The sequence below is a fragment of the Acipenser ruthenus genome, chromosome 11, assembly GCF_902713425.1.
Source record: "Acipenser ruthenus chromosome 11, fAciRut3.2 maternal haplotype, whole genome shotgun sequence".
Classification (NCBI taxonomy): domain Eukaryota; kingdom Metazoa; phylum Chordata; class Actinopteri; order Acipenseriformes; family Acipenseridae; genus Acipenser; species Acipenser ruthenus.
In genome coordinates this window covers 16,605,360-16,677,448 of record NC_081199.1, presented here as the reverse complement: position 1 = coordinate 16,677,448, position 72,089 = coordinate 16,605,360, and the positions used below count along the sequence as shown (strand labels likewise).

At 41.3% G+C, this 72,089-nt stretch overlaps 5 non-coding genes across 5 annotated transcripts; 4 read left to right on the top strand and 1 right to left on the bottom strand.

Annotated features, from left to right (window-relative positions):
- Nucleotides 1–42,806: 42,806 nt before the first annotated feature.
- Nucleotides 42,807–42,878, top strand: trnaq-cug (transfer RNA glutamine (anticodon CUG)). Its single transcript has one exon. It is a non-coding gene; the product is annotated as a tRNA-Gln (tRNA).
- Nucleotides 42,879–48,554: 5,676 nt separating this feature from the next.
- On the bottom strand, nucleotides 48,555–48,636 carry trnas-gcu (transfer RNA serine (anticodon GCU)). The gene has a single exon. It is a non-coding gene; the product is annotated as a tRNA-Ser (tRNA).
- A 191-nt stretch (nucleotides 48,637–48,827) lies between these two features.
- On the top strand, nucleotides 48,828–48,899 carry trnae-cuc (transfer RNA glutamic acid (anticodon CUC)). Its single transcript has one exon. It is a non-coding gene; the product is annotated as a tRNA-Glu (tRNA).
- Nucleotides 48,900–49,774: 875 nt separating this feature from the next.
- trnaq-cug (transfer RNA glutamine (anticodon CUG)) lies at nucleotides 49,775–49,846 on the top strand. The gene has a single exon. It is a non-coding gene; the product is annotated as a tRNA-Gln (tRNA).
- A 267-nt stretch (nucleotides 49,847–50,113) lies between these two features.
- On the top strand, nucleotides 50,114–50,187 carry trnas-aga (transfer RNA serine (anticodon AGA)). The gene has a single exon. It is a non-coding gene; the product is annotated as a tRNA-Ser (tRNA).
- Nucleotides 50,188–72,089: the final 21,902 nt, after the last annotated feature.

Below are 72,089 nucleotides of genomic sequence, written 5' to 3'. Positions count from 1 at the left end.
CTGAAGAATGACATTTTGTCACCCTTGGGTAATTTGAGATATAACCCATTCCCTTTTTTACGTTTAACCCCCTCATATTTATAACTATCCAAGGGATTCTAATTTGATAACTCTTTTGTATCTAATCAACAACAGTATTTTATTATAACAACATACATTATGACCTCCAAAATAATACCATAGATAGTCTACCATCCTCAACCTTCCTACTGGCCCAAGTGGTGTTTTCAACCCCTACAATTCACATTAATTGATACAATAAATAGCTACAACATAGTTAACTGGTTAGAGCTATTATAGAACGCAGTGTCTTTTGAACAGATAACGAAGAAACCCAAAAGGCCAGTCAAATGCACTTGGGCCACTATAACTATCTTGAATATTAATACAAAAATATGAATACAGTGGTCTTAGTGGAATTTAGTGTTTAAATGCCCCGAAGTACAATTCGTCTTTGATCTTATACGTGGTTCTGGCTAATGAGGTTTTCATCATCCTCATTGTCTGCTGGAGCTGTATGCGTGAGCTTGTTGTAGCAACCAATAGAATGGCACGAGCAGAACATCATGCATGGCAACTGTGTGTTACTGCAGCCACTGTTAGTTTGGCAGGGTGTGTCTCTTTCACATGAGCACTTGACTAACTTCAGAATTTCTGGAGGTACTAGTGACACGTTATCAGGAACAGTTACAGGCAGCAGGCATTTGGAAATCACATCTTCACAATAGCCATACTATGACAGGTCCATTGCAGGAGGATTAGGTTTGAGAGCACCTTTCCACACACAAGTTTGGAGTTGGGCACGTTTTACATTTTCTTGGAAGTATTCATTTGTCGGTGGTAAGGAACAAATCTTTGGCATTTGACAAGAACTTCTTCCCATTTTAGTTGCCCACACCTTTAAACGAGCCTCAGTAGTAAGACTTACATTTAGCCTGGCCTTAACAAGCTGTCATGAACTGTGATGCTTGCCGACTGATATCTGGTAACTCTGCAGTGGGGTCACCTAGCAATGAGAGGGAATGGCCATCTTTTAATGCTTTCAGTACTTTACCTTCACCTATACCAAAACATGAGGCTCTAGTGTCACATCCACTCAATGCATGTGTGTCACATCCGCTCAATGCATGTGTGTCACATCCGCTCAATGCATGTGTAACGGTTGCCTAATATTTGGGATGTCAGGCAGGTATTATACTTTTGTGCTGCAGTACAGAGGTTCTGCCAGTAAATGGGGTGCCCACATCCGCATAACTCTCCAATAAAGCTTCCACATGCTTTCTATAGGGAAAAATTTCATCCATTTTTGAGACTTGTTTCAATAGAGTTTTTCGGGCTTCATCAACAGAGACAGGACCAACAGAAAATGTCAAAGACATAGGAATTGCAGTTGTATATAGATTGGAGGTAATTAAGGAATGAACTCTGAAATTCTCTTTAACAGAACAAACCCAGCTATCTATATGCACATTTTCAGGTTGAAAAGGGTGCTTCACTCCATGGAGACAATAGCTTTGTCCCTTCACATCAATATCCATACCAGTAATGGTAAGAAAGTTAAGACTTAAAACAAGAGGAAAAACCAATTTATCTCGAGACATCACAGTGGTAGGTACCACAAACTTCAAACCATGGAAAGGATATTCTATATCCACACCACCACTAGGATACACCTTTTCTCCATTTGCAAATTAAAAAGAATCTCCTTTCCAAGGTTTCAATTGCTCAGTCGATCTCTTCAATTTTACCCAGAAATCTTCATGCAATAAAGTGAAACTAGCTCCAGTATCCACCATGCCTTTGCCTTCCCATTGACCAACAGCAATAAGTGCAACGAGCTGCTGCAAAGAAACTACTGGAGTTGTCTGGCTTTATTTAGATTTACAGCCACTTGATACAGGGGCTGAGTGAGTCACTGTAATAACATTGTTGTTATCAATAATGTGGTCAGTTTTAGGTTTTTCACTAGGAGCGGTGTTCTTGACAAACAAATGGCACTGCCTAGGAGGATGCTGCTGCTTGCATCTCCAACACAATATAATACCGGCAGGAATCTGGGGCATGTTCAAAAATGACTTCTTGGTAACTGCTATAGAAGGTAGTGCTTTCTCTGATTTAGTACTAATTACAACTGGTGATTTTGTTATTTTATTCTCAAATTTCTTTTGTAGTTCTCCATCTTTTTCTAGTTGTCTTCCTACCTTGACAATGTCATCTACAGTATTAGCCCTTCCACGTAAATGACTAATCAAATAGGGATTAATATTTTTCAGCATAAGCTTTACAACTTCACGCTCCTTAACACGATCGGCCATCTCATCTTCATAGTTGTCAGAAACAAAAGCTGCAATAAACTTGACTTTAAAATCATTCCAACTAGTTACCTGCTCCCTTGCAATATCCCACCATTCTCTAGAAATACCATGCAAAACATTCCGAAGAGTAGCTAGAATTTCAACTTCAGTCAGGGGTCTCAACGCAAGAAAATCCTCATACTTAGCCAAATATAAAACTGGATCTTTTTCCTTCTGTGACCTACCAAAAAAAGCAAAAAATAGTTTAACTAGCCAATTTTACAAATCCTGTTGCTGTACCACCCTGTCCATTACCAGCCAACTGTGTATCTACTAATAACACCTTTTCATTCACTTTTTTTCTGCTGTGCTTCTAGAACATTAACTCACTCAACACTTCATTTTGTTCAAAGAAAACTTTTAAGGTTAAAATCCAACTGCTTACAAACAGACTATTCCTTCTTTAGTTTTTTCTTTAAGCTCCATATGGCTATTTTGAACCTGTGCCATCTGTTTATTCACAAAAACAAAATGATCCATAATCTCCTGATGAATCTCTTTCCTAAACTCATCTACCAAGTTATTTACAGTTTGTGTAGTAGCTTGAACCACTTTCAAAAGATTCATCAACAATTTCTTGTACGTCCTGTACAATGTATTCTGTACTGTGACTAGTTCTACCTTAAAATCATTCTGTCTTATTTCATTTCTCTTGAACTCCCTGTATTTTCTCTACTATGGTCTTAATAGAGTCAACAGATATTTGCCACAAAACAAACAAAACAAAAAAACCCTTGCTGCTCCATGCTTTCTTTCTCAATCATAAACAGTGCACGCATTCCACGCCCCCGGACGTGGTCGCTCCCGTCTCACTTGCTGTTTCTGCTGCAGCTGCTATTGCTGTTGCTGTTTCTGCTGCTTCTGCTGCAGCTGCACAGTTACTCCTGTGAGCCCATCTGCAGCTACACTAATTGCCTGTTGGACAATGATGGTGTCCGCTTCTTCGTGAGTGCTTGCCATGTCCCGCCTCTTGATTACAGTGTCACCACGAACTTCATGTGGAACATCATCCTCTCCTGTGATGACAAGCTTGTGTTCCTGGGTATGTTCCTGGTGCAATTCTGGTCATGACAGATCATGGTTATCAGTTGCTTTTTGTTTTCTGTGACTAAGAACAACTTTCTGGGATGGTAATGTTGTTGACGGGGTCATTTGATGAATTCTACTGGCACGTGTGGTCCTACACTATATGTAATATGTAATCATTCTACCGCAATCTATTGAGAAATAATGTAAAGTTAAAATGCCCAAGAATGACAGACTGTCATCCAGCAGATATAAGTCTAGGATATGTCCTTAAACAAAATCAGCCAAAAAAATAAACTTAATACTACATTTACAACCTGAGAGAAAAATCATACTTCTCTGCCGGACTATTACACAGTCACAACACTGTATGAAATTGTCAACATGCTATTTTGGTTTGTAATGGAGTGTAGCAGGGCGGTAGGGAGCCCTGCTGTGTAAAGGTATTTATTTATTTTTAGAACTGGGTTTCCCCCTCTGCCCCTGTGTTATTTTGTATTTGTTTTGTATTATTATTAGCGTTATGTATTTATGTATAGATGACGGCAAAGCTCCGTGGGTATTGTTTTTGTATTTATTTATTGTTTTGTGTTTTGTTCATTGTTTTATTTTTAAAACGTATTCTGGCAGAGGCGAGATTGGTGCTCGTCCTCTGCCAGGAATAATTAATAAACTCGTGCAGATTGTGACCGAGGGGTAATAGAATAATTGCCAGCTAGTTAAACCCCTCGACTACGGTATAAAAAGCCTGCAGCTCTCCAGCTCGGTGTGGGTGTTCAAGAGGATGAACGAGAGAGAGAGAGAGAGAGAGAGAGAGAGAAAACGAAACTTAAAAAAATAAGAAGAAGAACATAAGAACATAAGAACATAAGAAAGTTTACAAACGAGAGGAGGCCATTCAGCCCATCTTGCTCGTTTGGTTGTTAGTAGCTTATTGATCCCAGAATCTCATCAAGCAGCTTCTTGAAGGATCCCAGGGTGTCAGCTTCAACAACATTACTGGGGAGTTGGTTCCAGGATCTAGGAACATGTTTAAAATATTTATTTTATTTTTGTTATTTAAAAATAAAACAGCGCCGCCATGTCTTTTGTTTTCAACTGCAGTATTTGGTGTCAGTGTTTTTTCAGTTCCTGCTTCTGGCCAGATGTCAGACGACTCAGCCACCCTGTCACATGGAGTATTTACTCATTTGAGGTAGCCTACTGCAGAGCTTTAGTGCCAGTGACTGCGATTACTCCACTCATTAATAACAAGCAGCAATCTTCATCTATGAAGTAAAGCAGGGCGACTTAACGTTTGACTACAGTTGACCAAAGTGCGCAGGCATAACTTTGGAGTTAGCAAAAAAAAAAAACCTGCTCATGCGTGAAGAAAAATTAAAGTAGCTCCTTAAATACGAATACCCCGTTATAATGTACAGTCAGTCACCAATGTGTCTGTATTAATCCCCACCCTCTCTTTCTTTCTCTCTTTCAGACTCAGTGCAGTGCTAATGTACTATACAGTTAGTTAGTGTGTCTGTATTAACCTCCCTCTATCAGCACAGTGTTAATGTAGTTTCCCTTCTTATTAAACATGTTTTATTACTCTCTCTCTCTCTCGTCTCTCAGACAAGGGTGAGCGCCAGGCCCACCTGTTTGTGAAGTTTACCCCGAAGGACTGGAGAGAGACAGACAGGGAGGGGAGAGAGACACACATCAGACGCCTTGCCATGGAGATCTTCAAGGAGATCTTCAACTTACCTGGCCGGCACATCTGTGAGGGTGAGCGTTGACCCATCCTGGGTCTTTTAATAACTACATCAATGCACAGACAGAGAAATAACGTGTGTGTGTGAGTATCTTTACGTGTGAGTCATCTCATGGTTGTAAGTGAATGTTTTCTATATACTGTGATTTAACTATATATTTTTTTTAACTTCATATCTTGTTCCTATTGCAGCAGTCAGGATTTTTGGGAAAATATTTCAGTACCACTGGTCCTGGGGCACAAAGTTCAATTTTCTGTACAACCATCCCGTTGCAGGTATGCCTTTATCTCTGCCTCTCTCTCTCTCTCTCTCTCTCTCTCTTTCTCTCTCTCTCTCTCTCTCTCTCTGTCTCTCTCTCTCTCTCTCTCTCTCTGTCTCTCTCTCTCTCTCAAATTCAAAAAAATGCTTTACTGGCATGACTAGAGCACTCAGGTATTGCCAAAGTTTTTATAATACAAAACAGAGATAATAAAACAGAAATAAAATTACAGAACATAACAAACATAAAAACCATTGTCCCCTTCCCTCTAAATAATATAACTACCTCCATCCCTCCCTCTTTTCATTCCACCCTCCCCCTCCCCTCCCTCCTCATCAACAGTAACCCATGGTTGTGTATGCAGGGTATCTACACACTGTCCCTCAGGTTGTGGCAAGCAGACACATAAGAACATAAGAACATAAGAAAGTTTACAAACGAGAGGAGGCCATTCAGCCCATCTTGCTTGTTTGGTTGTTAGTAGCTTATTGATCCCCGAATCTCATCAAGCAGCTTCTTGAAGGATCCCAGGGTGTCAGCTTCAACAACATTACTGGGGAGTTGGTTCCAGACCCTCACAATTCTCTGTGTAAAAAAGTACCTCCTATTATCTGTTCTGAATGCCCCTTTATCTACTCTCCATTTGTGACCCCTGGTCCTTGTTTCTTTTTTCAAGTCAAAAAAGTCCCCTGGGTCGACATTGTCTATACCTTTTAGGATTTTGAATGTTTGAATCAGATTGCCGCGTAGTCTTCTTTGTTCAAGACAGAATAGATTCAATTATTTTAGCCTGTCTGCATACAACATGCCTTTTAAGCCTGGGATAATTCTGGTTGCTCTTCTTTGCACTCTTTCTAGAGCAGCAATATCCTTTTTGTAACGAGGTGACCAGAACTGAACACAATACTCTAGGTGAGGTCTTACTAATGTATTGTAAAGTTTTAACATTACTTCCCTTGATTTAAATTCAACACTTCTCACAATATATACGAGCATCTTGTTGGCCTTTTTTATAGCTTCCCCACATTGTCTAGATGAAGACATTTCTGAGTCAACATAAACTCCTAGGTCTTTTTCATAGATTCCTTCTTCAATTTCACTATCTCGCATATGATATTTATAAGGCACATTTTTAATGCCTGCATGCAATGCTTTACACTTTTCTCTATTAAATTTCATTTGCCATGTGTCTGCCCAGTTCTGAATGCTGTCTAGATCATTTGAATGACCTTTGCTGCTGCAATAGAGTTTGCCACTCCTCCTATTTTTGTGGCGTTTGCAATTTAACGAGTTTGCTTACTATACCAGAATCTAAATCATTAATGTAGACTAGGAATAGCAGAGGACCTAATACTGATCCCTGTGGTACACCACTGGTTACCTCGCACCATTTTGAGGTTTCTCCTCTAATCAGTACTTTCTGTTTTCTACATGTTAACCACTCCCTAATCCATGTGCATGCATTTCCTTGAATGCCTACTGCGTTCAGTTTGAGAATTAATCTTTTATGCGGGACTTTGTCAAAAGCTTTCTGGAAATCTAAATAAACCATGTCGTATCCTTTGCAATTATCCATTTTCAATGTTGCATCCTCAAAAAAGTCAAGTAGGTTAGTTAGACACGATCTCCCTTTCCTAAAACCATGCTGACTGTCTCCCAGGATATTGTTACCATATAGGTAATTTTCCATTTTGGATATTATTATAGTTTCCATCAGTTTACATATAATGGAAGTCAGGCTTATTGGTCTGTAGTTACCTGGTTCAGTTTTGTCTCCCTTTTTGTGGATCGGTATTACGTTTGCTATTTTCCAGTCTGTCGGTACAACCCCTGTGTCAAGAGACTGTTGCATGATCTTGGTTAGCGGTTTGTAAATAACTTCTTTCATTTCTTTGAGTACTATTGGGAGGATCTCATCCGGCCCAGGGGATTTGTTTATTTTAAGAGCTCCTAGTCCCTTTAACACTTCTGCCTCTGTTATGCTAAAGTTATTTAAAATTGGATAGGAACAGGTCGACATGTGGGGCATGTTGTCCGTGTCCTCCTTTGTAAAAACCTGTGAAAAGTAATCATTTAATATATTTGCTATTTTTTTTTCCTCATCTATGATTTTGCCATTTGTGTCTCTCAGACATTTAATGTTCTCTTGCTGTTATAATATTGGAAAAATATTTTGGAATTGGTTTTAGCCCCCTTAGCAATATTGATTTCTATCTCTCGGCCTTTCTAACTTCCTTTTAGACTTGTGTTTGCAGTACTCTTTCTGTGTACTTTGTTTTTGGTCCCTTTTAAACACTCAGTAAAGTGCCTTTTTTCGCTGAATATTTTTTTAAATTGATCTATTAAACCATTTTGACCATTTTGTTTTAGATTTAGATTTGTCTACTTTTGGGATGTAATTGTTTTGCACATCTAGTACTACATTTTTAAAAAACAGCCATCCTTTTTCTGTGGATGTTTTCTCTATTTTACTCCAATCTACTTCTGTTAGTCTCTGTTTCATACCTTCATAGTTTGCTTTTCTAAAATTGTAAACCTTAGCTTTAGTCATTACTTTTGGGGTTTTAAAAAATATTTCAAATGAGACCATGTTGTGGTCTGAGTTTTCCAATGGCTCTCTGACCTCTGTTTTAGTTATTCTGTCTTCATTATTTGAAAAGACTAAATCAAGGCATGCCTCCCCTCTAGTCGGTGCCTTGACAAATTGCGTTACGAAGCAGTCATTTGTCATTTCCACCATTTCAATTTCATCCGTCGTGCCCCCCATCGGGTTTTCCCATTTTATATGGGGGAAGTTGAAATCCCCCATTAGTATGGCTTCTCCTTTTCTACACGCATTTCGAATGTCATTGTATAACAGATTATCTTGCTCAGCGTCTGAATTTGGCAGTCTATAGCATGCTCCTATTATTATGCCCTTTGAATTTGTGTCCATTATTCTGACCCATATTGATTCTGCATTGTTTTCTTTGTCCTGATTTAACACCTGGGCTTCAAGACTATTTCTTGAAGCCCATATTGTGCTGCTAGATTTGCAGTTCGCTCCTCCTCTCCCAGAAGGATGGGGATTTTACTCGAATTGGATCAGCCTGCTGTAGATGAACCCAGTAGTTCAGCGCTCATTTCTGTATGGAGTGGAGTAAGGGGAACTGGCCCAATTCAGCCCTGCAAGAGCTTTTGGCTGCACTCCTGTGAACCTGCAGGAGGTGTTTACAGAGTTCCAGATGGAAATTCTCTATGTGGCTTTGATCCCATTTTTTATAATCGGGGTTCATAAGGGGACCCCATACTTCACTACCATACAGAAGGATTGGCTTTTATTATGCTGTCAATTTTTTAGCCAGATTTTTATTGGTGGTTTATTTTTGTATAACTGATTTTTTATGGCATAAAAAGCCCTGAGTGCTTTATCTTTTAATGCATTTATAGCCAGGTTGAAGTTCTGAGACGCACTGATTTTTAGACCCAGGTAGTTGTAACTGGTGCTGTGCTCCAGGGTGTTGTTGCCCAGGGTGAAGCGGTACCTGTTTCCCTGAGATCTGGCTTTCTTCTGGAATACCATAACTCTGGTCTTGTCCAGGTTTACTGTCAGTGCCTCTTTCTGACAGTACTGCTCTAGCAGTGCCAGGCTCTGCTGCAGCCCCTGTTCAGTGGGTGACAACAGGACCAGGTCATCTGCATAGAGCAGGAATTTAATTTCTTTATCATGTAAAGTGCGGCCAGGGGCTGCAGACTGCTCCAACACCATAGCCAACTCGTTGATGAAGATGTTGAACAGTGTTGGGCTCAGACTGCAGTCCTGTATCACTCCACGCCCTTGGGTGAAAAACCCGGTTCTTTGGTTTCCAATTTTCACACCACACATGTTCTCTGTATACATTGACTTAATGATGTGATAAACTTTACCCCCTACACCGCTTTCAAGAATTCTAAGGAATAGACCTGGATGCCAAATTGAATCAAATGCTTTTTTGAAGTTTATAAAACAAGCAAAGATTTTACCTTTATTGTTTTGGTGGACATGTTTATTTAAGGGTGTGTAGGGTGTAAATATAGTCAGAGGTGCTGTAATTTGGTAAAAATCCAATCTGACTCTTACTCAAGTCATTGTTATAAGCCCTTGGTTCCAGATGTCAGGGAAACAGCCCGCAGCCAGGATGAGGTTGAATACTTTGAGCAGGGCCTCCTGCATCCTGGGGTTGCTGTGTTTTGGCATCTCATTGATGATGCTGTCGGGCCCGCAGGCTTTCCTGGGCTTAAGGGCTTGGAGCTTTTCTTTTAGCTCTGGTCCTGTTATTGGGAAGTCCAGTGGGTTTTGATTGTCCTTGATTTTGGTTTCCAATTCGTTTAGTTTTTTTTAAATATTGAATTTTGGTCCAGATTTAATTTGTTTTTGTCCAATTTTTGGTGAAGTTTATTAAAATAATTTTTCCAAATGTTACCATTTTTGATTGCCAATTCATGATTTGTTTTGGATGTGTTTAATTTGTTCCCAAAAGGGATTTTGCTCAATGGATTCTTCTATTTTGTTTAATTGTTTGGACACGTGTTCTTCTCTTTTTTTGTTGAGAAGATATTTGTAATCTTTTAGAGCCTTGTAGTAGCTGAGTCTTAGTTCTGTATTGTTTGGCTCTCTGTGTTTCTGCATTAATGAGCCATAAATGTGTCTCTGCTTTTTTAATGGGGGAGACGGTGTCCCTGCCACGTTTAATGTGGGGGTTCTTTAGAGAGGGGACTATCAGTTCTCTGTATCCATTAGGACAGTGTGTAGACACGTCCTCATGACTCCATGTTTCCTGTATAATGAGGATATCTATATTATTTATATTCTGTATGCTAATTTTAAATGATGTCATTTTTGGTATTTAGTTGTTTTCACTTTGAATGTTTGAATTGTGATCTAATTTTATCATTGTAATTATTATCAAAAAACTAAAATATTCTTGGTTATTAGTCGCTATGTAGTAATATTTTTTTTGTCATTTGGGCTTTTACTATTATATACAAACATGTATATATACATGTACACACACACGTTACACATACTGTACATACGTACATACATGCACAGTACACACATACCTATATACATATATTCTTTTTTTTATTATTATTTGTACTCAATTAACTCATTAGCTTGGTACAGATGATATTGAACAGTTTTCTTATCTGGTTCAGTTCCGCGGTGGCCGGATTCCCTGCTCTGGAGGCTGCTGCAGCTGCGTAGCTGGGCATGCTCCTGATCTCAGTGTAGGTGCCGGTGGTGTCTCGGCCCAGGGCGGTGTCCCTGAGGACTTTAGCAAACAGCCTCACACCCTCCCTGTTGAGGTGCACCGGGTCGTAGAGATGATGGTGCCGGATGTCGCAGTGGTGTGCCAGGTGAACATTTGGCAGCAGGGCGCAGCCTCGGGACACCTCCACGTTGATGCCATGGATGACTCGTTGTGGCACGTCTGCTCTGGGCAGTAGGGTGGAGATGATAACCTTGGCTGATGGGAATTCCTTGGTGGCTTTAGCTGCTACCTGCCTCAGGGCTTTGGCCACATCGCCCGTGTGCGCTCAGGTCGTTGGTCCCAGTGTGGATCAGAATGTGTTTGGGGTCGCTGAGTCTTCTTCCCGACAGCAACTCCAGGGCTGTCTGTGTTGTTGGGCACCAGATCTTCTTTACCCTTTTGCCAGGGAAGAGGCGCTTCTCATTTAGATAGGGGGGTAATGTATGTATCAGGGGTGTGAGTACTGGGGGTGCTGGGGGGGCAGTGTGTGTGTCGGTGCTGGGAGGGGCAGTGTGTGTGTCGGTGCTGGGAGGGGCAGTGTGTGTGTCGGTGCTGGGAGGGGCAGTGTGTGTGTCGGTGCTGGGAGGGGCAGTGTGTGTGTCGGTGCTGGGAGGGGCAGTGTGTGTGTTGGTGCTGGGAGGGGCAGTGTGTGTGTCGGTGCTGGGAGGGGCAGTGTGTGTGTTGGTGCTGGCTGAGCGGTGGGTGTTGTGCAGTGCCTCTCTCAGTCCCTCCAGGTCTCTCTGCAGGCTCCTCATCTGGCTGGCTTGTGCTGTCTTGCTAAGTTCTCTCAGTCTCCGCAGCTCAGTTTTCATGGCCTGGCTGTCCTCCCCAGTCCTCTCGGCACCGCTATCAGCTCCTGCACCTCGGCCCGGTGCTCGCTCTTGAGTCTGGTCGCCTCGTCCCTGAGCTGCTGTGTTGGGCTGGGCTGGTTCATGCTGGTCAGGGTGTACTCCTTGAACTCGATGCTCCAGTACTTCCAGACACTTTTTCAGGGCTCTAAAGTTATTGTAGACTTTTGGTGAGGCAGGAGAGCAGGGAGTGGGGGGTGTTGCTTCGCTCCCTGGGTCAGTGTTTGGAGGGGCTTCATTCTGCATGGTTGCAGGCTGTGGTTCTTGTTTCTCCGTAGCTGCAAGATCTTTTAGTGTTTGGAAGCCAAGTGCAAACTGGTCCAGGATGCTCTCGCTGCCCTGCACCTTGATTGTGCCGTTGTGATACACATTTACAGTGATCATAGTACATAATTTCAGCTGGGTATTTAACGTCATATCCCTGCTCTGCACTGAGGCTGCTGCTGCTGCTGGGAGGAGGAGGAGCTGGGATTGATACATTTGTATCAGTCTGGGGGGCCTCTTGGTCTAGCAGCTCAGCTGTCATTTTGTTTGAATTTGAATTTTCCCTCTGCATTTTGTTTTTGTTTTTAAATGAATTGTAGTTAATCTGGAGTTTTATATGCTCTTATTAATTAGTTCTGCAGTTTTCTTTGTCTTATCTTCAGATTAAATGTAGACAGGTTTACCTTGGCTGTCTTCTGTGCCTCTTTCTCACTTTTTCCCCTTTGATGGATTTTCTCCTGAAAGCTTTCCTCCTTGTCTTCTCTAGGTATTCATAGAGCTTTATCTTTAATTTTAGATCACAACTCGAACATTTTTATGTGCAAACATTGAGAAAGTTAATATTTTTTTAGGGGCTAATCTCACTGCGTGCTCTCTCTCTCTCTCTCTCTCTCTCTCTCTCTCTCTCTCTCTCTCAAATTCAAATTTTCTTTATTGGCATGACAATAGAAAGAATAGAAAGAATTGTGTTGCCAAAGCATATATATATATATATATATATATATATATATATATATATATATATATATATATATATATATACTAAACAGTATCCTCCTCCCTCTATATTAAACAGTACCCCCTTCCCTCCCTCTATATTAAACAGAATCCCTCCCTCCCTCTCTCTCTCTTTTCCCTCTCCAGTGTGACGTGTTCACGGTTTGTCCCTCAGGTTATGACAGGTCTCCGCGTATTGACCAGCCAGTCTGGCTGTGTGTTTGTCCACAGCACCTGTTCTCCCTAGCCAGCCAGTTTTGCCTCTGTCGGCCTTTTTCAATGGCCAGGTTGTGGTTACTGAGCCGGTATTTGGTCAGGATCTGCCTCTGCTTTGTGTTTCTGACAGTTACCAGGTATTCTGCCAGGGTGTAATTTCTATTTAGGGTCCGATAGCACTCTAGTTTGTTTTGTGTTTTAGTGTTTGTATCCCAATGGTCCAGATAGGAGTGTTTCAGGTGTTTTATAATTTAGTTGACACAAATTGGAATTGTTTTTGCAGTGCTGTCCTGAAGTCTGATGTCAGTGTTGCTCAGCTTGGTGATCTTCAGGACCAGCTGGCTGAGGGGACTCTTTTATGGGCTGAGCTCTTGGTATTGCAGAGCTTTATGATGGAGTGAGTTTGGGTCACTATTTTTTAGATGAATCCAGTATTTTAATGCTCTTTTATATATGGGTGTTATAAGCCCTTGGTTCCAGGTCTCAGAGAAATACCCAGCCCTCAGTATGAGATTGAGGAGTTTGAGCAGAGCCTCCTGCAGTTTGGGGCTGCTGTGTTTCAGCATCTCAGTGTTGATGCTGTCAGGCCCACTTGCTTTTCTTGACTTGAGAGCCTTGAGTTAATCATTCAGCTCCTCCTTCATGATTGGGGTGTCTAGGGGGTTCTGATTGTCCTTAATACAGGATTCTTTTTTAGTTTTTCGCAAATGGCATTTTGAGTTTTTTGCTCATTGTTTTGTATTTCTTTGTAAAGGTTTTCAAAATGTTTTTTTCCAAATGTTTCCATTTTGGATGGCCTATTCTTCATTTTTTGTTGAATTTAGGTTGTTCCAGGTTTCCCAAAAATGATTTTGGTTTATTGACTCCTCAATTCCGCTGAGTTGTTTATTAATATGGTTTTGTTTTTTATTTCTTAGAGTGTGTTTGTATTGTTTCGGTGCCTCACAGTATCTGAGGCGTAAATCTGGGCTGTCTGGATCTTTATGGATTTGATTGGATAGCTGTCTTAGTTTTTCCCTTCTAGTTTTACAGTCTTCATCAAACCACTTTTCTTTTAATTTATCCTTTTGGTTGTTTTTCTGATTTACTATTTTTAATTTAGATTTTTCTGCTGCTTTTCTAAATATGTTATTCAAATCTTTTACAGCCAGAGTTACTCCTGTTTTTGTGTGTTGATATTGTGTGTTTTGAAATGTGTGTATTAGGGTTTCTGTTTCATTGGTGCTTCTTTGTATATTTCTGTGCTGTTTGGAGCCCATCTGTGTCTGTTTGTTGTTGATCTGCTCTGTTCTTTTTATGAACGCAGTTATTTGGCTGTGATTTGACAGGGGGGGTTGTGGTCTGACAGTGAATGTATTAATAAAGGAGGGGTCTAGGTCAGTGATGGCATAGTCCACCACACTGTTACCAAGAGCTGAGCTGTATGTAAACCTACCTAAAGAGTCTCCTCTGATCCTGCCATTCATGATATATAAGCCTAGGCCTTGACAGAGGGGGGGGGGGGGTCTCCTCGTAAGCGCAGGGCTGCACCTGTCCTTGGTGGTGGTCCAGTGTGCTCCTGTTTCGGGGGTGGCTGGCGGGGTCTCGGCCCATGGCAGTGTCCTTCAGGTTTTTGGCGAAGATCCTAACACCTTCCTGGTCGAGGTGTACATGATCGTACAGGTGCAGCGTGCTCAGGGTGTGGTGGTGTGCCAAGTGGACATTAGGCAGGAGGGCAGAGCCTCTTGAGATGTCACTGTTGATCCTCTGAATAGTGTGATAAGGCTACTCTCCTTACCGACTCGGCTTGTCTTCCCCCTGGGAGCCCAGGTCGTTGGTGCCAGTGTGGATGATAATGTGCTCGGGGTCTCTAAGGGTCGACTGGCACTGCAGGTGGAGCGCTTGTTCTGTAGTTGGGCACCAGAATTTTGCTACCCGGCTGCTGGGGAAGAGTCTTCGCTGGTTCAGGTACTTCCCGTTGGAGTCGATAATGACTACTTTGGAGCTGTATATTTTAGAAGCCTGTCTGCTCGAGGGAGTCTTTGTCTCTGGGGCAGTGTGTGTGATGGGGGAGGGAGGGGCAGTGTGTGTGATGGGGGAGTGGCGGGCAGTGTGTGCGGTGGGGGGGGGGGGTGTCTCGGTGTCGGGGTGTGCTGGGTGAGTGGGGTGTGTATTTGGATCAATATGTGTGTGTTTGTAAATCTCCCTCCTGACCTGTGAGGGTGCTAAAGCAGCAGAGTTCTTTTGACGGGCTGGACTGACAGTTCTTTCCCAGTCGGGGAGTCGGCCAGTCTGGAAGAAGGCGAGACTCCGTTGCAAGAAAGTATTGACCCGGAAGGCAAACAATGTAGCAGCCGCTGATTGTAAAGGCAGCTGCATTAGTTTACCAAGGGGTCATGCGTGACAGCATAAAAAGGGGATGGAGACTCGTAATCAGTTCCTTCGCTTGGTTTTTATTGAGAGACTGGAAGGACCGTGTGAGACGCAGAGAAAGTTTGTTCATGTCTGTTTAGTAACTGTCTGTGTTTTTGTTATATAGCACTAGACGGCTAAACACGAATCCGGAGCTGTCGCCACAGGCCAGCACAAAACCGGATCACCACTGCACTACCGTCACGATTAACATTGTTATCAGCACTTGTTTCACCAATAGCACGTATTATATTGTACTTCACCACAAGCACTGAGAGCACTCACTTTGGACTTGTGATCCTGTGTGTGTCTAATTGTGTGTGTTAGTACTGTGCTTATTATTTACGGGACTGCAACCCTTTTGATTACTGTGCAATACACATTGTTGTGTATTGCCAGTTCATTATTATTTGCTGGCTGGTCATCAGACCATTAGATTAATAATCGTTAAATTAACCATTTCACCCGTACTTTGTTGTCTGTTTATTCTTGGGATTACTGCATCCGCACCACACCTGCTATACACCTGCTACTAATTACCACTTTGCTACAGTGTGGGATGATGTGGTTTGTGGATCGGTGTCGGTGTCAGTCAGACAGGCTCTGCTTGCTGGAGCTCCTGTGTTCTTGGGCTGGCTGTGGCGTTGCTGTGCCGGGTGGGGGTGAGGAGGTGTGACTCTGAGTAGCTGCTCTCTCAGGCTCTGTATGCTCCTGTCTTTGCGCTGCAGCTCCTCTCTCAGCTTGGCCAGCTCGTTTCTCAGGGCCTCGTTGTCCTGCCTTAGCTCTCCCATCTCAGCTTCCAGCTCCCTGATGGAAGCCCTGGCCTCGTTCCTCACCTGCCTCACCTCGTCTCTTATCTGCTGCACAAGGTCGTTCTCTGTCAGCTTGGTCAGGGTGAGCTCTTTGAATTCTGCAAACTCCACCTCCACCTCCTTCAAGTGCTGCACTGTGCTGGGCAGTCAGGGGGGGGAGCTGCAGGGGGCTGTGTCTGCAGTGGGGGAGCTGCAGGGGGCTGTGTCTGCAGTTGGGGGTGCTGCAGGGGTACGCAGTTGCCTTCCTTTGCAAATCCCTCCTAGCTTGACATTACTATGTGCTGTGCAGAGGGCTGTGTGGCAGGCAGTGGGGTGCTCTGTATAGAACAGCAGGTTGGTTTTGGTCCTCTTGCCCTCAGCCAGGCTGCAGTCTGCTATCAGTGTCTCTGGGGACTCCTTCATTAGCTTGTTTTTATACAGCTTATTTACCTTTGCACTGGTGACCTCATCAGGGTATCTGATTACACAGCTAGTCTGGCCCCTCCCATTCTTCATGCTAAATTGATACATTTATCCATTCCAATCAACTGTCAAATACCAACTGCTTTTAGCTGCTTTCAGTAACTGAGAGTTTTCAGCTATTAGGTTTTAGTCCATTTGTTGTATTAAAAAGGCTTACCTTTTCTTTTCCTCTTCAGTTCCTTTCTTTCTTTCTTTCTTTCTTTCTTTCTTTCTTTCTTTCTTTCTTGTTTAATTTTTCCTGGAGGTCTTATTTCTGTAGTAAAGATTTTCAATTTTTTTTTTTATTTGTCCTTACTGATTTATATTCTTAATTCTCACAATTAAATTTACTCTAGATTAATGTTTTTTAGTTTAAATTAAGAGCTCATCTTGCTGCTGCTGCTCTCTCTCCCTCGCCTTCAATTTTCTGTACAAGCATCCCGTTGCAGGTATGCCTGTATCCCTGCATCTCTCTCTCTCTCTCTCTCTCTCTCTCTCTCTCTCTCTCTGAGGATTGTGGGAGGGCTCTGCTGCAAGCAGGGTTTGTGAGCTGTGTGAGAGCGGTAGTGGTGAACTGTATCGCCATTTACTTATATATTTATTTATTATATATTTATTAAACGTTTTTTAAAAAGTCTTTTTTTGTAATCTTAGTACTTTTTAAACGTTTTAGCCAGTGTGTGCCCAAAGATGGGCTCCCACTCCGGTGGGTTGGGGGGGCTTACTAGGCGCCACGGTTTTAAAGTTTTTTATGAAAATAATGATTCTGTTGAAGATGTGCTGCTTGCTGTGGGGCCGGTGGTTGGTTTTGAAAAGATCAAATCCACCACACGGATGAACAAAGCTATGGTCGTTTTCCTTAACCAAGAAAATCTGGTTAACAAAATTGTGGAAGAGGGATTTATGTTGAATGATTCTTTGGTAACTGTAACACCGTTATCTACGCCTCTTACCAAAGTTATTCATTGATTGAAAGAGAGCTTCCAGATATGGTATGATAAGGTAATGTCACCGATCAAAATGATTCCCCTTGGATGTAAAAATCCAGAAATTAAACACGTCATGTCTTTTAGGAGACAAGTATTTGTACTCCTTGATAACCCGGAAAAAAGTGTAGCTTGGCATTTTAATATATAGGGCAGAGATTATGCTGTTTTTGCCAGCACAGAGGTTTTTAAATGTTTTTCTTGCGGGGAACAGGGGTGCCTTAAACGGACCTGCCCCAAGCTACAGACTGAAGCAGGGACAAGTAGTAGTAGTGGTGACGGGGAGGCGGCCGGGGTTGTTTGGAAAGCGGAGGTGGAGGAGCTGCCGAGACCTGAGCCGCAGCCCCGGAGGAAGAGAGCGGAGGAGCCGAGTCCCAGCGCGGCTGCAGCTGAACCGGGGGCTGCAGTGCCTGCCGACGCAGACAAGGAGGGGGTGTACACTGCAGTCGTTAAAAAAAGAAAACTTAAAAAAAGAACATCTCCTGCTGCTGCTGGCCTTGTGGCGGGTGAGGATGAGTCTGTGTGGGGGCCCTTTATGGTCTTTCACGACAGCGGCGTGGGGTCTCAACTCTCCACTGTGGTGGAGCCGAGCGCCGGGTCTGAAGGACAAGAGAAACGCGGGCCTCAACCCGCGGATCTCGTGTCTGAGGACCCGGTGCTGGAAGGGAGCGATAGCCTCAGGGCTCAGGTAGGCCCTGTTGGCGTTTCCCCCAGTGATGAGACTCCTCAGCCTGCTGGGTCGGTAGCGGAGATGCCGGCGGCTGATGGAGATTCTGTGGACGAGGAGGAGGACAGATCGGCGGGATCGGATGAGGATGGATGGGAGGACGGGCTCTCCGACACCTCGCAGCTGTCTGACATCACGGCCAGCCAAATGGGGAAACTGTATTCACTGAAAGAGATCAGCGATTTTCTTGAAAGAACAAAAGTTAAGAGGCGAGTAGGCATTAAATTCTTCCCAGACCAGAATTTTTTTTTTTTTGTGTTCTACAGACTTAATATTAAGGAAATTGTCTATAAATGAGTTTGAACAGAAAAAGAGGTTCAGACTTAAAAAATATGTCAGCTTAGTTCGGAAAACGTTAGCCACATCTAAACATTTTTAATGGCTAATTTTATTAAGAAAACTTTTATTTTAATGTGTCTGTTATTTTTGAATAATCTATTTTTATCAGTGGAGAAAATTATTTTAGGCTCTTTTAACATGAACGGGTGCAGGGATCTTAATAAAAGAGCACAATTATTTGATTTTTTAAACAGCAAGCGTTCAAACGTGATTTTATTGCAGGAGACACACTCGGACAGCAGTAATCAGTCTCACTGGCAGTCCGAATGGAGGGGCGACTGCATTTTAAGCCACGGTTCTAATTTTAGTGCTGGGGTTGCTGTTTTATTTTCTCCAGGATTTGGGGCGGAGATTTTATCTATTGAGGAGATTATTCAAGGTCGACTTTTAAAAGTACAGATAAAACACGCTGGTATTTTTATTGATTTTATTAATATTTATGCACCAAATGTTGGGGAGGAGAGGATATTATTTTTTAAAAAGCTCAGTCAGTTACTCAGGGGTTGCAGTACGGACAATTTCCTCGTGGTGGGGGGAGATTTTAATTGTACTATGGATTTTAATAAAGATAGAAACCACGGGGAACCCCATTCCCAATCTGTCAGGGAGCTGGCCACTGTATTAATTACTTTTGACCTGGTTGACATTTGAAGGATTTTTCATCCCACAAGTAGACAATATACATGGATCAAATGTTATCAATTAACGCATTCACTAAAAGTAGTATAGCATATAGCATATGTCACCAGGTCAGTGGATGCAGTGGTCAGTGAGCTGGAGAGAGAGATTGTTGAGTTTGAGAGCCAGCTGGCCAGCGAGAGCGATGAGGGGGCGTATCGGGGCCTGAAGGAGAAGAGGCAGCTCCTGGGCAGCCTGCTGGAGAAGAAGATGAAGGGCTGTCTGCTTAGAGCCCGCTTTATTGAACTCAAAGATATGGACGCCCCCACAGCTTTCTTCTTCGGCCTGGAGAGGAAGACAGCGGTGTGCAAGACAATGTGCTGTCTGAGGCTGCCCGGGGGGAGAGAGGTCTCCAGCCCTGCGGAGCTCGGCGTGTTGCGGTGAACTTTTATTCTGATCTCTACAAGGCTGAGGGCTGCGACCCGGGAGAGGTGGAGCAGCTTCTCCAGGGCCTCCCCAGCCTGCACAAGGAGGAGAGCAGCGGATTGGACACCGTAGCATTCCCATAGCTCACTGCGGCCGTGGCACAGCTCTCCAAAGGGAAGGCTCCCAGACTGGATGAACTGCCTGCAGAATTTTATAAAAAGTTCTGGAGCTGTGTTGGTGAGGACCAGGTCCTGCATGAATGTGTTCGGGATGGAGAGCTGACACTGAGCTGCCGCAGGGCATTGATAACACTGCTACCCAAGAAAGGAGACCTCTGTAACATCAAGAACTGGCGCCCTGTCTCCTTGCTGTGCTCTGATTACAAACTGCTTTCCAAGGCTCTCGCTAATCGCCTAAAGACCAACATTGGATCAGTGGTGCACACAGACCAGTCATACTGTGTGCCCGAGAGATCGATCTTTGATAATTTCTTTTTATTAAGAGATCTTTTTAATGTTTCCAAAGTCTATAATGTTTATTTTGGTTTAATTTCGCTTCATCAGGAAAAAGCTTTTGATAGAGCTGACCATGAGTATCTGTTTTGTGTTTTAAAAGCTTTTGGTTTTGGCCCTGTTTTTACTTCTTTTATAAGACCCCTTTATCACAATGTTTTTAGTGTTGTGAAGATTAGTAATGGTCTGGCTGTCCCCTTCCCTGTGCAGAGGGGGGTACGGCAGGGCTCTATGCCCTCTCTATAGAGCCCCTGTTACACCAGCTGAGGGAGAAACTGCCTGGATTGGCAGTACCAGCTGTGCCCAATGCAACCCCTATCAAGCTCTCCGCATATGCTGATGATCTCAGCGTATTTGTCACAACTGACCGAGACGTCGCTGTGCTGGAGTCATGCATTATAATGTACGAAAAGGCAACCTCAGCACGAGTAAACTGGGCAAAAAGTGAAGCTTTTCTTGTCGGCAGCTGGGAGGATACCCCCGTCCATTACTCTCTTCAGTTTTAAGCTGGAAAAAAACTGGGGTCAAACTTTTAGGTATTTATTTTGGGAATGAACAGTTCATGCAGCAGAACTGGGAGGGGCTGCTGGACAGGGTGAAGGGGAGGCTGCAGAGCTGGCAGTGGCTCCTCTCTCGGCTCTCCTTCAGGGGCAGGGTTCTCATCATTAACAATCTTGTCGCCTCCATGCTTTGGCATAAGCTGGTGTGCCTGGATCCTCCCTTGGTTTTGTTAAATGAGATACAGAAATGCTTGGTGCAGTTTTTTTGGAGCGGGCATCATTGGCTGCGCCCGGCTGTTTTGTATCTCCCCCGTGAGGAGGGAGAGCAGGGGCTCATTGATATCCCTAGCAGGATGGCAGCGTTTAGGCTGCAGGCTGCCCAGAGGTTGTTGTACACCCCACAGCTGAGCTGGAGAGACCTGGCATTTTGTTTATTGCAGAAGGCAGGGAGACTGGGTTTTGACAGACATTTGTTTTTAATATCTCTTGATTGTTTTAGTGATGCAGGGTTGGAGGGTTTTTCTGAGAATCTGTTAAATGCTGGAGACTTTTAAAGATCACAAGGTCAGAAGAATCACAGAGCACACAGTGGGTTTTTGAAGAGCCCCTGTTCTTTAACCCCATTTTTAAATGTTTTTAGCTCTGTTTTTTTATCCACTTTGTTTTTTAAAGCCGGTTTTACTAAACTGGGGCATTTAATTGATTTTAACCTTTTTAGTTGGAAAGCCAGCAGGGTTTTAACCCCTGCACTGAATATTAGATCAGAGCGTTTCCTGGAGAAGGTGCTGAGTGATCTCCAGGCATCCCTCTGTCCGGCACTCTCCCAGTTTTTGAGCAGGTTTCTTGCGGAGCGCGTGGCTCCAGAGCAGGAACTCCTGTTCCCCGCAGTGCTGGTCTCCCCTTCAGTGACAGTGGAGGAGGAGGCTGGAAAGCTGCTGTCGCTTAGGAAGGTCACTGAGGTGGCTTTCCACACAATTGAGAAGAAGACACTATATGAAATCTGTGTGAAAACCAGACATTTTAATAAGTTGAAAGACCTGGTGGACACTAAGTGGAGGGCTCACCTTGGTGTCCCTGTTGATGAAGTTCCTGTCTGGAGGGTGCTGTATAAGCTTCCCTTGCCTAAGCGCTACGGAGACCTGCAGTGGAGAGTCTTGCATGGCATTTTTGCCACAAATCGTTATCTGAGCCATGTGGAGCCGGGGGTCAGTGTCCAGTGCCCATTCAGTCCCACGGAGGAGTCCATTTTCCATCTGTTTGTGGATTGCCCTCGGCTCCAGCCCTTCTTTTTGTTTTTAGAGAACCTGCTGGCTTCCTTGGGGGTTATTTTTACTAAAAAGTTTTTTGTTTTTAGTGTAAAGTATAGTTTTGCACGGAGGGATAGGTGCTCATTGGTTAACTTTGTCCTTGGTCAGGCGAAATTAGCTATTTTAAAATCCCCAAAAAATAAGATTTTAGCCACTGGTTTTATAAATCCTATTAGTGTTTTTAGGATCATGATGGTCTCCAGGATCATGATGGAGTTTGCCTATTTTAAAATGGTGCACAACCTGGACAGTTTTGAGAGACGTTGGCGCATTGGGGAGGGGGTGTGTGCCGTGAGTGAGGAAGGGCAGCTTGTTCTGCTCATGCAAGAAACACTCTCTGAAAGACTGAGATCCCATTGAACTGGAATTTTTGAAACTGGAATGAGAAATGTTGGATCTGTTATGTTATTTTGTACCAGTGTATTTTGTTTATTTTGTTTGGCTTTATTTAGTTTTTATATTGTATTCTAATTTATAGAATAAAGGGATTTAAAAGTCAAAGTCTCTTGCTCTCTCAAATTCAAATTCAAATTCAAATTGGCTTTATTGGCATGACAATAAAAATAATTGTGTTGCCAAAGCACATACATGGCATAACCGACTCAAATATACAGACAAAGAATTTTTTTAATACTAACAGTATCTCTCCTCCCTCTATATTAATACAGTAAACAGAATCCCTCCCTTCCCCTCTATATCAAACAGTACCCCCTTCCCCTCTCTACATTAAACAGAATCCCCCTCCCTCCCTCTATTAAACAGAATCCCCCTCCCTCCCTCTATTAAACAGAATCCCCCGTCCCTCTCTCTCTCTCTCTCTCTCTCTCTCTCTCTCTCTCTCTCTCTCTCTCTCTCTCTCTTTTTCTCTCTCTCTCAGGTTTCCGGTGTTGGTTGACTGACAAACTGATTGACTAAAGGCCAGGATACACTAAGTGATTTCCATGTGATCTGATTAATGAAAGGGAAAATAAACAATACAAACTGATCAATCCATTTAAAAGACTTCTTCCTCACTCCAAAAAGAAAAACAATAATACAAAAAATAATAATTTAAGGCACCTGCAGTACCTTTTCTGGTCTGAGTCCAGGAGGCGCTGGTGAATCCCACCACTGCCACCACGTGTGGCAGGGTAGCCGTGTGGTGACGTCAGGCCAGAAGCAGGAAGAATTCAGAGACTGCAGGTATGGTGCAATGTCGCTTGCTCACAGAGCGAAACAAATCAAAACAAACCCTGAACACAAAACAAAATAGCCAATACAGGTCAGGCTGGGCAAACGCTATCACTGATCTTGTATGGTTTTAAATTTCCCTTCTCCTCTCGCTCTCCCATACTCTCCTCTGTATTCCCACACCGAACTGAGAGCACTGCAGGTTTATATACCGTGGCCGAGGGGTTTAACTAGCTAGTAATTATTCTATTACACCTCGGCCACAATCTGCACAAGTTTATGAATTACGTGTGACTGCCGACTGATCGAACGTGACTGCATGTGATCGATTGGGGGATTGCTCTGGCATAAGAATCTGACTTCATACCTTACACTGACACACTGAGTGACTGACTGACTGACACACTGACTGACTGTCTGACAGACTGTCACATTTGCCGACACACTGACTGACTCATTTTCTTGCTCCTCAGTGAAGAAGCTGGAGAAAGAGAAGATCTCTCTGATTGACGCGGGTCTGTTGATGAACTCAGCATACCCTGTGGTCCTGCATCCTAAGAGGAAGGTCGACCTCATCCTGTCCTTCGACTTCAGTGCCGGTGACCCCTTCCTGGCAAGTTATAACCGCCTATTAATCTAACAGCAGTCATTTATTGTGTTAATCTGTCAGTGTGTCAGTAGGCGAATTTACACTGCCATCTTAGCTGGATCAACTGTCACTCTGCCTGAGGGCTTCGCATGTGCAGTAAGCACCTTCTTGGTAAATGTAAACAAGTCAAGGATAGGCTTAATCTTATACACACACACACACACACACACACACACACACACACACACACACACACACACACACACACACATATCTATATCTATATATATATATATATAGATATATATATATATATATATATATATATATATATATATATATATATATATATATATATATCAAAGGTCTCCTTCAGTGGCAATACACCACAAAAGAAATGGGGAGTGCATCTCCCGGTTAAAAAGCAAGTTCACAACTAGTATGGTTCAGTTAAAAAACAAGAATTTATTACATAAAAATACTAAATCGCTTACATTTAGAATACATTTCCTTAGATTCAGTTTCAAATTCAGATTCTGTGCTACAGTTCCTTCTCATATGTAAAAACCCTTTGGCATATTTCTAATCATATGTCGTGGATGTTGACTTTTTGCAAGTAGCAGTGAGATACGATCAGTTGGTTTCGTAAATACTGTAGTTTGTAGAGTATTCCTTTCATCTTTAAAAATTTCTAAATCTATAAAATGTATTTGTATAGATCTGATTCACATTTTAATTGCAAATTAGAACATAAGAACATAAGAAAGTTTACAAACGAGAGGAGGCCATTCAGCCCATCTTGCTCGTTTGGTTGTTAGTAGCTTATTGATCCCAGAATCTCATCAAGCAGCTTCTTGAAGGATCCTAGGGTGTCAGCTTCAACAACATTACTGGGGAGTTGGTTCCAGACCCTCACAATTCTCTGTGTAAAAAAGTGCCTCCTATTTTCTGTTCTGAATGCCCCTTTATCTAATCTCCATTTGTGACCCCTGGTCCTTGTTTCTTTTTTCAGGTCAAAAAAGTCCCCTGGGTCGACATTGTCTATACCTTTTAGGATTTTGAATGCTTGAATCAGATCACCGCATAGTCGTCTTTGTTCAAGACTGAATAGATTAAATTCATTTAGCCTGTCTGCATACGACATGCCTTTTAAACCCAGGATAATTCTGAGTTAATGTAGTTGACAAATTGATCCAGTTGTAATTTTGTTCCTTACCAAATTAATAGTATATCATCGATGTAACGTTGCCATAGGTCAATGAATGGTCGAAAAGTATTCAACTCACTGTACACATATTTTTCTTCCCAAACTCCCATATACAGGTTTGCATAACAAACGACACCCCCATTGCCGTGCCTTTCGTTTGTAAAAAATATTGGCCCTCAAAAACAAAATAATTTGAATTAAGGCATAATTCTAATAAATCCAAAATAAGTTCAGAGGGTGGATTAGCATCAATTGATCTAGAATTTAGATAGTGTGTAACGGCATCAATGCCACCTGTATGTGGGATATTGGTATACAAACTTGTCACATCAAGGGAAGCAAGAATGTTCAAAGGGTCAACTTTGAGATTATTGATACAATGTGACCTTGATGTGACAAGTTTGTATACCAATGGTTTTACTGGTTACAATAACAAATAGTAGATTAAACAGCAAAAATGAGCTGATTTACTTTTAATTTATTAATGCCAGCAGCTTTGCTCGCCTTAAAAAATTCCCAGCTCGCTGCGCTCGTCTTAAATAATTCCCACCTCGCTTCGCTCACCTTAAAAAAAAAAAAAATCCTACTCACTACTATTCTCTCCTAGCAGAACTTTTCATCTCTGATTCCATTAGAGCACACCATGCCGGTGCAGCGTGTTGCTCTTTCACTTTTCTATAAGGAAAATAATTTCATATATTTATTTCACGCCTTCACCCACTGTTTTAATTGCATTTGGATCATTCCAGTCACCACCTGATACGTGAGCGCAGCAAACTCAGCAATGCATTATCCACCGTTGGTTAAAAAAAGAAATGAAACAGACACATTTGTTATATAAGGTATATGTTAGGTTGAAGACAGATTCCTAATATTGTGAAGGTGGCTCTTTTGATAAAAAAATAAATGAATAACTAATAGTAATAGTTGCCTGCTTATTTTGAATATTAACTTTTAAATATTTAGCCATGCTGTTTTGAGAACAGGCCTATACAGTGTATATCTTAGTGGTAATATATTTGTTTGAATTTTACTCTCATTTGGCCCCGAGAAAAATATTCTTGATAACACCTCAGGGGCAGATCTAGACTTTCATGAAGGGGGGATACCTGATATGAAACATACTGTTAAAGTAAACAATACATTGACATTTTTAATGAAAGGGGGGGGACCCCCACCTCCAACCCGCTGGATCCGCCCTTGGACCTGCAGTGCCTGGATTGTTTTGTTGGATTTGCTATGAAAACAAAAGTTGTTTATCACACTAGGCTATGTTGTGGGAAAGTTTGCAAGAAAGCGGAACTTATTATCATTCCTTCTTCACTAAGCTGGGAGCTTCGCTGGATTGAAGTGAAGTACAATTTATGAATTATATTGAAACTGTGGAGATTCTGGGAAGACTTCAGGGATTTTCTGGATTGTACCAATTTTATGTCGAGCAGCAACATACAGTAAGTTCAAATATTTCTCACTATTTACTGTGTTCGATTTTATTCTGATATTGCTAGGTTATATTGTTGTAAAACAAGACAATTTTACCAGCAAATTTGCTAATTTTGCATTTATTTTAAGTCTGCATTATTAATGTGCCATATATTTATTGTGAATTTGTGATAGTGTAATCTAGCACTGCAGAAGCGCAAATATTTGTTGTCAGAAAAATGTACCCATTTCAGTCATTTTACACGTTTTACTGCAACGGTGCCAATAAGCACAGTTAGGACATTATCAGATGTTACCCATTTAAAGTACAATTACAGGCATTATGCTGCTTCTGTAATTAGAAGAAGACCCCAAACAGCTTTTCTTTCAGTTTACGGTGTGCACAATTCTACAAACTGACATGTGCTTTTAGGCATTAATATACTGTATACGTATTTTATTTAGCTCCACTCCATATACTGTATTAAACCAAAATCATGAAAATGCTGTTAATATATCAATGCAACTGCCTTATCGATATAAACAACTTAAACATGTTTAAACAGGAAAGCATGCATAAAAGCTGCAGTTATTTTATCACTGCATTGATCATTAATACATTTTAAAAAAACAAAACATCAAAGTCACAGCATGCATTATATTCGGGCCGGGACATTTCAATTTGATGAGAATAAGCAGTGTGTGACATTAACAGAAGTGACATTACATTTGACTACATCTGTCTTCTTTTCATACATTTACACAGTAAAACCACAGACGTGTAAAACATGTAATATATAAATGGCATGTGTGTAGTAAAAAAAAAAAAAATGCAAGTGCTCCATTCCTAAACAGCAGTGTTTATACATAATTTGGTATAGCTCTGGTGTTTAGTCATTTGGAACTCTAAATAATTGTTAAACGTTATGTGTTTAATCTGTGCCACTTTTGCTAAACTTTTAACAATTAGATTTTAAACACCAGCCCTGTTATAAATGCGTATGAATGTTTAAAAAGTGTTAAAAATCATAAACACATCCATGAGTTTATCAAATAAACACCACACAGTGTTTAATCCTAAACACATTTAAAATCATAAACCCAGCGACGTGTTTTAAAAGTGCGACAAATAAGGGTTTTACAGTTTGTTTTTTACAGTGTAGCTTTTATACTTTTTATTCTATTATTTCACAAATACAACATTTTACCCAAATGCATGAAGGTCAGACACCTGGTTTTGCTCATTACACATCTTAACCACTTCTTAGCTCTTATCTTAGCCACTGTACTTTCTGTGCTTCAGCAATTTTTCTGTTTTCTTGGATATTAAAGTAGTTTTTTCTTTATAAATATCAGTTTCCCCAACAACAAAAAATATCTGCAAAACCATTACTTTTGTTTAAATCGACACATTACGTTATATCCAGACTTGAGGCCAGCAGTGTGGAGTAGTGGTTAGGGCTCTGGATTCTTGACCAGAGGGTCATGGGTTTAATCCCAGGTGGGGGACACTGCTGTTGTAACCTTGAGCACGGTATTTTACCTAGATTCAGTATAAACAACTGGATAAATGGGTAATTGTATGTAAACATAACATGATATAATTGTGACAGTTGTAAGTTGCCCTGGATAAGGGCGTCTGCTAAAAAATAAATAATAATAATTTAAATGTAATCTGCTGAACTATTTGCATTTAACTTACACTTATTGTATTTGTATTATTTATATATTTTGAAATACAAGAATTTGCATTTGAATTTAAAATCATGGGAAAGCTTCAAAAATATTTCAATTTCAAATGCATTTAAATAATTTTCAATAATAATGCTCATAATAAAGTAGAGAGACTTTTCAGTATTGCTGGTAAAGTTGATCAACCTGAAAGATGCAAACTAAAAGGACACTTTTGAGAACTTCATGTTTATTAAACATAACAATCAAAACAAGTAAAAAGAATAATTGTGCAATGCACACATATATAAATATATACATAGATCTCATCATTTATGTCAGTGTGTCACAAACCTGGTCCTGCGGACCCACTGCGTCTGCTGTTTGTGTTCCTGAGTTCTCAATTATTAAATTGATCCCCCAATTGAACTTACAATTAGTGACTTAATGCAATGTTAGACATAACCTGAAATATCCAACTCTTTTGGCTGCTTTCACAAACCCTGATCAGCACAAATCTACCTTACCTGAGTTAACATTAGGTAGTCCTAGATTAGTGCTAATTGAGGCCTGTGCAGCCAGCCATTTCTACAAATAATTCAAATGCTCTGATTAGACAAATTATTTGTTCAGTTGAGGGTTCAATTCAATAATTCAGAGGTCAGTTGGAACAAAAACCAGCAGACACTGGGTCCTCAGGACCAAGACTGGGAAACACTGTTTTATGTAACTTGCTTCCTATATTGGTACATACCTGTTAATTATTATGAACTACACGATTACTGTGTTTATGTTGCTATTATATAAACTGTTCTCCTTGTATGTCACATTGGATACAGGCCTCTGCCAAATTCATCATAATAAATCAGTCAATTAACATATATTGCATGGGAAAGTATTTGAAATGCATTCAGTGTTTGTCACACATTTAAATGTGTATTTAGTTTGGTAGTAAATGTATCCCATTTGCATTTGCATTGAGCAAATCCAGAATTTCAAATACATGCAGTCATTTGAATTTAAATCTAAATGCATATGAGCCCATGTTTGTTTATATCATATTATGCGTATGGATACTTCTACAGTAATATTAATTATTACAATTTCTTTCATACAGGGGGCTTATAGCCAGCCTGAAACACTGGAACCATCATGCCTTTCACCAAGAAACAACAAAGAAAACAAGAAGATAAATACTACATGAACAGGATAGGACAGGATAAGGATCAACAAATAGGCAGCCCACTCACAACTACAATAACACATCAGGAACCAGAGACACAGGCACAACCACAATTTCAGCAGTCTCCAGACCGATCACAGCACGTTGAGAGTTACTATCGTGCAACTGTCAAAGTAACATCTCCTGACCAAACACAGCACATTGAGGAATACCATCGCACAACTGTCTGTAACACAAACCAGCAGAATCAGCATTGCAATGAGCCACAGGCCAGACCCCAACAGCAGCAGGAACAACATCATTGGGACCAACACCTACACAAACAGGAGAATTACATTTTTTTTATTAAGGAAACACTGAGCAAACTGCCCCCGCCAAACCAAACCTTGACAGATGACTTGGAACTCCACATCCTGCTACGCAGTGCACCAACAAAGTCCAAAACTGTTTGGGAAGACATTGTGGATGTCAATAAATTTTAGAATGCTTCACGTAAGTTGAAGGAAATCAGTCCTTTTTATAAAGACATCTTACCACAAAATTGTCAACTTGCTTACTAATCACAACTTGAATGCGTGTCAATGTCATTCTGACAATGAAGAAGATGACGATGAAATCACTGTGGAGGAAACAACCAAAGAACAACCTCACCCCAAAGAACCTTTGCTATGTAAGGTTCAACCAGAGGAAGAGGCTGTCATTTACCACAATTACAAAATACATCCCATACACAGTGAAAGAAAGAAAGGTACAGCTACTGATCTTTACCAAATGCTTCACATACAAGATGACAATCTGGAAGACTGGGAGAAAAAACTAGACCTACTGTGTTTCCCAGACTTGTACACTCACGGAATTCATGGAATGCATGCTGAACGGACGCCCCAATTAAATCCAACAGAGTTTGTCAATGCTCGGCTTCAGTCATGCCACGCGCAATTTAGGCTGAATAAGCAATATATCTTTCACCTGTGGCATCAGGCCAATTTTTGCCAGATTAACGGAGGACCTGGGACAGTACATAAAGGAGATGAATGGACCAGGGTTTGCAAACATGCCCATCAGTGAACTTGTCACACGAGATCCTATCCGTGCATCTCGGTTCATGCACAACAAGTTTCTTGCAATCTTGAATTTTATCATATCCCCAAATGGCCCTCTGGGGAAAGTTACACATTACTTTTGGTGCAGAGAATACCAAGGTCATGGAATGCAGCACTTCCACATGCTTCTTTGGGTGGAAGGTGCACCACTTATTGGAGTTTCCCCCAACTCACAAATTACACAGTACATTATTCAACATGTTGCCTGTACCATTCCAAATGACCTGATAGCACCTCTACTGAGAGACCGTGTCTTGAAATGACAGCAACATAAATGCAACAAGTACTGTCAAAGATCCAAAAAAATAAAAAACAAGGTGGTGGTGGTTTGTCGCTTTGGATTTCCCAGAAAAGAACAAACCATGATGGTAATCTGAGATGTGGCTGAGGCTATTGCTGGCCGGAAAGCACTCAAACCTCACGGCAGACTCTATGACCTCCCACGGAGTAGTACAGAAGTCAGAACCAATGACTACAATCCAGCCATTTTGCTAGCTTGGGAAGCCAATAAGGATATTCAGTTAATTGGTGAACAATCTACAGCCCTCAACCGCTACATTACAAAATACCTCTCAAAACCTAAGAAGAGTTTTGCCCTTGGCATCATGAATGACATCAACTCAAGCAAGTCTCTGGCCAGCAGACTGTGAAATGTTTCACTCTGCAGCTTGTCCAACAGAGAATGTGGTGCACTTGAAGCAGCAGACAATATCCTAGGCTTACCTCTCTATGGCACAGATCCGCAGACAACCATCAAGTGGATTGATGTATCAAAGGTTTCTAGCTGGCTGAAATCCAAGGAACACATTGACATGCTAGCAAAAGAAAATCCTGACTCAACCGACATCTGCTTTCCTTCCTGGATTGACTCATAGTACCCAAAACATCTGGAGGCTCTGCAAGACATAATATGATTTCATTGCATAGCATGATGTGGTAACAGAGAAGCCCAAAACTGAAAACATCCCTTGTTACATGTCTCCCTTTGGATGCATCAAAAAGGAGTCCATGATTTCCAATGTCACCTTATTGTACATACATCTTCGTCTGTGTGAGATTTTCCAGACTGCTAACACAGATGATGGCTGGTTTGGAAAAATCAACATCTTACTTCTGGGGGATTTGCTACAGCTTCCACTTGTGCATGAGAATCCACCTTATGTGCCAGTTGCTCAAGAGGAATTGCACAAACTGACTGGCTCCATGGGATCTGTGGATCTATGGAATTTGTTTGCGTATGATGAACTCACACTTAATATGCGCCAGAAACAGGACAGAACTTTTGGTAACCTCCTTAACCGTGCCCAGCTCGTAGCCACCAACCAAGCTGATCGCAGATTGTTGACAAATGTAGGCAATGCAAAACTTCTCCAATCATGAAACGTGAACTTATTCAGTCAGCAGGAAGAATGATTGCACTCCAACTTATGCTTTGGGAAACCAAACCAGATGGGACCGTTACAAAGAGCAAAATTACTGTGGACAACAGGAATTACCAATTATCTTCCATTATCATACACCAAGGACAGGGTGTTACTTCAGGACACTATGCGTCTGTTCTTGCCATGGGTGCTACTGGAAAACGAGTGCATGCAAATGATGCACTCATTGAAGTCAAACCATGGCCAAGAAATGCAAAGGACATGTATATGGCCTTTTATGAAGAGATCTAATGCTTTACAAATGCCTTACATTGGCCTAAGTTCATAACACCACTATATAAAGGAGAATAATGTTTTTTTTCCAGCATTAAAATGTGTTTGTATGCTACCCTTTAGCACTGACATGCATATGTACCTTTTTAGCCATTCATAACATTGTAGTTTTCTACCTACGTAAATATCAATATATCAATACCTACCACTGATGGATGCAACTGAAAGAATACAATGTTTACACTTTCAGTACTGTCCAAAAGTCCCTTCTACCATTATTTTACTTTCAAATCTTTTCTCATTTCTCTTATATCTGTCTGTCTGTCTATCATACACATTATTCAATATCTTTCCCTCACTTTATTCATTATTTGGTGAAGTAAAAAAAGAAGTGATCTCTATAACAAAAACATTGTCAATGTAAAAAAAACAAGTTATAGAAAAACACAACAGCCGTTTAAAGTGGTGATATCAAACACAAAAGCCCAAGTTAGGAGAAGCAATTGGGGCAACCTTGTCAAGCATCAAGCAAATAGACACAATTGAAAAGGTGCTGGGGCCCAACATTCACACAATTGTTGCTTCTAACTTGGCTTCTTTTTTTGATTGCTCCAATTTACAGTGAAATGCTCTTTGTACAACTTCAAGTGGATTGTGACCATTCCCTTATCAGCTCAAAAGTCACATCAACAAACATTGACAATGCACAACCAAAAAAAGGCTCCAACACTCCAGCCCTGGATCTGCAATGCCTGCCCCATCTACTGTCACTTCCCATACACTTACCTTGCATTCTCATTATCTCTTGCACTCGTTGCCATTATTGGTCTTGTTCATCATCTTCATTGTTGGAAATATACTGCTTCATGCTCTTTGAGGTATTCTTGTATGTATGGTCTAAATGTCTGTCCATGTGTGCCCTGATCTACCTGTGCCTTACCTGCATGTTGTCCGGGTGTCTTCTCAAAGCATACTTGTCTGCCCCTGTGATGACGCCTCTCCCATTCCCTGTCTGTCTTTCTCTCTCTAGTAGTGCTTGTAAGGATAACCAAGAACACTTCAGTCTGTGTTGAGCACTTTCCTTGTCGCATGTGTCTCAGCATCTTTATTCTGGTTACAACCCAGCTGATAAGGGAATGTTTACAATCCACTTGAAACTGAACAAAGAGCATTTCAAAGTAAAGTGGAGCGATCAAAAAAAAGAAGCCAAGTTAGAAGCAACAATTGTGTGAATGTTGGGCCCCAGCACCTTTCCAATTGTGCCTATTTGCTTGATGCTTGACAAGGTTGCCCCAATTGCTACTCCTAACTTGGGCTTTTGTGTTTGATATCACCACTTTAAACGGCTGTTGCGTTTTTCTAACTTGTTTTTTTTTTTTACATTGACATTGTTTTTGTTATAGATGACTGTATTCAGCATGTAAGTGTACATTCTTCCCTTTTTCATTTCTTTACTGTTTTCTTTTAAACGGGAAATTAGTGTTGGTGTAATTTATATGTGGAAACAGGTTTGTTTTGCGTATATATACAGTAATGTACATATAGATTTTTGTGCCATGAAAGAAAGCCCCTATTGATAAACTGTAGCAGAGAAATGTATTAAATTGTTTTGGTTATTCCATTGCATTTACAAAATACTTTATAAGGGTTGCATTATTATTATTATTGTTGTTGTTGTTGTTATTATTTATTTTTAAAATAATTTATTTGCAGTTTAAAGGACCGTTAAAAAGATGCATGTATCCTACTGTTAAACATTATGAATGAATAAATAAACTTGCAGTAGCGCTTACAATATTAATAATAGTGCTTACAAAAAAAGTGTTTTCTAAAGGAAAATGCAATGGAATAACAAAAACAATTTAATGCATTTCTCTGCTAGAGTTTCTCAATAGGGGATTGTGGCAAAGTGGTAAGTGGTACTTGCAGTGCAGTAATCCAACAAGAAACGACAGACAAACAAAGTACGGGTGAAAAAGGTTTCTGTTTATTTTAATCCAGGGGTATGTTTACCAAACAGAGACAAACAATGATGGCATGGTCACCTCTCCCAGTGAGTGCTGTAGTGCTGGTCGTGAATTTACAATGTTATTTTAGTGGACAGTCAGTGCATTGTTGTCTGGGTTTTGTGCTGGCCGTGGGCAACAGCTCTGGATTGTGTTTCGCCGTCTAGTCTAACAAACAAGACAATATAGACAGACTGACAAATCAACAAACAGAACACTCACGTTCTTTTTAAACACAAAAATACCGGTCCTTTCAGTTCAGTTTCAAAACCACAACAAAAGAAAAGATTACGATTGTCCGCCCCCCTTATATGCTGTCACGCATGACCCCTTGGTAAACGAATGCAGCTCCCTTTACAGTCTGCGGCTACTACATTGTTTCCCTTCCGGGTCAATACATTCTTGCAACAGAGTCTCGCCTTCTTCCAGACTGACCAACTTCCCGACCTGGGGAAAGAACTGTCAGGCCAGCCCGTCCAAAGAACTCTGTCCTTGCTGCTTAGCGCCCTCACATGTCGGGAGGGAGATTTACAACCAAGATTCATTATATTTCTGTCACAGGGATTTATTTCACGGCACAAGATTCGATAAGTTTATTACTTCTTTATATACAGTATGTATCAGATTAAGCCTATACCTTACTTAAAGTCAGTCTTATGTGCTAACTGCGCATGCAAAGCCCTCAGGGAGAGTCACAGTTGACCCTGCTCAGGTGGTAGTGTAAATGCAGCACTGTGAATATTGATCAAATGTTCCAGAACATTTGAACTTGATCAGAAGTGGCAGTGATAAATAACATAACATCTTCCTATAAAAAAATGTAATGATTATTTTGCAGCAAGTTTGGTGACCTTGACCCTGACCAAATGACCCAGTTTGGATGTTCAAAAACTATGTGGGAATAGATTCCCCAGACTCTGGGCAACATGGCTTGAAAAAATTCAAGTTGGGCTCCAGAGTTATTAGCCACAATGTACAGGATTAGATATGAAAGAAAACAGTAAATAATACTGCAGGATTGATACTTTCCTCTTTAGACAAAGATTGTTTTTGGATTATTGAGAGAGAGTGGCTTATCTTGATAATCAAAACAAAGTACTACTAGTTCCCCCTGGCAGTCAGGCAGTCCTTAATGTCAAACACTGTGTTGTTGTATAGTGTTTTTATTTTATTTTGTTTCTGCAGACAGTGGATCGGGCACAGGATTACTGTGAGGAAGAAAAGCTGAAATTCCCCAAGGTCGAGGTGTCAGAGGAGGAAAGAGCTAATCCATCTGACTATTACGTGTTTGAGGGCCAGGATGACACCCCTACTGTCATTCACATTCCTCTCTTCAACAAGGTCAACTGTGAAGGTCAGTCTCTCTCTACAGTGTTATTATTATTATTATTATTATTATTATTATTATTATTATTATTATTATTATTATTATTATTTAGTCATTTGGATGACGCCTTTATCCAAGGACGTAATATTTAAAACATTACAACACTATATAAACGGGTGGGTCTTGAGGAGGCGCCGGAAGGTGGTGAGACACGCTGCAGTCCTGATACTCACGGGCAGCTCGTTGGCGCTGCGGAAAATGAGACGGCAGCAGGAGCTTGAGGAGCTGGCACACCCACAATTCATGCAATTCATGGAAGTCAGCACCCAAACACAACCACCAGAAATCAAAACATCCAACAAATTTGAGCCACTTCAAAATTCAGATGATCAAAATCAACATCAAGAGAATGAAAGGAACAACATCCAGGACCCTATAAACAGTGCTGGCCAGGCAACAAAAAGAAAGGAGGTCAACTTCCCCCATATAAAATGGGAGAACCCGGTGGGGAGCACGATGCACGAAATTGGAAATGACAAATTACTGCTTCCTAACGCAATTTGCCAAGGCACCGACTAGAGGGGAGGCATGCCTTGATTTAGTCTTTTCAAATAACGAAGACAGAATAACTAAAACAGAGGTCAGAGAGCCATTGGCAAACTCAGATCACAACATGGTCTCATTTGAAGTGTTTTTTAAAACCCCAAAAGTAATGACTAAAGCTAAGGTTTACAATTTTAGAAAAGCAAACTATGAAGATATGAAACAGAGACTAACAGAAGTAGATTGGAGTAAAATAGAGAAAACATCCACAGAAAAAGGATGGCTGTTTTTTAAAAATGTAGTACTAAATGCGCAAAACAATTACTTCCCAAAATGGCCAAAATGGTTTAATAAATGGTTTAAAAAAAATATTCAGCGAAAAAAGGCACTTTACTGAGCGTTTAAAAGGGACCAAAAACAAAGTACACAGAAAGAGTACTGTAAACACAAGTCTAAAAGGAAGTTAGAAAGGCCAAGAGAGAGATAGAAATCAATATTGCTAAGGGGGCTAAAACCAATTCCAAAATGTTTTCCCAATATTATAACAGCAAGAGAACATTCAAAGAGGAGGTTAAATGTCTGAGAGACACAAATGGCAAAATCATAGATGAAGAAAAAAAAAATAGCAAATATATTAAATGATTACTTTTTACAGGTTTTTACAAAGGAGGACACGGACAACATGCCCCACATGTCGACCTGTTCCTATCCAATTTTAAATAACTTTAGCATAACAGAGGCAGAAGTGTTAAAGGGACTAGGAGCTCTTAAAATAAACAAATCCCCTGGGCCAGATGAGATCCTCCCAATAGTACTAAAGAAGAATAGAAATTAAAGAAGTTATTTACAAACCGCTAACCAAGATCATGCAACAGTCTCTTGACACAGGGGTTGTACCGACAGACTGGAAAATAGCAAAAGTAATACCGATCCACAAAAAGGGAGACAAAACCGAAAAAGGTAACTACAGACCAATAAGCCTGACTTCTATTATATGTAAACTTATGGAAACTATAATAAGATCTAAAATGGAAAATTACCTATATGGTAACAATATCCTAGGAGACAGTCAGCTTGGTTTTAGGAAAGGGAGATCGTGTCTAACTAACCTGCTTGACTTTTTTGAGGTTGCAACATTGAAAATGGATAATTGCAAAGCATAAAACATGGTTTATTTAGATTTCCAGAAAGCTTTTGACAAAGTCCTGCATAAAAGATTAATTCTCAAACTGAACGCAGTAGGCATTCAAGGAAATGCATGCACATGGATTGGGGAGTGGTTAACATGTAGAAAACAGAAAGTACTGATTAGAGGAGAAACCTCAAAATGGAGCGAGGTAACCAGTGGTGTACCACAGGGATCAGTATTAGGTCCTCTGCTATTCCTAATCTACATTAATGATTTAGATTCTGGTATAGTAAGCAAACTTGTTGAATTTGCAGACGACACAAAAATAGGAGGAGTGGCAAACACTGTTGCAGCAGCAAAGGTCATTCAAAATGATCTAGACAGCATTCAGAACTGGGCAGACACATGGCAAATGAAATTTAATAGAGAAAAGTGTAAAGTATTGCATGCAGGCAATAAAAATGTGCATTATAAATATCATATGGGATATACTGAAATTGAAGAAGGGAACTATGAAAAAGACCTAGGAGTTTATTTTGACTCAGAAATGTCTTCATCTAGACAATGTGGGGAAGCTATAAAAAAGGCCAACAAGATGCTCAGATATATTGTGAGAAGTGTTGAATTTAAATCAAGGGAAGTAATGTTAAAACTTTACAATGCATTAGTAAGACCTCACCTAGAGTATTGAGTTCAGTTCTGGTCACCTCGTTACAAAAAGGATATTGCTGCTCTAGAAAGAGTGCAAAGAAGAGCAACCAGAATTATCCCAGGCTTAAAAGGCATGTCGTATGCAGACAGGCTAAAATAATTGAATCTATTCAGTCTTGAACAAAGAAGACTACGCAGCGATCTGATTCAAACATTCAAAATCCTAAAAGGTATAGACAATGTCGACCCAGGGGACTTTGACCTGAAAAAAGAAACAAGAACCAGGGGTCACAAATGGAGATTAGATAAAGGGGCATTCAGAACAGAAAATAGGAGGCACTTTTTTACACAGAGAATTGTGAGGGTCTGGAACCAACTCCCCAGTAATGTTGTTGAAGCTGACACCCTGGGATCCTTCAAGAAGCTGCTTGATGAGATTCTGGGATCAATAAGCTACTAACAACCAAACGAGCAAGATGGGCTGAATGGCCTCCTCTCGTTTGTAAACTTTCTTATGTTCTTATGTTCTTACTTATTGCTGTTTCTATCGGGAAAAAATACAGAAACGTTTAATTTTGTTCGTAGCCATTTTATATCACTTTAGATTCACTGTTCAAGTCCAACTTAAGTCCATCTTCAAGTCCGGCTAGGTTAAGTCTTTGATAATGCAACCTTTTCTCAAGCCAGACTTACACTAGCACAACTTGACACAAAAGTCTGACTTGTAAGTCCAGCTTGAGACATGTTGAGAGTAGGAAAGAGAGGTATCGAGGGAGACACTAAGGTTTTTTGGCCGAGGAGGATGTTATGTATTGTAGTGTCCAGTTAGTGTGTCTGTATTAACCTCCCCCCCTCTCTTTCAGTGCAGTGTGTATGTGTTGTATTGTCCAATCAGTCAGTCAGTGTGTGTCTCTCTCCCTTAATTATTTTTTATTTTGTTGTCAGGTGACATAAAGAAGTGGCAAGACCGGTACAGCACATTCAAGCACTCGTACAGCAAGAAAGATATAGAGGACCTGCTGAAGGTGGCAAAGAGCAATGTGCAGAAGAGCCAAGAGAAAATCTTCAAACAGATCAAGAAAGCGATCACACGCAAGCAACAGCAACATGGAAAACCACAGTAATGACATCAGCTTTGTGATCTGCACTTTTATACAGTTCGTGAGAGTTTAAACTCTGCAAGAATTTCACAACATCTATTTTATAGCCAATATATGTATACTTCTGTTCAGTTATACTTAAAGTAGAAAGATATAATACTAGTTTAGAAATAGCTTAATTCACGTCTCTCTCTTAATATCTTTACTTGGGACTTTTGTGCTTAGTGATGGGGAAATTCTGGGAAAGGCTTTTTCAAAGGTCCCTGGTACTTATTAGTGCAACCTGTTCCTAAATTGAGAACAACGTGTGTTTTAATTATAATCAAAATAGAATGATTTGGGTTAATTTAGTTAATTTGTGCAAATGGTGTATGGATAACTGCAAGGTTGAGGAAGGTAAACAGCAGAAGCAAATGAGCAGCATCTTTATGGGAACTGTGGGGGAATAATTACATTCTATGCTTTTTATTAATGCCTGTATTAGGTCTCTAGGATTTATAGAACTTGAGATATAATGTTTTAAGTTGTTTGTGCTTTATGAAGTATTTAGTTTCATATTAGAGATAAAATTGTTGTTGTGCATATTTTTCTCTTTTCTCTTAGCAGGTGCAGGTGACAAACCATATAAGGAACGGAAAGTTTCTAACTGCTAGCTAGACAGAGGAAGTTCTTTTTCTTTTTGTAACCGCAAGCTGCATCCGTGACATTTCTTAAGAAATGTCACCGATTTTAGTTAGAATATGTAAGACAGGCAGGTGCTTGCAAGTAGGACAAAGTTGTTATTGTTGTATATATGATTGGTCTCCTCTTAATCTTCCAAGCTGTTGCTATCTGACGTATATTGAGTTAAGCTTCTGTGATTGGCTCGCAATAACTGTAGGTTGCAAGGTATATATTATGTTTACTGGCTCTGCGTAGTCAGAACTCTACTCGATGTTTTTCTAACACCACGTGTGTTGAGAGTGTTCACTAGTTTGCAAACTATTAAACTTGTTTGATCAATCTGTTTGGTCTACCGAGTCTTTTCTAGGAGAAGTAAATAAACTTCCATCACAGAACTTAAGTCAATGTGATGTGATTTCTGTATGCTGTAATGCTTGTAAGAAATGTATTTAAAATGAGAAAATCCAGAATTGAATTGTACAGTTCATTGGCTGTATTTAGAGTATACGGGTTACTCCTATTCCTTACACTCTGCTTTCTCAAAAGTGCTCTTTTTATATACTGAGAGGCAATAAAAATGCAATTCCATGTGTGAAATCATTTTGACTCCATAAAGGTTCATATAGCAAATTCGTTGCTCAGTCCAGTTTATTAATGCAATAAGCAGAGGAAACAACCACAGTCCACACATGCCTGAAGTCAACAACACAGTCTGTGGCTGAGGATTTTGTTGTTGAACATGACGACCTAACTCATCGCCAATCCAACACTTGAACATTGTGTGCACAAAGGTTTGCCTGGTTAACCCTGGCTGTGTGGAGGCGAGCATTGTCATGAGAAGGCCTGATAAGGCCTATGGCACAATAGTCTGCCAGACGTCTTCAGACTGTTCTGTCACTAATTGGCCTGTTTCGAGTCCCGATGACAGCATTTGCTGTAGCTCAGGCCGATTGAAACTGGTTGTGAAGGTGTTGAAGACAAATGTTCCAGTCCTGTCTTGCTGTGGTGACACCTGGGGTACCAGGACGAGGACGATCACTAATACTACCAGCCATCCTAACACGGTCCAACAGACGAGAAATGGATGTTGGGTGGATATTAAAATGATGTGCAATCAACTGCTGCGACATTCCAGCATTCACCACCCCAAGTGCATGGTTCCTCTCCACAATCGTCAGTCGTGGCATCTTCCAGATTAATTTCTCTTGAAAAACCTTGTGACCAATCAACTTCATTCTTTCATGGATATTAATTCCCATAGGTCTCTACTACTCTATGAAATTCCATGATTTCCATTACATAAGAGTAGATGTTAAAACTTCATGCTGATTTGAACTCGGCTCTCGCCAAGATAAGACTAAGACGTAGTTTTACAGTAAACTAATGTGATCCATATGTGTCTCCATCCATTTGCATTTCCTTCCATATGATGATGTAGATATCCTTCTGCCTGGTTTTGATTTGCTGGCTCCAGAGATCAGCTTATTTTGCCTCCCTAGCGCATCAGCACACACAACGGCCGGAAGATGGTCAGGAACTGGGCAGTCCTGACATCTGTAGGAAGGTCATTCCACCACTTCGGGGCGAGGTTGGAGAAGGAGCAGGCTCTGGAGGCAGGGGAGCATAGAGGAGGTAGAGCCAGTCATCTAGTGCAGGAGGAGCAAAGAGGTCGAGTGGGGGTGTAGGGAGAGATGAGGGTCTGGAGGTAGCTGGGTGCAGTCTGGTCAAGGCATCTGTAGGCGAGTACAAGAGTCTTGAACTGGATGTGAGCGGTGATCGGGAGCCAGTGGAGTGAGCGGAGCAGTGGAGTTGCATGGGAGAAGCGAGGCAGAGAGAACACCAGGCGAGCAGCGGAGTTCTGGATGAGCTGGAGCGGACGGGTTGTGGACGCAGGGAGGCCAGCAAGGAGGGAGTTGCAGTAGTCTAGGTGGGAGAGTACCAGGGCCTGGACAAGGAACTGGGTGGCGTAGTTGGTGAGCTCAAGCTGGAGTTGCTATCCTTCACAGAGTCATGCTGTTGCTCATCACATTCCTTATCATTGCACTTCTCTCAGGTAAGTCCTGAAGAGTCATATATACCACTTTAGAAAGCAGGAAATGTTGTATTTACTTATTTAAGATTATTTGAAGAATACAATTAAACCAGCCTGTTATATTTAGTTTGCCAGAGCACCAGATATATTTTTGCATATCCCCTATTGGCATGTAAAGCCAGGCTTTCCATTATTATTATTTTATTATTATTATTTACTATCCAGGGCGACTTACAATTGTTACAAGATATCACATTATTTTTACATACAATTACCCATTTATAAAGTTGGGTTTTTACTGGAGCAATCTAGGTAAAGTACCTTGCTGAAGGGTACAGCAGCAGTGTCCCCCATCTGGGATTGAACCCACAACCCTCCGGTCAAGAGTCCAGAGCCCTAACCACTACTCCACACTGCTTCCCTTATAATGTGATTGATCACATTCCATATTGTACTGTAGAATCAAATATCAAACACATGAGCTGATTGAAGACCCAGACATTTCATTGGAGAAAATCCATCGATTTGAATGCTTGTTTTGAAATTAAAATACCTTGTCTTTTACATCGACATGCCGAAGCTTTGCAAACTCAATTACTCCGTCATGTGAAGATGATGAACAAGTGAGAGAGGGAGAGAGTGTTCGCCTCTCATTCAATTACACCGGTGTAGTGAACAACTTCCAATGGCATCGACAGAATCCAGGAAAAGGTTTGGAATACATCCTCCTGATTTATGACTCTGGAATGACAACCAAAGTGGACTCTTCAGACCTTTGGTTCTGTGCTGAAGCTGATAAAGAGAATAAACGTGTGGAGCTGAAGCTCTCCTCCACTAAAATGACAGACACTGCACTGTACTACTGCACCCTGAGTCCCACAGTGACAGGAATCTCATATCAACACAGTGCACAAACTGACAGCACCTGGGAATGGCACAGAGTCACTCAGCTGAGATCAGGTCTAAACAGAGGGTTCACTGATGGCTCAATGTGTTGGAACCCATTGCTATCCAATCAACATGGTCAGAGATATACTGCATCCATCCTGCAATGTGTTTGATTGTTTCAAGGAATTGATTGTTTTTTTTATTTGCATGCACATTAATATTAAAATCATAAAGTCCTTCATGTGTTCTTCACAAAGTCCTTTGCAGTATGTGTCTAGAAAACGCCAAGAGTTTTTTAGCAATTTCTTCCGCTTTAACTAAACATAATGAACAATGGATTCACTGACCAATCTGTGTATCATTCATGTGATCGACTAGGAGGTGATCTGTCGGATCAGGTGATTTTTTTAACCCTTCCAAGCTGGGTACAAATGAGCTTACAGCTACAATTAATCAATGCTACATCACTGCAGTCCAGGAGGTTTATACCTATATCTAAATCATGAATATCTAAAGGTCTGTAATATTAATGATTAAAACGTCGCATTTTGGATTCAAACTGGAGAAATGGATGTTGTTGAATGACTGTGTGCAATCAGAACGGGGAGAAAGCCTTGCGGTCCAGGGGTTGTCAGCAGTAGGGGATTTTACCTAGGAGCTGAGGATGTTACAGCCATTCCTCTCCAGGGTGCTCCGCAGTGGTTCCATAGTGTAATGGTTAGCACTCTGGACTCTGAATCCAGCGATCCGAGTTTAAATCTTGGTGGGACCTGTATTTAACCATATGTTTTGATCATGTGAACTACCAAATGTCATATGTCTAGACCACAAGGGTACAATCGGTCATTGAGAGGAACGGTAGTTCCTCGTACAAGTTAGAAAAACTTGTTTGAAACTACCGAGAGTCTCTATACAGCTCAAAGAGTTTTGCTGTTTTCACCATGTTGCAACGGAAAAACTAATCACTTAGAATTACCATCGGTACCAGTATCAAAAGTCTGAAACTTTCTTACATCAAATGTGAAAAAAACGTACATACCTCTTATACACAATGAGATATAAGTCGTCAAGCTAAGGTAAAATTGTTGTTGTTGTTCTTCTTCTTCTTCCTCTTCCGTCTACTTTTTAAGGGTGTGTAGCGACTATTCAAACAGAAAAGCTAAATAACTGGACATCTACCAATCATGTGATTCCACATGTTGGTCAACGTCAAAACAAACCAGGGTGTGCAAGCAGTTTCATATCCACACCATTTATATTAAACAAATTATTTATGTTTTAAAACAGCACATATCGCTGGAAAAAAAAGTGGTTTGAACTTGCACCATGACGTACTTGAAGAGCGCACGACATTATCCCGCACGAGGTTATCCCGCTGTATTGAAATACATTCATTTTTCAAGCTTACATGCAAGCCTGACCAGCTTTCGCTGAAAACCTGAAAATGCTGCTAGAGTAGAAATTTTCGATTTCCTGTTTGAAAATTTCTAGTTTCCTGTTTATTTGGTAGATACCATAGAATGGAATTGCACACAAGAGTGGCATGTAGCTCTGATTTCTGATAAATTGTAGTTCGTCGTTTAATTAAAAATAAATAAAGGAATAATTTATTTGTAGAAATAAATAAATGATTTAAACAAATGCATAGAGGAATAAATACATTTAGAAATAAATATTTTTAAATAAATAAATAAATGTAGAAATGAATACATGTTTATATAATAAATGTATAAATAAATTAATAAATAGCAAGCTAGAAAACTACATGTCATATTAATTGATTTGGCTGATGCGTTTATCGACAGCAATGGACATTTATATGCCTATATAAAAAGTACAAGTTTCATGTAAACACACACACACACACACACACACACACACACACACATATTGCAAATTGCCTAAAATTAATAACGCATCAAAGAAAGTCACCGAGGTTGAAACATTTAATGGTAGCTACTGAGTCAACATTTACATTGTAACGTTTAAAACAATCTTTTAAAATGTAACAAACAAGGGTCATTTAAATGTGGGCTGAAAAAAGTAACAAGCAGACAAAACTGATTAAAACTAAACAAGTTTGAATGACAAATTCAGCAACATTGTCGAGTTTTGTAAGCATTTAAAACTTGTATGCTATGTTCATACAGTAATTAAACGGACTGTGTTGTATAGCGTTATGCTGACTTTGAAAAACAAAATGTTAAAAACAGGGTTTAGTTCAAGTGACAAAACCGTTTTTCTTTACAAACACAATTATATATGACGCGCACGCAAGCATGCTCTCTCTCACACACGCACAAACACACGTGCGCGCACACACACACTCACTAACACACGCGCGCGCGCACACACACACACGCGCACAGACACACGCACACGCACACACACGCGCGCTCTCACAAATTACTTGGCCCGTGAGCAGAAAATTAGTTATTTGTTGCAGGTTAGCAATGGCAGCAGTATGGAGTAGAGGTTAGGGCTTTGGACTCTTGACCAAAAGGTCGTGGGTTCAATCCCAGGTGGGGGACACTGCTGCTGTTCTAAAATAAATAATAATAATCGTGGATCTTGTTGCAGTTTCAACACTCGTGCTTTGTCTTTGTTGTATAAACACCAGTCCATATTCAGAAACTGCTCGTGCTGCATCCGCAGGGTTTGATGGAATTGACCCAAAACAGCGTGCTAATTTTGCCATGTTTCGGAATCTGATTTCATACCTCAGCCAGAAATCAACAATATTTTTCAGGGTAGGCAGTCAAATACGTGAAATCGTGAATTTTGCGTGGCCTTATACAACGAGTCACTAGTGATCCGTCGCTTGCAGTATCTGTGGAGTAGCGGTTAGAGCACTTTGTTCTTCACTGGGTTCAATCACGTGGGGGACACATTGCTGCTTTATCTAGATTGGTCCAGTAAAAAAACGACTGTATAAAGCAGTAATTGTATGTCACAATTGTAAGTTGGCCTGGATAAGTGTGTCTGCTAAAATAATAATAATAATAATAATAATAATAATAATAATAATAATAATAATAATAATATGCGTGTTTGGTTGGTACTTGAATGGGAGACTGCCTGGCAATACCAGATACTTCAAACTTTTCTTTGAAGTTTTATTTGTATTATTAACAAATAGAAGATTAAACAGCAAAAATGAGCTGATTTACTTTTAATTTTTGGAAATGGATAGCAGGGTATTAATCGCTATTGAAATAATTGCATAAAATAAGTTATGAATATATTTATTTCACGCCTCCACCCACTGTTTTAATTGCATTTGGATCATTCCAGACACCACCTGATATGTGAGCGCAACAAACTCAGCAATGCATTGATCATTAATACATTTTAAAAACACAACATCAAAGTCACAGCATGCATTATATTCGGGCCAGGACATTTCAATTTGATGATAATAAGCAGAGTGTGACATTAACAGAAGTGACATTAAATTTGACTGTATTATGACTACATCTGTCTTCTTTTCATACATTTACACTGTAAAACATGAGGCTGAAGTTGGCTTATTCGCCAGCTTCTTATTCGCAAGCTTTTAAGTGCATAAATGTATTTGTCTACGTTGAAGAAGTAACCTTGCATTTAAAGGGTTAAATCACTTTGGGCTGCAGATTTCTCTGCCAGTACCTGACAAGGGGCAACCCCTCTGCAAGCCCCACTTGTATTTAGCCGGGCCGGGCCCAGAGTGGTCTACTGGGGAAGAACAGCGGGTAAATATGCCAATCGCTCAGCATCTTATTTGCTCTTTATGTATCTACGTTGAATAAGTAGCCTTGCATTTAACGGGTTAAATCACGTTGGGCCACTGATTTCTCTGTAGGTACCCAGCTAGGGGCACCCCCTCTGCAAGCTACACCTGTATTTAGCCCGGCCCAACGTGGTTGCCCGGCCCTCTGTAGCTTGCAGAGGGGCTGCCCCTCGCTGGGTACCTGCAGAGAAATCGGCGGCCCAACGTGATTTAACCCGTTAAATGCAAGGCAACTTATTCAAAGTAGATACATAAAGAGCGAATAAGAAGCTGAGCGATTGGCATATGCAGCATGTTTGCCCACTGTTCTGCCCCAGTAAACCACGTTGGACCAGGCTAAATACAGGTGTAGTTTGCAGTGGGGGTGACCCTCGCCAGGTATTTGCAGAGAAATCAGTGGCCTGACGTGATTTAACCTGTTAAATGCAAGGCTACTTATTCAACATAAACTCCTAGGTCTTTTTCATAGTTCCCTTCTTCAATTTCAGTATATCCCATATGATATTTATAATGCACATTTGTATTGCCTGCATGCAATACTTTACAGTTTTCTCTATTAAATGTCATCTGCCATGTGTCTGCCCAGTTCTGTCTAGATCATTTTGAATGACCTTTGCTGCTGCAACAGTGTTTGCATCTAGGTATTTTACCTAGATTCAGTATAAACAACTGGATAAATAGGTAATTGTATGTAAACATAATGTGATATAATTGTGACAATTGTAAGTTGCCCTGGATAAGGGTGTCTGCTAAAAAATAAATAATAATAATTTAAATGCAATCTGCTGAACTATTTGCATTTGACTTGGTATTTGTATATTCTGAAATATATAAGAATTTGCATTTGAATTTCAAATCATGGGAAAAATATTTCAATTTTAAACACTTTTCAATAATAATGTTCATAATAAAGTCGAGAGACTTTTCAGTATTGCTGGTAAAGTTGAACAACCTGAAAGATGCAAACTAAAGGACACTTTTGAGAACTTCATGTTTATTAAGCATAACAATCAAAACAAGCAAAAATAATAATTGTGCAATGCACACATATATAAATATATACATACAGTATATCTCATCATTTATGTCAGTTTTTCACAAACCTGGTCCTGCGCTCCCACTGTGTCTGCTGTTTGTGTTCCAACTGAGTTCTCAATTATTAAATTGATCCCCCAATTGAACTAACAATTAGTGACTTAATGCAATGTTAGAAATAACTTGAAATATCCAACTCTTTTGGCTGCTTTCACAAACCCTGATCAGCACTAATCTTGGACTACCTTACCTGAGGTAACATTAGGTAGTCCTAGATTAGTGTTAATTGAGGCCTGTGCAGCCAGCCATTTCTACATATAATTCAAATGCTCTGATTAGACATTTTATTCATTCAATTGAGGGTTCAATTCGTAATATAAAGCTCAGTTGGAACACAAATCAGCAAGCACTGGGTCCTCAGGACCAAGACTGGGAAACACTATTTTATGTAACTTGCTTCCTATATTGGTACATACCTGTTAATTATTATGAACTACGTGATTACTGTGTTTATGTTGTTATTATATAAACTGCTTTCCTTGTATGTCACCTTGGATAAAGGCCTCTGCCAAATTCATGTTAATAAATTAACATTTGTTGTATGGGAAAGTATTAGAAGTCCATTTAGCATTTGTCACAAATTTGCATTTGTATTTAGTTTGGTAGTAAATGTATCACATTTGCATTTGTATTAAGCAAATTTGCAAGAACATTGACATTGCCACTGGTCTCATCAATTTCCTACTATCTGGAAAACACAAGTATGCTCAAAACCATAACCATCAAATTTAACAATGGAGTCACCCATACCTTTCAACGTTTACGCTCAAAGTTTGAAATCATGGATAGAGTCTACATTGTTTGAGAGCAGTTCCCAGTCATTGGTGCTCATGCAATCACCATTCACAAATGCCAGGGGATGACTCTAAAAACAGTTATGATGGATCTTGGTAACTCCATTTTCTCCTATGGACAAAGTTTCATTGCACTTTCCAGTGTTACTTCCGTAAGCGGTATCCAACTTATCAACTTTGACCCCACCTGCATCTACGCATGTCAAACAGCACCTTTCCAATTGTGTCTATTTGCTTGATGCTTGACAAGATTGGCCTAATTCCTTCTCCTAACTTGGGCTTTTATGTTTGATATCACCACTTTAAACGGCTGTTTTGTTTTTTTACATTGGCAATGTTTGTTATAGATATAAAATACAATGCAGATTCCGATATCTGAGGTCAGAAAATGTTTAATAACAAGTAATGCGCATTTTCAAGTGTTTCAGATTAATTTCAGAAATGTCGCGCGCTTAATTTTAGTCGTGCATTGTAGTAACGACAGTAAAGGCAGTCCCTGATACGTTTCATTTCACAGGTCTCTGGCACACTTTTCGTCGTGCGTTGCAGGGCATCGTGGCTTAGATGGTTAAAGCGCCTGTCTAGTAAACAGGAGATCCTGAATTTAAATCCCAGCGGTGCCTTTGGTTATAATTTTTTCAGCGAAGTTTAGACTGTGTTTGTGTTACATTTTATTACTGTTGGGAAGCATTTCCAACACAGACCAATACTGTCCTATAGTCGCAGGATAAACACTTTTGTCAAAAGAAAAGAGAACGAGAAACAGTAATAAAATAAAAAACAAAAGCTGCGACGGGGATGGGATTTGAACCCACGCGTGCAGAGCACAACGGATTAGCAGTCCATCGCCTTAACCACTCGGCCACCTCGTCCCCGAAAACCACTTGCTCAAACCAGAGGATGAAACACTCACTATTTGTTCACAGCGCGGGTGTAGAAACCGTCCAATCTGTCCTAAGGCGCACAGTTTATTATGGCAGTTTATGATGCTGTTCCGTTTTCGATGCTTTCGCATATATAGCAAAGAAATTCCTGTCCAGCCGTGCAGATAATTCTTGCAACGTCCCTGGTGGTCTAGTGGTTAAGATTCGGCGCTCTCACCGCCGCGGCCCGGGTTCGATTCCCGGTCAGAGAAGTTCTTTTATGCCTATTATTATTCCGATTAAAACCACTCTCTTACTCTTCATTAATCAGATGAAGATATGTCTAATTCTTGGCTGTGGTCCGACTGCATTCAATTAAAAGCGCGCCCTTTATATTATTACAGAGTCTGTGCACATTGATTCGCAACGCCTTTTGGCATTATCTTCTTCTCAGTCTGCAGAAAAGGATTTTACAATTGCTCGTTACAAGTGAGAGGACAGCTATGGTTTAACCACCCCCCTATACACAATCACACAGTTAACACAATAAGTACCGATTAAAAAGGGACACGGAATTTTTCTATGCAGCCACTCATTCAGAGCTCCAGTGCTGTGACGCGCAGCAAATCGGTAGGTGCGTTCAAGTGCCTGTAACTCAAACACATACCAAACGAGAGGAGGCTTCGCGATTTCCCCTGATATCTAACATGCGCAGGTGTCATGTTCCTAGAATAAACTACAACGTCCAGAATACAGTGGTGCCTTCACTTGCTAGGAGACAGCTGTGCGAATTTGTATTTGAAAGTGTATTTTCACTTATAAAGATGCAACGTGTTTAGTTTTTAATGACATGTTTATTTTTTTTTTAATTAGCAATACCGATGTTATTAAAACCGTTTCTAAATCTACATGTGTAATACATATATTGTCAATGAACATGTGTCTTATTATTTCAATGTGAGCAGCGTTTGTGGCGCACGGTTGGGAGCTGATTGTGCAGTTCTCCAGACTTGCTGCCAGCTGCCAGTATGAACCAAGAAATGAAACGTCGCATTTTGGATTCAAACTGGAGAAATGGATGTTGGTGTGTGCAATCAGAACGGGGAGAACGCCTTGTGGTCCATTCCTCTCGTGGGTGCTCCGCAGCGGTTCCATGGTGTAATGGTTAGCACTCTGGACTCTGAATCCAGCGATCCGAGTTCAAATCTCGGTGGGACCTGTATTTAATTTAACCATATGTTTTGATCATGTGAACTACCAAATGTCATATGTCTAGACCACAAGGGTACAATCGGTCATATAAAATACAATGCAGATTCTGATATCTGAGCTCGGAAATTGTTTAATAACAAGTAATGCGCATTTTCAAGTGTTTCAGATTAATTTCAGAAATGGCCCGCGCTTAATTTTAGTCCTGCATTGTAGTAGAGAACAGTAGTGAAGCTAATAATGTTCGTGATACGTTTCATCTCACAGCGTTTTGCAGGGCGCCGTGACTTAGCGGGTTAAAGTGCTTGTATAGAAAACAAGAGTTCCTGGGTTCAAATCCCAGCGGTGCCTTTGCTTATAATTTTTTTCAGCACCTCAAAGTTTAGGCTGTGTTTGTGTCACATTTTGTGACTGTTGGGGAGCACCTCCAACACAGACAAATACTTTCCTGTAGTCGCAGGAGAAACACTTTTGACAAAAGAGAACGAGAAACAGTAATAATAATTTAAAAAAACCTGCGTCGAGGATGCGATTCAAACCGACGCGTGCACCGCACAATGGATTAGCAGTCCATCTCCTAAACCACTCGGCCACCTCGTTCTCAAAAACCTGGCGTTCAAACCAAAGAGGATGAAACATTTACTATTTGTTCACAGCGCGGGTGTAAATACCGTATAATCTGTCATAAGGAGCACAATTATACCAGTGCGCCAGAGGTTTAAACAATAGCTAGCAAGAAACCTGTCCCTGGATATGAACGGATGTGGTTTCAGCTCTTGCTGCATCAGATAGCTTCAACCATTGTGAAGTATTAGAAAATGTTTGAAAGAAAAACAAAATATCCAGAGTGCCCCTGCAACGTGAAACTAACGCAGCTGGCTGGTTCCATAATGTAATTGTTAGCGCACTGGATATTGAATCCAGTGATCCGAGTTAAAATTTCTGTGGAACCTTTTGTTTATTTTCTTTAGTTTGTATTAGAAAAACAAACTTCAAAATAAGGTTTTGATTTTAAGTGACCAATGTTGTAGACTCCCACTGCTAGCTTTAAAAGCATTGACTGGTGGGACTCGGTTTTACAACCTTCAAATACACCCTTCAGTGCTTGAGTAGAAGTCCAATGCGCTATCGATTGCGTCACAGAGCCTCTCGAGGGTAGTAAGCAAATATAATATGTTTTATTTACGTGATGCTTACGTGGTTGTCCTACTCCCTCTCGTCTCCTCTTTATCTCTCCCCTCGTAAAATACGTAAGACTCGGACGCAGTTTGTTGGGTCAAAGGCACAATTATATTCTCCTGGGTTTTAGAACATTACAGCTTAAAAAGAGCCAATACTGTAGGCTAAACAAAGGACGCGTTAACACTTACAAAACTTTAACCTTTTAGTCAAAAATGGCCTCAATCCCGATTTTTTTTTTTTTTTTTTACGAACCCGGGAAGTGACATACCCAACAATAATTACTGATGAAACCCACTAGTGGGCAGTATTTAACCAACAACAGTTATAACCAACTACTGAGCCTACACAAACAACGTACCTACCAGCAAACTAAGCGCGGCATGGTCCGGAATAATCTGAAAGGGAGAACTACTTCTAGTTCTTGAACAATTAGAAATGGACCACAGCAATTAATTTAATTATGCGGCAGTTTATTATGATTCATTGTCTGTCATTGCTCAGGGCTTGGGGGCTGTTCTGTTTTCGATGCTTCAGCGTTGATAGCAAAGGAATTCGTTGCCAACCGTGCAGACGTCCTTGGTGGTCTAGCGGTTAGGATTCGGCGCTTTCACCGTCGCGGCTCGGTTTTGATTCCTAGTCAGGGAACTTACTTTATTGCCCATTATTATTCTGATTAAAACCACTCTATTATTCTTCATTGATCAGTCAGATGTAGATATGTCTATTTCTTGGCTGTGGCCCGACTGCATTCAATTAAAAGCGCACCCTTTATATTATTATAGAGACTGCACATTGATTCGCAACCCTGACCATGTGCTTTCTCAACCACAATATCTCTATCACAATGTATCAATCTGTTTGTACCCACAGACTAAGAAAATGACCTACAAGTCTGAGAAGTCATGATGAGAGGTATTCGCTGTGAACATGTCAAGTTACTGATGATGGGGAGCCTGAGCAGTTTGTGGCAAACTCTTTACAAATAATTAGAGCAAGCCTTTGCATCTTCAGTGATACACAAACTGGGGATGTTTGTAAGGTCTACATTTGAACTGCATTTCCCCCTGCAATGTGCAGGTCTCTGTTTTACAATAGCCGTTTAAGATTGCACACAGCTACTGCTACAGCTGATGGTCCCAACTGAATCACTGGTACTTGAGATGAAAAGGTTGAAAAGCACTGTACTATATCATAAGAAAATAAACAAGCATCATTTTAAACCATTTATTGAAAAGCATAACATAGGCTATTTTCATTTATATAAATATTTACCATTTACTTATATATAGTATTTACCTGTTCCATATATATATATATATATATATATATATATATATATATATATATATATATATATATATACACACACACACAAATGAACAAAATGAACTATTTACACGTTAAAGAAAAAACATAATGTATATGTGTATGTCAGTATTCAGTTTTTATGTCAGTATTCATATACCTTTCTCTTTATACTTTTTTAACCTCTAATGACTGCTTTAGCAATTGAAACATAGAAGTCAATGGAAAGCCTGTCCTAATGCTGACAGACTTGTTGTCTTGTGTTCCTCAACATGCCTTCCTTTGAGAAAGGGGTGGAGCAGTGGGAGGTATGCAGTCGGGCTGCAGGAAAAGCACTCTTCAGTTTTACTCACAAGCCTGAGCAGATAAGAGGAGGCTGTGCGCAATCTGTGTGTTCACAATGAAGGAAGGAAGACAAAAGCAAGCTGTGTTTCTATTTTCATTTGTCTCATCATTGGTGAGCACATGTTATGGATTTAGTTACTTTTGAAGAAATTCCTTTCAGGTTTATGCATTACATTAATATTACATTCCAGATAATAATCTAAGCAAAATGATAAAGATTTGTTTTTCATATTACACATTGTAGCAGGGCGGTCGAGAGCCCTGCTGTGTAAGTGTATTTTGTTTATTTTTAGAACGGGGTTTCCCCCTCCGCCCCTGTGATATTTTGTATTTGTTTGTTATGATTTATTTATTGTATTTGTGAAGGCGTACCGCCGTGTTATTGGGTTTTATATTTGTCGGCGAAGCGCCGTATGTTTTGTTATTGTTTTGTTGATTTATAAATGATAGCAGGGCGTTTTTGTTTATTTTAAAACGTGTTCTGGCAGAGGCGAGATTGTTGCTCGTCCTCTGCCAGGAATAATTAATAAACTCGTGCAGAAGGTGGCCATCTCCCAAATTAATTAGGTGATTTAATTTGTTTCTAATCGGGAGATGGTCACCTGCATAAAAGCATACAACTCGCTGCACTCGGGGTGAGTGTTTAAGAGGAGGAACGAGAGCGGGGCGCGGGGCGCGGCAAGGCGCGGCAAGGCAAGCTTTGCTTAAAATAAGACATAGGAACAGTGAAGGCAATCAGCCTGACCTGTGTTGTTTTATTTATTTTGTGTTCGTGATTATTTGTGTTTACTGTTTTATTTTCGCTCTGTGAGCACAGTGTCTTTTTGTTAAAACCTTTTATTTTTGTTATTTTTGCTTAATAAAACGGCGCGCCGAGTCTTTATTATTTGAAAACTGCAGTGCCTGGTGTCAGTTTCCTTCCTGCTTCTGTCGTGACGACACCGCCCAGTCATCCTGTCACACACATGTATTGTTATTTGAAGATAGATGTTTATTATTTCCTTGTTAAAGTTTCATAGCATCATTTCAACTAATATGACATTTTCTTTCTTTGTTTTCAGGGATATCAAATGGGGACTCAGTGACTCAGCCTCAGACTTCAGTTCCAGTAAAAGAAGATGAGAACACTACAATTCATTGTCAATATGAGGCAACAGGCTCTCTGAACCTCTTTTGGTACATTTCAGGAACGTAACAAAGCTCCACAACACATGCTTGGTTTATACTCCTCTACAGAGTCAAGATTTAAAGAGCGTTCCTCTGCATCTCATGACAAGAGTGAGAAGACCTTTAATCTGACTCTCTCTGCAGCTGTGCTGTCTGACTCTGCCACATACTTCTGTGCTCTGAGTTCCGCACTGTGTCGGTCTGTATCTCACCCCATACAAAAACCTCCTACTACACTAGATTCCCCTGAGACAGATGGAAACACAGCTTGTGTCTGATAGTAAATTCTACCACAGGGCAGCAGTGACCCTTTCTATTCCACATTACAGGACATGGTTACTTTGCACAGTTCAGGTTTCAGGATTCAGATTATGAGAGGAATTTACACACCTATGACTGTTTAGAATTATTTCGTGCAATGTTCAAGGCAGAAGATACGTTTTGTAGAGTCCACAAGTCTATTCCAAACAAGTGAGTTTTGAGGAGGTGCCAGAAGGTGGCGAGACACAATGTAGTGCTGATGCTCATAGGCAATTGATTCCACCACTGAGGGGCAAGACAGGAAAAGGAGCGAACTTGAGGAGTAGAGCACCTGAGGAAAGGCATTACCAGCTGGCCAGAACAGGAGGAACAGAGAGGGCAAGACGGATAGAGGGAGAGACGAGAGATTGAACAGAGAGGGCAAGAGGGATAGACGAGAGATAGAACAGAGAGGGCAAGAGGGACAGAGGGAGAGACGAGAGATTGAACAGAGGGTGAGAGGGATAGAGGGAGAGACGAGAGATTGAACAGAGAGGGCAAGAGGGATAGAGGGAGAGACGAGAGATTGAACAGAGGGCAAGAGGGATAGACGAGAGTTTGAACAGAGAGGGATAGAGGAAGAGATGAGAGATTGAACAGAGAGGGCAAGAGGGATAGAGGGAGAGACGAGAGATTGAACAGAGAGGGCAAGAGGGATAGAGGGAGAGACGAGAGATTGAACAGAGAGGGCGAGATGGATAGAGTGAGAGACGAGCGATTGAACAGAGAGGGATAGAGGGAGAGACGAGAGATTGAACAGAGAGGGCGAGAGGGAGACAAGAGAGATTGAACAGAGAGGGTGAGAGGGATAGAGGGAGAGACGAGAGATTGAACAGAGAGGGCAAGAGGGATAGAGGGAGAGACGAGAGATTGAACAGAGAGGGCGAGAGGGATAGTGGGAGAGACGAGAGATTGAACAGAGAGGGCAAGAGGGATAGAGGGAGAGACGAGAGATTGAACAGAGGGCGAGAGGGCTAGAGGGAGAGACGAGAGATTGAACAGAGAGGGCAAGAGGGATAGAGGGAGAGACGAGAGATTGAACAGAGAGGGCAAGCGGGAGACATGAGAGATTGAACAGAGGGCAAGAAGGATAGACAAGAGATTGAACAGAGAGGGCGAGAGGGATAGAGGGAGAGACGAGAGATTGAACAGAGAGGGCAAGAGGGATAGAGGGAGAGACGAGAGATTGAACAGAGAGGGCAAGCGGGAGACATGAGAGATTGAACAGAGGGCAAGAAGGATAGACGAGAGATTGAACAGAGAGGGCGAGAGGGATAGAGGGAGAGACGAGAGATTGAACAGAGAGAGTGAGAGGGATAGAGGGAGAGACGAGAGATTGAACAGAGAGGGCAAGAGGGATAGAGGGAGAGACGAGAGATTGAACAGAGAGGGCAAGCGGGAGACATGAGAGATTGAACAGAGGGCAAGAGGGAGAGACGAGAGATTGAACAGAGGGCGAGAGGGATAGAGGGAGAGACGAGAGATTGAACAGAGAGGGCAAGAGGGATAGAGGGAGAGACGAGAGATTGAACAGAGAGGGCAAGCGGGAGACATGAGAGATTGAACAGAGGGCAAGAAGGATAGACGAGAGATTGAACAGAGAGGGCGAGAGGGATAGAGGGAGAGACGAGAGATTGAACAGAGAGGGCGAGATGGATAGAGTGAGAGATGAGCGATTGAACAGAGAGGGATAGAGGGAGAGACGAGAGATTGAACAGAGAGGGCGAGAGGGAGACAAGAGAGATTGAACAGAGAGGGTGAGAGGGATAGAGGGAGAGACGAGAGATTGAACAGAGAGGGCAAGAGGGATAGAGGGAGAGACGAGAGATTGAACAGAGAGGGCGAGAGGGATAGTGGGAGAGACGAGAGATTGAACAGAGAGGGCAAGAGGGATAGAGGGAGAGACGAGAGATTGAACAGAGGGCGAGAGGGATAGAGGGAGAGACGAGAGATTGAACAGAGAGGGCAAGAGGGATAGAGGGAGAGACGAGAGATTGAACAGAGAGGGCAAGCGGGAGACATGAGAGATTGAACAGAGGGCAAGAAGGATAGACGAGAGATTGAACAGAGAGGGCGAGAGGGATAGAGGGAGAGACGAGAGATTGAACAGAGAGGGCAAGAGGGATAGAGGGAGAGACGAGAGATTGAACAGAGAGGGCAAGCGGGAGACATGAGAGATTGAACAGAGGGCAAGAAGGATAGACGAGAGATTGAACAGAGAGGGCGAGAGGGATAGAGGGAGAGACGAGAGATTGAACAGAGAGAGTGAGAGGGATAGAGGGAGAGACGAGAGATTGAACAGAGAGGGCAAGAGGGATAGAGGGAGAGACGAGAGATTGAACAGAGAGGGCAAGCGGGAGACATGAGAGATTGAACAGAGGGCAAGAGGGAGAGACGAGAGATTGAACAGAGGGCGAGAGGGATAGAGGGAGAGACGAGAGATTGAACAGAGAGGGCAAGAGGGATAGAGGGAGAGACGAGAGATTGAACAGAGAGGGCAAGCGGGAGACATGAGAGATTGAACAGAGGGCAAGAAGGATAGACGAGAGATTGAACAGAGAGGGCGAGAGGGATAGAGGGAGAGACGAGAGATTGAACAGAGAGAGTGAGAGGGATAGAGGGAGAGATGAGAGATTGAACAGAGAGGGAGAGAGGGATAGAGGGAGAGATGAGAGATTGGAAGTAGGAAGGAACAGAATGTTGAAGAAGGTTGTGGTACATTTGATAAGGGCAGGGATAGGCAGCCAATGTAGAGGACGAGAGAGAGGAGTACCATGAGAGAAGCGAAGCAGAGAAAATATAAAGTGAGCAGCAGCATTCTGAATAAGTCAAAGAGGCTGAATGGCACAAGCAGAGAGGCCAGCTGGAATAGAGTAACAGCAGTCCAATCTCAACAGATCTTCATCAAACACAATATTTAATCCAGCCTCTTTAACACAATCAAAGCACCCAAAAGTGATAAACTTGTGATGTCCCATAAGTCCAAGGCCACCATAAACTCACCACATGTGCAGTTTACATTGTTACAAGAAACAAGAAGCACAATGCCTCGACTCCACACTGCTGTGACAGAAGGTGAGAATGGAGAGAGAGAGAGAGAGCACAGCACGAGAAAATGAGCTCTTAAACATTAGTGTTTTAATAGTAGTTAAAGTCATAAATTGTGAAATTTTTTTTGCATAAAATACTAAATGAAGATTTACTGAAGACAAGGAGAACATTTTGAAAGAAAAATAATGAAAAGAAAAGAAAAGAAAAACTAAAGAAAGACAGAAGAAATACTGAGAACAGAGAGACAGGCAGCCAGAATAGAGCACAGAAACAGGAGGTAAGAATCTATATTAACCAGCAAGATAAATACAACAAAAAATACCAATAAAAAAAAAATAATAATAATAGTCATCATCATCTGTAATCTGCAAGAAAAGTCAGTATAGCTTCATACAAACTGCTGTGAGAATTTTGAAAAATGCAGAGTGAAGTGACAGTTGGAGAGGGCCTCCCAACTGCCAGTGAATTTGATACATTTGAAAATGTAACAGTTTTTGACAGGCTGAGCAGCAACGGCTGCTGCAGCATTGAAATAGAATACCCAGAGGAGCTGAGCTCTGCAAAGGCCAGAAAAAATTACAAAGACAGAGTGCTGAGGGAGTCCCCAGAGACTCTAATAGCAAACTACTCCACAGTGGACAACTGCAGGGTCAAGTGCAACCTGCTGCTCTACACCGAGCACCCCAGTGCATGGCACTCTGCACTGTGCAGCACCTACTGCAACATCCGCAAGGGAGGCATCGGCAGAGGCAGGCAGCTGACCGTGTTCGAGGACAGTGATGCTGACAGCGTCATGCTCACTGTCAATGTCTACCACAATGGTACTGTCATGGTGCAGGGCAGAGAGAGCAGCCTGGACCTGTTTGAACACAGCTTCCCAGCATTGAGAGAGCGTGTGGAGAGAGCGAAGACAATACCAGAGCTTGCAAACCCCCAGCCTCTCCCCCCACCCCCAGCACAACGCAGCAGCCAGCCTCCCCACCCCCAGTACAGCCCTGTCACTGACTCCCGCAGACAGATCAGCAACATCAGAGCCCTGAAGGAGTGCCTGTCAGTGCTGGAGCTGCAGTTCACGGAGTTCAGGGAACACACTGAGCACAAGCTGGCCACCCTGAGCCAGGCCAGCCCATCAGAGCAGCTCAGGGACGAGGTGCACAGGCTAAAGACAGAACACAGGGCCGAGGTTCAGGAGCTGAGAGCGGCGATGAGAGGACTGGAAGAGGACAACCAGGCCATGAAGACAGAGCTGCGGAGACTGAGAGAGGAACTGACCAGGACAGCACAGCACAGAGAGCTGAGGAGCCTGCAGAGAGAGCTGGAGGGACTGAGAGGCAGCCAGCTCCGCACACCAGCAGCACAAGAGCGCCCGGACTGCACCGACACACACACTGACAACCCAGACACTCACACACAACCCCAGCCATACAGGCAGACACACAGACAGCCCCAAATACACACACATACAACACCAGCCACACAGGCAGACACACAGACAGCCCCAAACACACACACAACACCAGCCACACAGACAGACACACAGACAGCTCCAAACACACACACAACACCAGCCACACAGACAGACACACAGACAGCCCCAAACACACACACAACACCAGCTACACAGGCAGACACACAGACAGCCCCAAACACACACACAACACCAGCCACACAGGCAGACACACAGACAGCCCCAAACACACAGTCGGAGCAGCAGGGCAGTGCGGAGGTGCTCATCCTAATAGATTCGAACGGGAGGTACCTGGACGAAAGACGGCTTTTCCCTGGCCGAAGTGTCGACAAGATCAAGTGCCCAACAACACAGAGCGCCCTACAAATCCTGTCCAAAAACAGACAGAGGAGCCCGAAATACATTGTGATCCACACCGGCACCAACAACCTGCGCGCAGACAGAGGAGATGTGGCCAAATCCCTGCGGCAGGTGGCAGAAACAGCAGCCAGAGAATACCCCAGCGCCAAAGTCATCGTGTCCACCCTGCTGCCCCGAGCGGACGTGCCCTTCCACATCATCCACAGCATCAACACAGAGGTGTCCCGGGGCTGTGCCCTGCTACCCAGCGTGCACCTGGCACACCACCACCACATCAGGCCCCACCACATGTACGACCAGGTGCACCTCAACAGGGAGGGCATGAAGCTTTTTGCTAAATCCCTCAAGGACATCGCCCTGGGCCGAGAGCTCACCAGCACACCCTACACCGAGACCAGGAGCACGCCCAGCCGCCCCCGAGCTCCTAGGATCCCCCAGCCCCCCAGGCCACGCCCCCACCACAAAGCTGCCAGTCAGCAGGAGCAGCGCCTGGGACCCCCCCGCATTCCCTCCAGCCCCCCAGGCCACGCCCCCACCACAGAGCTGCCAATCAGCAGGAGCGACGCCAGGGCCCCCCACGTCACCCGCATTCCCCCCAGCCCCCGCAGCACAGCTATGCTGCAGCCGTGTCCCGTCGGCCAGGAAACCCCGCCAGCACGGAGCTGAACGAGATAAGATATCTCTTAAACCTTATCTGCACTAAGCTAATTAGCTAATGTATCACCTGTATACCACAAAATTAAGGAAAATAACAATAATATAGTATAAATATATAAATCATAACCAAATTTAAAGATGAATATGTAAAACTTTGTCACTTCTTATTTCTTTACTACTATAAACCATAGATTTTTTGTTAATAAAAATGGCATCATTTAAAATAAGTAGCTGGAATATCCAGGGTCTGTGCTCCTCAACCTTTGGAATGAAGAGCACAGACCCAGACTTTGTAAATAGTATAAATAACATGGAGGTAATAATCCTCCATGAAACATGGAGTCGTGCGGACGTGTCCACACACTGTCCCAATGGATACAGGGAACTGATAGTCCCCTCCCTAAAGAACCCCCACATCAAACGTGGCAGGGACTCGGGGGGCATCATTGTGTGGTACAAAGAGGAACTTAAAAACACTGTCTCTCCCATTAAAAGAGGAGAGACACATTTATGGCTCAAAATGGAAAAAAAAATCATCCAATCCCAATCTGACACATTCCTGTGCGCAGTTTACATGCCACCAATTGACTCCCCCTACCACCGAGAGGGGTGCTTCCAAAATTTACAATCAGAAATTAGCCATTTCCAATCCCTGGGCTCTGTGCTGCTGTGTGGAGATCTCAATGCCAGGACCGGCAGAGAGGTCGACTACATCAGCACAGAGGGGAACAGCCATGTGATTGGACAGCAGACCTCTTTGTACCACACACCCATCACCACACAGAGGAATAGTTTTGACAGTGTGGTGAACAAGAGTGGGAAGCAGGTACTGCATATCTGTAAAGGCCTGGGTCTGTACATCATTAACGGCAGGATCAGAGGGGATTCTCAGGGCAGATATACATACAGCTCTGCTCTAGGTAATAGTGTAGTGGACTACGCTATCACAGACATGGACCCAGAATCTATTAATGCATTTATAGTCCGGCAACAAAACCCCCTATCAGACCACTGCCAAACAGTCCTGTATCTAAAAACGAATCCAAAACTAAATAATTCAAACCCGACCCCACCCGCCAAATTATATGGTCTTAAACCAGCCTATAAGTGGACACAAAGCAGTGCTGAGGAATATAAACAAACAATTCATAGTGCAGAAATAGAAAGTATGCTAAACAGCTTTCTAACTAAATTTTTTAAATTAGACAAAAATGGAATCAATTCGGCCATCAAAGAAATCAATTTTATATTCGAAACAACAGCAACAAAATCAAAACTCAAGAAAACAAAGAAAAAAACTAATTCTAAAAAGAAATCAAATGAAAAATGGTTCGACATGGAGTGTAAAACAAACAGAAAAGAATTAAGAAAACTGTCAAACCAGAAACACAGAGAGCCAAACAATATCGAACTGAGACTCAGCTACTGCAAGGCTCTGAAACAATACAAACACCTTCTCAATAAGAAAAGAGAAGAACACGTGTCCAAACAATTATCCCAAATTGAAGAATCCATAGAGCAAAATTCCTTTTGGGAACTATGGAACAAATTAAACACATCAAAAACTAGTCACGAATTGGCAATCAAAAATGGTAACATTTGGAAAAATTACTTTGATAAACTTTATCAAGAATTAGACGAAAACGAATTAAATCCAGACCAAAATTCTATTTTAAAAAAACTAAACAAATTGGAAACCATAATCAAGGACAATCAGAACCCACTGGACTTCCCAATAACAGGACCAGAGCTAAAAGAAAAGCTCCAAGCCCTCAAGCCCAGGAAAGCCTGCGGGCCCGACAGCATCATAAACGAGATGCTGAAACACAGCAGCCCCAGGATGCAGGAGGCCCTGCTCAAAGTATTCAACCTCATCCTGGCTGCGGGCTGTTTCCCTGACATCTGGAACCAAGGGCTAATAACACCAATTCATAAAAGTGGAGACAAATTCGACCCCAATAATTACAGAGGCATCTGTGTGAGCAGTAATCTGGGGAAGGTGTTCTGCAGTATCATTAATGCCCGGATACTGGCCTTCCTTACCGAACACAATGTCTTGAGTAAGAGTCAGATTGGATTTCTACCAAATTACCGCACCTCTGACCATGTTTACACCCTACACACCCTAATAAACAAACATGTGCACCAAAAAAATAAAGGAAAAATCTTTGCTTGTTTTATAGATTTTAAAAAAGCATTCGACTCAATTTGGCATCCAGGTCTATTCCTTAGAATTCTTGAGAGCGGTGTAGGGGGTAAAATCTATGACATCATTAAGTCAATGTATACAGAGAATAAGTGTGGTGTGAAAATTGGAAACCAAAGAACAGGGTTTTTCACCCAAGGGCGTGGAGTGAGACAGGGCTGCAGTCTGAGCCCAACACTGTTCAACATCTACATCAACGAGTTGGCTACGGTGCTGGAACAGTCTGCAGCCCCTGGCATCACTCTACACGACAAAGAAATCAAATTCCTGCTCTATGCAGATGACCTGGTCCTGCTATCACCCACTGAACAGGGGTTGCAGCAGAGCCTGGCACTGCTAGAGCAGTACTGTCAGAAATGGGCACTGACAGTAAACCTGGACAAGACCAGAGTTATGGTATTCCAGAAGAAAGCCAGATCTCAGGGAAACAGGTACCACTTCACCCTCGGAAACAACACCCTGGAGCACAGCACCAGCTACAATTACCTGGGTCTAAAAATCAGTGCGTCTGGGAACTTCAACCTGGCTATAAATGCATTAAGAGATAAAGCGCGCAGGGCTTTTTATGCAATAAAGAATCGGCTATACAAAATTAAACCACCAATAAAAATTTGGCTAAAAATTTTCGACAGCATAATAAAGCCAATCCTTCTGTATGGTAGTGAAGTATGGGGTCCCCTTATGAACCCTGATTATAAAAAATGGGATCAAAGCCCCATAGAGAATTCCCATCTGGAATTCTGTAAACACCTCCTGCAGGTTCACAGGAGTGCAGCCAATAGCGCTTGCAGGGCTGAATTGGGCCGGTTCCCCTTACTCCACTCCATACAGAAACGAGCGCTCAACTACTGGGTCCATCTACAGCAGGCTGATCCGCAGTCCTACCACCACACTGCACTGCGGAGCTGCTCACAGCCCCCACAAGAGAATCCCCTCAGTAGAATGGTACTGAAGCTCAGCCAAATAAGTCAAATTAATACCAGCGAGCTTCAGAACACCACCAACAAAAAACTCCCAGCACAAAAAATGAAACAAATTAATCTAAATTTGGAAAACAATTATAAAGTACATTGGAATAACGAAATTGAATCACACAATAAATTACAATGCTATCTGGCCCTAAAAAAAGAATTTACCCTGGCAGAATATCTGGTCAGGGTCAAAAACACAAAACATAGACAGATCCTGACCAAGTACAGACTCAGTGACCACAGCCTGGCCATCGAAACTGGCCGGCACAAAAAAACCTGGATTGCCAAAGAAAAAAGGCTGTGCGGTCACTGTGATCTGGGAGAGGTAGAAACAGAAATGCACTTCCTGTTGTCCTGCCCAAAATACACAGAGATACGGGAGAGATATATCCCCCAATTCAAAAAACAAATGGCAGAGTTTAACCTCCTCTCCAATTCGAGTAAAATCCCCATCCTTCTAGGAGAGGAGGAGCGAACTGCAAATCTAGCAGCACAGTATGTGTCTGCCTGCCACAACCTGAGGGACAGTGTGTGACACCCTGCATACACGACCAGGGGTTACTGGTGATGAGGAGGGAGGGAGGGTGGAAAGAAGGAGGGAGGGAGGGAGGTAGTTATATTGTTCAAAGGGAAGGGAACAATGTTTTTTTGTGTTTGTTATGTACTGAAATTGTATTTCTGTTTTATTATTTCTGTTTTGTATTATAAAAGCTTTGGCAATACCTGAGCGCTCTCGTCATGCCAATAAAGCATTTTTGAATTTGAATTTGAATTTGAATTTGAGGTGGGCTGTTGAAAAGAAGACATTTAAATGTCATGAACTGAGAAATTAAACATACATTACATTTGCAAGCCATGTTTTTGCCCTAAAGAACATATTTAGAAATTCTGAAGTAGATCCTTTCAAAGATTTCCAGTTCAGTTTTATTTCAGTGGAAGGAAACAACTGTGGTGCTTTGCTGCCACCTAGTGGATTAAATAAACATCATCTTCCATCTTCATTTAAAAAAAAAAAAAAATTATTAGAACATGTACAATACAACAATAAAGTGTCTTTCTTTCATCTTATAAATATTTTAAAAACTAGTATTGGTGGCAGAGCTTTCAGTTACAGGGCCCCTAAATTATGGAACGATTTGTCCATTTCTGTAAGGGAAGCACCAACTGTTGCAGCTTTTAAAATAAGACTGGACACATTTTTTAATTTGAAAATGATAGTTGTCTATTATCGTCTATGGTTTTATTGATCTTGTTTTTATTATTTCTTAGCAGACGCCCTTATCCAGGGAGACTTACAATTGTTACAAGATTTCACATTATTTTTACATACAATTACCCATGTATACAGTTGGGTTTTTACTGGAGCAATCTAGGTAAAGTACCTTGCTCAAGGGTACAGCTGCAGTGTCCCCCACCTGGGATTGAACCCACGACCCTGCGGTCAAGAGTCCAGAGCCCCTAACCACTAATCCACACTGCTGCCCTGTGTGTTTGTTTACTTCTGTTTTATCTATTTATTTATGCATTTACTCTCCTGCTCATGTATTTTCATTTACTGTGATTTGTATTTCCTGCTTGTATTTTCTGTTTTAGTCATGTAAAGCACTTGGAGGCATTGCTTTGTGAAAGGCGCTATATTAAATAAAGGTTGATTGATTGATTGATTGATTGATTGATTGATTGATTGATTGATTGAACAATACAATACAAAAGAAAATTCCCCATGTTCTCCATTCCCGATTATAGTGAGACATCTTCCTGTAGGGGGCGACATTGTAACAAGCACACTGTGAAAGTACTGAGACACGCCGACAGATCTGTGAGGAGATTCAGGGAGAGACTTGAAGAGTTTCAGTCCTCTGTAAAAAGAACATTGCTAAGCATTGCTGGAGGGTGAACACACTGTTCAATTGTATATAATGGCTTGTAATATTCTGTTTATTGTGACTATACTACCTTGGATTGGTAAGATATTTCATGTATTTATTTATTTATTTATTTATTTAATAATTGATTTGTTTCATTTCTGACCATGATTTCTTTCTTTTTAGGTTGCATCGCTGCAGGCATGGTGACTCAGTCTCCCGACAATCTGAACGTTACTGAGGGGAGAACAACTGAACTTGGCTGCTGTTACAGCACAAGTAGCAATTCGCCTGACTTTTTCTGGTACATACAATACCCAAATGAGTCTCCAAGGTACATGCTTCAAAGGGATCTGTTTGGTTACAAGAATAATGCTGTCAGATTCAAACAGCGATTTAACGCCACTGTTGACAAAACATCCCAAACCGTCCCTTTAACGATCTAGCAGACAGAGCTGTGTGACACACAGCAGACAGAGGCCAAGGGGCGCCAGCTCGATAAACTACACGAGATAACCAGACTTAAAGGAGTTTTTTTTATTTTTATTTATTTATTTATTTATTTATTTATTTATTTATTTATTATTTGTTTATTTTGTTATATATATAGAAATTTAGTCGTTGCCAATTATTTTTATTATTTTCTCCCAATTTGGAATGGCCAATTATTATTTGAAGCTCAGTTCACCGCTACCAGCCCTGCGCTGACTAGGGAGTGTGAAGACGAGAGAGCACACACTGTCCTCTGAAGCGTGTGCCGTCAGCCGACCGCTTTTTTTCAAACTGCGGACTCACCATGCAGCCACCCAAGAGCTACAGCGTTGGAGGACAACGCAGCTCTCGGGCAGCTTACAGGCAAGCCCGCTGGCGCCCAGCCAGACTACAGGGGTCGCTGGTGCGTGGTGAGCCGAGGACACTCTGGCCGACCTAACCCTTCCACCCCCCGGGCGACGCTCGGCCAATTGTGCGCAGCCCCTAAAGGAGGTTTAAAAGTAAATCAGAATGAACAACATTGCGCTCACCTCGTACATCAGCTATTACCAGCATCCCGAATCAGAATGAACAACACTGCCCTCCCCCCGTACATCAGCTATTACCAGCGTCCCGAATATGAATGAACAACACTGCCCTCCCCCCGTACATCAGCTATTACCAGCGTCCCGAATCAGAATGAACAACATTGATTATGTACTGAATGTATGTATGTATGTATGTATGTTTGTATGTATTTATTTATGCATCAACTGCCTTTCCCCAAGTTAAAACTTTTTTTTCTGGGTTTTGTCCCACTTGAGATCTTAATAACCCAAATGAACAAATTACCCAACTGAACTAAGTATTTACCAATTGATCCCATTGAACACACTTTATCCCTGAAATATTTGCAATCATCAACTGTAAAGCACATTGAACATAAATAAATAAATGTGTAGCTGAGGAATATGATCAATAAAATGAATTGACATCTTAAGATGTAATGAAAACGAGAAGACCCTGCGTCTCTCGATACAGCTACACTGCGGTCTGGCGTTTCTGTCACACAGTGAATTCCAGAACTGTACTGGCGTCTCTTGCTGTTCTAGCGGAGCTGTCCACAAGTGGATGGTTCTGAAAGCATTCGAAACGTTACTGGATCTCCCCTGAACATACTGGGGAGCAACAGGAAGGAGGAAAGACTAAAGGGATCAATTATGTATTGCTCATTTAAATTGCAGCATGACACACGCTATTACACACTGACATATTCACATATGACGTAATAAACCAAGAATCAGAATATACTGGAAAAATGCGGCTATTTTACGATACTTATTTTTTCAGTTGTACTTGCTGTTGAAATAAGTCCAAGCACCAATATCGTATACCATGATTTAATAAAATAAACATAAAAACTAAATTATTATCTAACATTTTCCTTTAACAAGAATGCAAAACTACGGTGACGAAACTGTCACTTACAAGTACATGTATTAATGAATTTCTTTTAGAACTGCTGTCTTTTTTTTCTAATGCACTAATCGTTTTCTGCTCTAATAAATAAATACATAAATAACAGTTAGACTGTTTGTCTGAACTTACTGTGAAATGAACGAAAAACAAATACAAATAATGAACATTGTAAAATGTCAGGTTACAGATGATGGAAGATCTTCCTACAGGAGGCGCTAGTGTAACATCGATACGGGTTCTGATAAGCAGGTGAAATGACATCACATCATGTAGAAACTCCTGATGACAGTATAAGAGGTAACAAGACACTCTGAGTGGTTAAATCTTCTGAAAAGATTTCACTGCTGCATGACGCTGAAACATTGTGCTACGCTGTATAGCATGGCATATACACGAAGCATTCTCATTATCTGTGCTATAGTTTGTTTTGGTATGTATGTATGTATGTATATATGTATGTATGTATGTATTTGTTTATTATTGCTGTTTGTTTTGTGTGTTTGTTTTTAAAATATGTTTTTCTTTATTTGTTTTCCAGAATGCAGAGCAGAAGACACGGTGACTCAGACTCCTGGCAATATGAATGCTGTTGAAGGAAAATCAGTTACACTCCACTGTAAATACAGTACTAGCGGTTCTTCGCCGTATCTATTCTGGTACATACAGTACCCGAATGATTTCCCGAGGTATGTGCTGAGAAGAGATACTTTTGGAGCAGGAGAGAACGCTGATGAATTCAAAGGCAGATTTGATGCATTTCTCAACAAAACTTCAAAAACCTTCCCTTTAACAATACAGCAGACAGAGCTGTCTGACTCTGCCGTGTATTACTGTGCGCTGAGGCACTCAGTGACAATGAGATATTGAAGAGCTTCACAAAAACACAGCACCCCGAGACTACATGGAGACACTTTACATCAAAAGGAATATGAAAAATTGTTTTATATAGAAACGTTTTTTGAACTTGGTGGTGGTGTGTTCTTTCGTTTTATTATCCTTATTATCATATATTTCACATTTCACAATAATATATTTCTAACAGTTTTTACAAAAGATACTGTATCAGTGGAATTCCTTCCTGTGTGTTAGATTATCTTTATTATGAGTTACACACACAAACACTTTGATATCAGAAAAAAAAAAAATAAACAAACCTTTTTTATATATTGTTAGTGGTGAGTTCATCCGCTTTCATAGTAATATAAAATACAAATATATAAATACATACATACATACATACAATACTAATCAATATACTGCCAACATTGGCAAAATGACACAATTCAACAATTAAGCAAACAAAAAGACTATCTCTAATGATCAAGATCAATTTGTTTTGCCTCTCCGTCATTCCGTTATCCTTTACTAGTTAACACCTTAATCAGTGTTTTCTTCTACAATACTGCTGTGAAACAAGTCACCTCTGATCATGAACATATAACAGTATTTAAGAGGGAGTGCGTGTGTGTAACCGTGTTATGTGTATTCACAAAGGAAATGATACGTCAGTCTCTATGACTATGATACAGCGGGGTGTGTACTGGAGCTTCATATGTTACCATGACACGAATATTCAGTTCAGTCCGTTAAAGAAGAGAAGCCACGACTGCAGAAGAACAACATGGAACAAACACTGCGCGCGCTGGTGCATATTATCACACTGTTCTGCTGTTTAATAGGTAATCGTCTTTTTAAATTAACAATTTATTTCACATACGTGTGTGTTTATTAATTAAAATATATTTAAACACACGGTTTATAATGACACTGTTTTTCTTTCTTTCTTTCTTTCTTTCTTTCTTTCTTTCTTTCTTTCTTACTTACTTTCTTTCTTTCTTTCTTTCTTTAGAAATCACATAGGGACAGTTCGTGAATCAATCTGAATCCTCAGTCACAGTAAAAGAGAAGGAAAATGCAACTTTACCCTGTTCTTATAAAGACCCTCCCACAGATTTCTACATGTTCTGGTACATTCAAACTGGCAGCCAAGCTCCGTGTGCAATTTACAGTGAGCTGGTTGGTGACAGCAACCTTCCTTCAAAGTTACAAAACCGTCTTTCTGCATCTCACTACAAGACAGGAAAAACATTTCATCTCATCATCAGTTCAGTGGATCTTTCAGACTTCAGTTAACTTCTGTGTGCTGCAGCCCACAGCGAGATAATCTGCACCAAGCCCCATACAATAACCTCACCGCCACTTCCCGCATGGCTTTACTGTTTACTTAAAATAACAATGCATGCGCTTAAAACGCTCAGAATAACATCTTCACCACAAGTTTATTTATTTATGGTATTATAATAAATAACAATCATGGCATGGTGCTAAATAAACACACGTACACGTTTCAATATGGAGCGAGGTAACCAGTGGTGTACCACAGGGATCAGTATTAGGTCCTCTGCTATTCCTAATCTACATTAATGATTTCGATTCTGGTATAGTAAGCAAACTTGTTAAATTTGCAGAAGACACAAAAATAGGAGGCGTGGCAAATACTGTTGCAGCAGCAAAGGTCATTTAAAATGATCTAAACAGCATTCAGAACTGGGGAGACACATGGCAAATGACATTTAATAGAGAAAATTGTAAGGTACTGCACGCAGGCAATAAAAACTTGCATTATTAATATTATATGGGAGATACTGAAATTGAAGAAGGAATCTATGAAAAAGACCTCGGAGTTTATGTTGACTCAGAAATGTCTTCATCTAGACAATGTGGGGAAGCTATAAAAAAGGCCAACAAGATGCTCGGATATATTGTGAAAAGTGTTGAATTTAAATCAAGGGACGTAATGTTAAAACTTTACAATGCATTAGTAAGACCTCACCTAGAATAATGTGTTCAGTTCTGGTCACCTCGTTACAAAAAGGATATTGCTGCTCTAGAAAGAGTGCAAAGAAGAGCGACCAGAATTATCTCGAGTTTAAAAGGCATGTCGTATGCAGACAGGATATAATAATTGAATCTATTCAGTCTTGAACAAAGAAGACTACGCGGTGTTCTGATTCAAACATTCAAAATCCTAAAAGGTATAGACAATGTCGACCCAGGGGACTTTTTCGACCTGAAAGAAACAAGGACCAGGGGTCACAAGTACAAGTGGCGATTAGATAAAGGGGCATTCAGAACAGAAAATAGGAGACACTTTTTTACACAGAGAATTGTGAGAGTCTGGAACCAACTCCCCAGTAATGTTGTTGAAGCTGACACCCTGGGATTAACCTGTACCAGATTAACCTGTACCAGAGTGATGGAAAGAGGAAAGTATGGAGATAAAAAGGAACTGCCCGTGATCCAAAGTATACCACCTCATCTGTGAAACATGGTGGAGGTAGTGTTATAGCTTGGGCATGTATGGCTGCAACTGGAACTGGCTCATTTGTCTTCATTGATGATGTGACTGCTGAAGGCAGCAGCAGGATGAATTCTGAAGTGTACAGAAACATCTTGTCTGCTCAGATACAACCAAATGCCTCCAAACTCATTGGATGGCGCTTCATCATGCAGCAGGACAAAGACCCCAAACACACTGCCATAGCAACCAAGGAGTTTTTCAGTGCCAAAAAGTGGAAAATTCTTGACCTGCTAGTCAATCACCCGATCTGAACCCAATTGAGCATGCATTTCACATGATAAAGACAAGACTGAAGGCAAAAAGCCCCTGAAACAAGCAGGAACTGAAGATGGCTGCAGCACAGGCCTGGCAGAGCATCACCAGGGAAGATACCCATCGTCTGGTGATGTCTGTGGGTCGCAGACTTCAGGCAATCATTGCATGCAAAGGATATGCGACCAAGTACTAAACATGACTACTTTATTGTACATAATGTTAATCTGTCCAAATACTTTTGGTACCCTAAAATGGGGGGACTATGTAGAAAACGTGCTGTAATTTCTAAACGGAAACGGTTCATCCGATATGGATGAAAATACCCTCAAATTAAAGCTGACAGAAACAACAAAAATGTCCAAATACTTTTCTAGTTCTCTCTCTCTCTCTCTCTCTCTCTCTCTCTCTCTCTCTCTCTCTCTCTCTCTCTCTCTCTCTCTCTCTCTCTCTCTCTCTATATATATATATATATATATATATATAAGCTCAAAGAGCCAGCTGCCCAATGTTTCGATATGTTGTACATATCTTTATCAAGGGAGCCTGTGTTTGAATCAATCAAAACATTGGAGGTATTTATAGGTTTTTGACGGAATGATAATTATTGTTTATATTCAAATTCATGATTTATTCTTTCATGATGTAATAGTGTTCCATATATTGTGACATCATTTTTTACTTCTAACTTTAAATCTGTATTAATTCTAATTAACATTATTTTATATAAACTTATATTTATATTATCATGCAATGCTGGCTCTGAGGATCAGCCTTGATTTGGCCTCCCCAGTGCATCAGCATGCACAACTTTAATGAATTTTATTTATTTATTTATTTATTTATTTATTTATTTAAATTTTATATCTTTACTGTATTAATTAGTTCATTCTTTTCTGTTGAGTCCTGCTGGCATAATCGTGTTCAGTCTATTTATCCAATTATTTTCTTTTATTCTTCTATATGTCGCTGTGGCAAAGTGGTTTGCAGTGTGCAGGTGCAGAGGTGATGTGATACGTAACAGAAGACAGACAACAAAGTTCACGGTCCAAACAGATCTTTATTTGTAATCCGTGGTTGTTGCCACCGTCAATAATAATCCCAGGCAATGCACAGCAATGTACACATCAATGTACACAGCAATGTGTATTGCACTGTTCTAAATAAAGGGTTTGCAGACCCAAATAATAAACACAGTGTAAACACACACAGAGACACAGACACGATCACACGTCCAGAGGGAGTGCTATGTGCACAGTGGTGAAATACAATTTATTAGTGCACAGTTGTGAAGTGTTGTCCGGGTTGGTGCTGGCCTTAAGTGACAGTTCCCTGTACATGTTAGCCGTCTAATAACAACAAACGAGTATAATTAGACACGACAGAACAAACAAACACTAAACACTCACGGTACGTTTTGGTTCTCCTTTTAGCCACAGCCTCTTTTGTATCGTCAGTCATGCCCCCTTGTTTAGCGAGTGTAACCGTTTCTCCTCCAATCCGCGGTTGCCACATCGCTTCCCTTCTGGGGCGATGACTTGGTGTACTGTGGCACCACCCCCTTTTTAGATGGCCAACTTCCCTTTTCCCTGGAATGAATTGTCAGACCATCCAGTCCGGGGCACTCTGTTCCTATTACACAGCGCCCTCACAGGTCGGGAGGGAGATTTATAACCAAGATTCATTCTCTCTCTGTCATTGTCAACTTTTAGCTGTTCCAGTACCACAGACTTTAAGTCATTTATGTCCTTGTTCGCTCTTATGTATAGAAACTGAAATAATGTGCCTGTCTTCTCCAGCTTAAAACTTGAAT